The sequence below is a fragment of the Phyllobates terribilis genome, unplaced genomic scaffold, assembly GCF_046119375.1.
Source record: "Phyllobates terribilis strain yellow unplaced genomic scaffold, ASM4611937v1 Scaffold_61__1_contigs__length_8056638, whole genome shotgun sequence".
Classification (NCBI taxonomy): domain Eukaryota; kingdom Metazoa; phylum Chordata; class Amphibia; order Anura; family Dendrobatidae; genus Phyllobates; species Phyllobates terribilis.
In genome coordinates, this window is record NW_027362821.1 from 4063628 (window position 1) to 4135716 (window position 72089).

Genomic DNA, 72089 nt, shown 5'->3' on the forward strand with positions numbered 1-72089 from the left:
TAAGGGGTTAATCTCCAAGTATAAATTTCTTAAATGTAAACAACACTATTAACATATGATTGACGAAAGCCCGTCGATTTGTTGAGTGTGCTTTTGAATTGTTAACCTCTAAGTGGCGTATATTTGACAGTGCTATACAAATCCATCCAGCCAATGTTAAGTCAGCCATAAAGCCAAGCATCCGCTTGCATAATTTTGCAAGAACACATGAAGCATTCTTGGAAGATGTTGAGGATGTGACAATGTTAGGCGTGCCAAGACCACAGGACATTCCGCGTGGTCCACAAGCAGGTACTTCTGGCCTTCGAGTCAGGAATCTTTTTTTTGATTATTTTATGTCACCAGAGGGTAGTGTCCCATGCCAAAAGGAGTGATTCAAAGCATGCCATCATTAGATAGAATTGTAGGGTTTGATTATTTGAATTGGCTTTTTTTACAAAATTGAGAGAAACGTTAGTTAGGGACTCACAAGACAATGAGGATCCTTCACTTGGGTTGCGAGCTTATTTTTGTTTGTGGAAAATGTTACACACCCTTCGCAAAGGCTTCCTCTTTCCCAGACAAAATAAAAAATACCTAATTTTTCAATTTTCTATAAGTTTACCGTTGTTTGATTAAAAATCTTTTTTTTTTATAAAAAGAAGCCTCATCTTTATTTTTAATTTTGTAAGATTTATGTGCTTTCATCCTGTTTTACATATAAAAACAAAAACACATTCTGATGTTGTACTTTTATTGTTGTTTTTAGTCAATCTCTTGCCATAAATTATTCCATGTCTGCTTACTGGACCATCGTTAGCACACAATTCTTCTTATTGCTGCATATATCGTCAGTGAGCACAGAAACTTTAAGTTCACACTCTGTATACAACATCACACACATTGTGTTGTGAGGTTAGTGCAATTATACATGCTTAAATAAGGCCCGAGTGGCAATTACTGTGAGTAATTTTGAGGGGCTGCGTATTGGTGAGCTGCCACACCAGATTGTGCATAGTTTTGTGTGGTTGTAATGTGGCTGACATGTTTGAGATGGATTAGCTTGTTGTGATCTTGGCAGAGGCTTGTGAAGTCAAAATTGTTGAGTGTAGGGCTGAGGCTCAAATGTTGGCCCACCAGTAGCCTCCACAGGCATGAGGGTAGTCAGATGTGAATGTTGCTGGTTGTAGGGAGGTGTTGGACGGACAGAAGAAGGGCCAGGCATGTGCTGGTACTGATGGGTGTAGGCGGTGTTTGGCGAAACGGAAGAGGGAGCAGCCATGTGCTGATAATGATGGGTGTATTCGTGGTTTTATGAGACAGCAGAGGGTGCATGCATGTGCTGATAGGGTTGAGTAGCAGTTAGATTTACCGGCCCAGAAGATAGTGTAGCAACATTTTGGCCATGTGTACTGGAAGTAGCAGATGACAGCTGAGTTTCATGGTGGCCAGCTCACCATTGTTCAATTGGTGAAAGAACCTGGTTTGGCACCTGTTGTCCCTGGCTAGCATCAATGAGGGTCAGTATTGCAGCCCGTACCTGTTCTTGCCATTCCTCTGAAACTTTTGCAAGACATGGAGACAGTGACCTACAAAAGTGATCAACTGATGTTTCTGGTGTGAGGGTATTGATGATCGCAAGAACCTGAGCATCAACCACCTATGGCAGCATACGCAGCTCTTCCAGACATTTGGTTCTTCTTCCTCGGACGTTGGTGGCAATAATCCTTGGACAAATCGGTGTGGATGACTGTGTTTCTGGTGCATTTTGTGTTTGGCTTGATGGTTGTGAACTTTCTTGTGTGCTTACTGGAGCAGGATCAGTGGAGCCTTCAGCAGCATCAGACACTTCTTCAGCCTGAGCTTGTGGATTCTGGTCAGCTGGGGGGGATCTGTCTCGGATGCTGATGTACATGTTGCGGATGGTTCTGCTCTTGTAGATTCATCTGAGTCATCCAGGTTGTCATCAGTTCTATGAGAAATTACATTGCCAAGATATTAGTGTAGGTATAATAAAATGTAGATAAACATAAGTGTTGGCATCTTTAAAATGATAAGAACATATGAAGCTAAAGCGTCAGTGTAAAGGCCTTTACCATTATGAAGATCACAATTGGACTGTGTGTACTTCTAACTTTATACATATGTATTTCATTAGGCACTTGATCTGTATGTGTCTTTCTGATCTAGATAATATACATTTTTGAAAATAACAAGTTAACACATCAGATTATGTTCTGCCTTAAATAATAAAATACAAACACAGTCACTTACTGGTTCCATTATTGGCTTCAGAAAAGCTAAATTCTTGTAGTAGACATATCGCCTTTTTCTAGTGGCACCTGATGTCGTGGGTAGTGGAAGAAATTCTCGCCTGAACTGATCCCTCGCTGAACGCCATCGCCGCTTTACAAAATCAACTGAAAGACAATGGTGAAACAAATATGAGTGTAAGTGTTTAAAGTTGGTTTTAAAAATTGCCTAATATACTATTTTCAATTTTTTAAAAAAAATAGTTTTGCACAGATAATTCAATTGATAAATGAACAATTAGGCATTTCCAAAGAAAAATCATTTTACATTTTAACAGTATTGGAACTTACTTCTGTGGGGCCAATTTAAGGGATGATGTCAGCATTAAATTATATTTTTGGATAACATCATAAATGTAAGCATTTGTAAGTTTTGTAAAGTGAAAACTTGGTTGAGGGACTCAGGGTAGGTAGGCTAAAATAAAAATAGTGGGTGCAGTAATGCATTATATGTGTGGCCTTGCCAGTGGCAATAAATAGTCAGTGTTTACAGGAACGTTGGAGATAACACCCAAAAAACATTCACACAAAGGGGTAGAGTTATGTAAACATTGGCATTTACATGGAGAACAATACCAGCCGGCACATGGCCACCTAATGGTTTATACATGTAATGTAATGTAGAACAGATCTTATGGCTCCTAAAACCAAAAATGCAAAAAAACTTTCAGTCGCCTTACAACATTCAGTTAAGACATTGGATAATTTATGTGCAAATTTACCCACAAGGGTCCAAATTGTAAGGCATCAAATCCAATACACATATGGAGCAATACAATAAGCAGAAAAATCAAAAGTAATGGCAGAAAGTTACAAGGCCATGGAAGGGAATGCCAAACAATATTACACTTTGTAAAATTATAAGGGATTTGGCCAAACACTTCTCCACATATTATGGATTTCCACATTGCAGCTACTTTTGAGATTTTTTCTCATATTAACTAACAAATTATTTAATGTGTTGTAGGAAAAGACTGGAAATAACACTGGCCTAATGAGATGCATAAATACAAGCTACAAATCAGGCCACGGACACACAATGCATGTGTAATACATGCTTACGCTAGGCTTGTTACTAACAACCATACTGTAAACTAAACAATTGGGAATGAAAAACAGTTCACACAGTAATATATGAATAATTAGGTCTATATGTTATTTTTAACAAAGTAAAAACAATGTACACGTCTGGTAATGTCTGTGTGGTTCAGCCCTTTTAAATTACAAAGCACACAGCACAATGTACAGTATATGCATGTAAAAAATACATTTTGGTATGATAAAGGAACTGCTATGGGATAACTTACCAAACTTTGCCTGCTTGGCTGGTGAATATGTGGCCCATCCTGGTCTTGGGAAGAGCTGTGCAGCTACAGCGAGCCAAGCCCACTCTATTCTCCGTCTGTCATGGTATCCCTCTGTTCTGGTGTCCCAAAGCTCATGGTGCTGCTCCACGAGAGATATTAGCCGTGCTGTGTCCACCCTGGGGGCCATTCTGCATCAAATTCTCACCACACTTGCAAAACACCACCACTCTCATAGTATTCCAACTTCACCTCTCACAAAATGCTGACAAGATTAGGCCAAACTTTTAAAACAATCATGGTCTAAACACCTGGCTGAAATTGAAACAAATTGTTTTTATGTTAGCCCTATAACGTTAAAAAAAGGACTTGTCTCCGTGTGGAGCGTGGTCCGTGAAAATACACTGAGGTGTACACAGAACCATTGATTTGAATGAGTCTGCGTGTGTCAGTGTCTCCAGTACGTCTGGAAACTGTCACCACTCGTACTGGAAATACTGAAAAGAGAAAGAGCCCTTAAGGAGATAATTAAACATCAGGAGGAAAGGGTTTAGGTTCATGGAGAATGGGGCTGACTTCTCTGTCAGCTACAGGCTCTACAATAGGGACAGGCTGCACCTCAATGGGGAGAATGCAGCTGTGCTGGGGGAAAAAATGGTCAGATGGATGAATGGAGGAGCTTTCAAACTAGGATCTGGGGGAGGGAGGGTAGCTGTGCAAATAAGGGGGAAGATTAGACAGAGAGAGTGAGACAATAGGGGTTAATGAGGATTTAGGGGGGCTGGGACATTCAAGGAAAATAAGGAGGCGAGTAGCAGTAATAAATGTGCTAATAGTATTAAATGTCTGCAGGCAATTGGAAGAAGGCTTGAAAACAAAATGAATGAATTAGAGACTCTTATGTCAGGCATTACAGAAACCTGGCTGGATGAAAGCCATGACTGGGTAAGAAACATAGAGGGTTACACTATATTCAAACGGATAGGAAAGAAAAATAGGTAGAGGGGTGGGTATTTTCGTTAAAACCAATTTAAGACCTCAAGCTCAGTGATGACATGGGGGGGGGAGATTCAACAATATAAAGCACACATGTCCAACTCTTGGTGTAATATTTGACCCGTGACACCAGAACCATCACATGTGGGGCCATTATTCGGAATGGAGGACTTTGTGGGGCCCATTATATTGTATGGAGGAGCAGAAGATCTCATAATTAGATTTAGAGAAAGAGGGTATAGCCATCGCTCTGTGAAGAAAGCATTTCACCGAGCTAAATATACCACCCGTCATAAATCCTTCTATAATATAAAACCCTCTATAATATAAAACCAGCCAAAAACGACAATACATTACGGTTAGTGATGGGCGAGCACTAAAATGCTCGGGTGCGCGACCCGAGCAACGAGCCCAATGTAATGTTTTTAAGGTGGCTCCCCCCGGCGGTCTGCAGAGGCCTAAAAATTGCCAAAATCGATGGGAACAGTGCTAAAATGACATGGGAACAGTGCTAAAATGACATGGGAACAGCATGGGGAAGACCCCTGGAAGCATTTCTGACTCCCCCGTCACTGCTGTCAACAATGTTGTCAGAGGTATTACGCCACTTTTACGGACTCACAATAAAACATACAAAAACTAAACCAAAATGGATTTTCTTGGAAAATATGTTAAGGAACATCCTTTCCAGGGTAATAACTTGTATATAAGGCAAAATAAATAACGAAAAACAAAAATACTCCTCCACACCTTGGGCTATGTTCACACGTAGCGTTTTTGATGCGTTTTTGCACTTTTGCATTGCTTTCAACCGTGACTAATGCATTCACCGGGAAATGTCATTTTAACATTTTACAACCTTATCTGGCCATGTGGTGTGTGAGACATGATCAGACACATCCTGTTTCATTTATGAAGGCGGGACTCTGAAAGTCACAAAGCCTATTTTTATAGGGCCATCAGGCGGCCCTTACTATTCTTAAAGGGCCAGCAGTCGGCCCTCGCTATACTTAGAGAGCCATCAGCCGGCTATGCTTTGTTGTTCCCATTACTAAAGAGTGGGACTCCTATACTGTTATATTGAGTGGCAGCATAGAAATTAATTCATCGCACACTCTTTGAAATTTGCTATTTGGTGTAAGTTTATTCACACAGGAAAAAAACAAGAAACAATACAATGGTGAAGGTGACAATAAGTAGACGTTTCGGCCACACAGGCCTTATTCATTACGTCGCTACTGCAAGAAAGACAATAAGAAGATGAGGATAAAGAATTGATAAAATAAGCCATACATAAAAAATACAATTCAAATGGACAAAAGATTCCAAATAATGGGAAAGTAGGTATCGGAATGGGTGGTATAGGTAAAAAAGGGAAAGGAGGGATAGTAGGGGAGGGAGGGGAGGGAAGAGGGGGGAGGGGGAGCGGAATTACAGATATACACACTGTAATGCACACGCCCGGGCTGAGCGGCGTGTGCGTGTGATTCCACTGGACCGTGCCGGAGAGTGAATGCCTGGAGGGGCGTAACTAGGTATTTACCCGATCCGACCAGGGTCGCACGACGGCATATGACGCCAGTGCACCAAGGAGGAACCGAGCAGAGGGACCAGGTGCTACTCCAGGACAGACCCCGGACACAGCTGTTGACCCACACAGGGGAATACAGGAACAGACTGGTTAGGCTGGCACACAGACTGGTGGGAATAGGCAGGCACGACTGGTATGCAGGCAGGCAGGTATGCAGGCAGGGGGGTACAGGCAAGCACGGCTAGAGTGCAGACAGGAAGGCACTAGCAGGTAGGAACACAGGCGGGATAGGACCCAGTACACACTGGGACTCTGGAACAGAACCACAGATGTGGCGGACAAACACAGCAGAGTGAGGCCACTCAGAGAGGTGAGCGAGAGCAGGGCAGGACGAGACCGCCTGGAGCGGTGAGCAAGAGCAGGGCAGGACGAGACCGCCTGGAGTGGTGAGCAAGAGCAGGGCAGGATGAGACCGCCTGGAGCGGTGAGCAAGAGCAGAGCAGGACGAGACCGCCTGGAGTGGTGAGCAAGAGCAGAGCAGGACGAGACCGCCTGGAGCGGTGAGCAAGAGCAGAGCAGGACGAGACCGCCTGGAGCGGTGAGCAAGAGCAGAGCAGGACGAGACCGCCTGGAGCGGTGAGCAAGAGCAGAGCAGGACGAGACCGCCAGGAGCGGTGAGCAAAGGGTCAGGGCTGAGCGAGACTGCCGGAGCAGTGAGCAAGGAGTCAGAGCAGGACGGACAGGGCTCTGTTCACACGGAACAGACAGGAAGGGAAAGGCAGAGCCAGATACCCACAGGGTACTTGCAGTGAAGTAGCGAGTGGACCACAAACTCACAAACGGGAGTACAGAGACAACAAGCAGGAGTTAGGTACGAGTTCAGACTCTGCAGAAAAAAGAAAGGAACGGACATAGAGAAAAAACAGGTAAAAGATAGGAGAGAGTACAGACTGGAACTGAGTGTACGGAGGAGACCGACACTGCAGCGGGATACAGGAGCGGGTCTGGAAATACGGCCCCCAGAGAGGCGGGACGAACAGGCAAGGAGCGTGTTCAGACAGGACAGACAAGATACAGGAGCGGGTCTAGGTAATCGGCCCCTAGAAGGCAGGAGGAACAGGCTAGGAGCGTGTTCAGACAGGACAGACAAGATACAGGAGCGGGTTTAGGTAATCGGCCCCTAGAAGGCGGGAGGAACAGGCTAGGAGCGTGTTCAGACAGGCCTAGAAATACAGCCTCCAGGATAGGCAGACAAGAGAACACAGAACGGGACCTGGCACCTTCAGAGTGAAAGCACACACTGAATGAAACACAATGCTCAGGCAGGGATTGATTGGGGCAGCTGGGTTAAATACCAGGTGACAGACAGCAATAGGCTGAGGACGCACAAGGGGTGTGACCCACAGCAGGTACAAAAAGCAGGAAGTGATCGGGCGCCGCCCTTAAGCAGCAGAAACAGACACAAACAGACAGCATGGAGGGAAGCCAGAGAGACATTCTGGACTGGAGATCAAGTGCACGCTCTTGCACAGTGGGAGATGGACCACTATGCAAGGACGCCTCCAGGTATGTTACAGTACCCCCCCCCCCCCCCTTACGCCCCCTCTTCTTCAGGCCTGCCAGAATCTTCCGCAGGGAATTCAAGGGCCAATCCTTCACTTCAAGGAGATCACTTCCACTGTCCACAGGAAAAACTGGTCTCATCAGGTTAGCTAGGATGCTACCTCCTATCCAGCCATCCTCAGCAACAGACGAAACGGGTGGAGTACCAGGAACAGCACACAAGGAAGTCTCTCTCCACATATTTTCAGGTGGCACCCCAGAGGGTACAGGAGACAACTGGAAGTCCTCCACCGGGTTGGAGGGGAGCAGAGACTTGGGGGTAATCTCTGCTTCGAGGTACATCTTGTCAAATTCACAGGAAGAAATAGACGGGTTATCAGGTACAGGGTGAGAAAAAGTCACTGTCTCTTTGTTATCTGGTGGTACCCCGGAGGAGTCAGGAAACAACTGGAGGTCCTCTGCCGGGTCAGAAGAGTGCAGAGGCTCAGGGAAAACATCTGCTTCAGAGTACACTAGGTCGGACTCACTGGACGAAGCAGGCGAGGTATCGGGTACCGAGTATTGGAAAGTCTCTGTCCATTCACCACCAGGTGGCACCCCGAAGGGTTCTGGAGACAACTGGAGGTCCTCCGTCTGGTCAGAGGGGTGTAGAGACTCATGGGTAACCTCTGCTTCAGAGTACACTAGGTCGGACTCATTGGATGAAGCAGCCGAGGTATCAGGTACTGAGTATAGGAAAGTCTCTGTCCATTCGCTACCAGGTAGCACCCCGAAGGGTTCAGGAGACAACTGGAGATCCTCCGCCTGATCGTAGGGGTGTAGAGACTCAGGGGTAACCTCTGCTTCGGGGAACACTAGGTCGGACTCACTGGACGAAGCGGGCGAGGTATCAGGTGCAGGGTATAGGGAAGTCTCTCTCCAATTGTCCTCAAGTGGTATCCCGGGGGAATCAGGAGGCAACAGGGGGTCCTCCGGTGTGAATTCTGGGTGGGCAGCAGTCTCTTCGGGCAGGAGAACTGGTGCACTACCCACGCACATTACCCGTTGGGGCTTCTCCGGGATACAGGGAGATAAAGCTTCAGTAGGGACTTCAAGGTTGGGGTCAGGAGGTCTCAGGGAGGACAGACCCTGGCGTGACGGCTTGCCTCTACGTCTAGCACGTCTGGACTGCCTCTTGAGGTTGGGAGAAGTATTCCGGAGAGTGTAGTCACCCTGTGAAGATTCTGGGTGGGCAGTAGTCTCATTGGGCTGGAGGACTATTGCGCTACCCACACACATTACCCATCGGGGCTGCTCCGGGATACTGGGAAGTGAAGCTTCAGCAGGAGCCTCCGGGTTAGGATCATCGAAGACCATTAGAAAGGCCACCAGGAAGGCCATTATGTCTAGGACGATAGGATCCTGTGCGTCCCATAGGGGAATGATCCAATTCAAGGCATCACCCGCTAGGTAAGACATCATGAATCCCACCTTAACCCGATCTGTGGGAAAACATAGAGGGTAGAACTTGAAGTGTAGCATGCATTGCTCCACAAATGCATGACTCTGTCTTGGATCCCCATAGTAACGTGGCGGATCCGCAGGAACGAGAGCTGATAGATCCATCTGGATGGGTGCGTAATTCGCCTGGAATTCAGCTAAGGAAAAAAAAATTAATTAATTTATTTTTAATGCACGTATTCGCTGGAAAACATCTCAGAGAGCGAAGGCCGTGGGGCTCAACGGGAACCATGGCCTGAGCATGCTGTAATGCACACGCCCGGGCTGAGCGGCATGTGCGTGTGATTCCACTGGACCGTGCCGGAGAGTGAATGCCTGGAGGGGCGTAACTAGGTATTCACCCGATCTGACCAGGGTCGCACGACGGCATACGACGCCAGTGCACCAAGGAGGAACCGAGCAGAGGGACCAGGTGCTACTCCAGGACAGACCCCGGACACGGCTGTTGACCCACACAGGGGAATACAGGAACAGACTGGTTAGGCTGGCACACAGACTGGTGGGAATAGGCAGGCACGACTGGTATGCAGGCAGGCAGGTATGCAGGCAGGGGGGTACAGGCAAGCACGGCTAGAGTGCAGACAGGAAGGCACTAGCAGGTAGGAACACAGGCGGGATAGGACCCAGTACACACTGGGACTCTGGAACAGAACCACAGATGTGGCGGACAAACACAGCAGAGTGAGGCCGCCCAGAGAGGTGAGCGAGAGCAGGGCAGGACGAGACCGCCTGGAGCGGTGAGCAAGAGCAGGGCAGGACGAGACCGCCTGGAGCGGTGAGCAAGAGCAGGGCAGGACGAGACCGCCTGGAGCGGTGAGCAAGAGCAGGGCAGGACGAGACCGCCTGGAGCGGTGAGCAAGAGCAGGGCAGGACGAGACCGCCTGGAGCGGTGAGCAAGAGCAGAGCAGGACGAGACCGCCTGGAGCGGTGAGCAAGAGCAGAGCAGGACGAGACCGCCTGGAGCGGTGAGCAAGAGCAGAGCAGGACGAGACCGCCTGGAGCGGTGAGCAAGAGCAGAGCAGGACGAGACCGCCTGGAGCGGTGAGCAAGGGCAGAGCAGGACGAGACCGCCTGGAGCGGTGAGCAAGAGCAGAGCAGGACGAGACCGCCTGCAGCGGTGAGCAAGAGCAGAGCAGGACGAGACCGCCTGGAGCGGTGAGCAAGAGCAGAGCAGGACGAGACCGCCTGGAGCGGTGAGCAAGAGCAGAGCAGGACGGACCGCCTGGAGCGGTGAGCAAAGGGTCAGGGCTGAGTGAGACTGCCGGAGCAGTGAGCAAAGAGTCAGAGCAGGACGGACAGGGCTCTGTTCACACGGAACAGACAGGAAGGGAAAGACAGAGCCAGATACCCACAGGGTACTTGCAGTGAAGTAGCGAGTGGACCACAAACTCACAAACGGGAGTACAGAGACAACAAGCAGGAGTTAGGTACGAGTTCAGACTCTGCAGAAAAAGGAAAGGAACGGACATAGAGAAAAAACAGGTAAAAGATAGGAGAGAGTACAGACTGGAACTGAGTGTACGGAGGAGACCGACACTGCAGCGGGATACAGGAGCGGGTCTGGGAATACGGCCCCCAGAGAGGCGGGACGAACAGGCAAGGAGCGTGTTCAGACAGGACAGACAAGATACAGGAGCGGGTCTAGGTAATCGGCCCCTAGAAGGCAGGAGGAACAGGCTAGGAGCGTGTTCAGACAGGACAGACAAGATACAGGAGCGGGTCTAGGTAATCGGCCCCTAGAAGGCGGGAGGAACAGGCTAGGAGCGTGTTCAGACAGGCCTGGAAATACAGCCTCCAGGATAGGCAGACAAGAGAACACAGAAAGGGACCTGGCACCTTCAGAGTGAAAGCACACACTGAATGAAACACAATGCTCAGGCAGGGATTGATTGGGGCAGCTGGGTTAAATACCAGGTGACAGACAGCAATAGGCTGAGGACGCACAAGGGGTGTGACCCACAGCAGGTACAAAAAGCAGGAAGTGATCGGGCGCCGCCCTTAAGCAGCAGAAACAGACACAAACAGACAGCATGGAGGGAAGCCAGAGAGACATTCTGGACTGGAGATCAAGTGCACGCTCTTGCACAGTGGGAGATGGACCACTATGCAAGGACGCCGCCAGGTATTTTACACACACAAATAGTTAAAACATTTATAGGCAGTCATGGAGTACCAGGGGGAGCCCAGGTGTTATCTACAGGGGTAGGGGGTTTCCTTACTTGTATCTGATTTAGACCATAAGTCAAAGGAAGATACCAGAGTATACGGATAGATGATCCAGTTAGAATCTGTAATGATGAGGGGATACATGTCAGTGTCATTAAGCACTTGGTTGGGCACATAAGTTCATGGATATGAATACCTTCACAATGGTACCAGAATTCATCAGCCTGTGGAGAGCTGGAATAGAGGTAGTATTTGTTATACATAATGCCAATAGTGGAAAAACTGAAGGCGTTGGCTGAGAAGAGTATATACCTGTAGATCCTGCGTCATGGACGTCTCTCAGGTGGAGGTCCCACGTGTGGTGGCTGCGGAGGGTGCAAGAGCGGCATTCCCACGCTGTGCTATAGGCAGTGTGAGGACCAGGCTGCCTTATGTATGCAGTGCCGCGCGCTGCCGGAAGTGCGTCATAAGGGGGTGTGTCCCGGAAATGACGTGCCGCGGCTTGGTCATGTGACGGAGACTGTCAAAGGTAGCCATGGTGATGGTACACAGAGCGCTGTGTGGTGGGCCGTTCTATGAGTGGGGAGGTGAGATGCTGACATAGCGTTGGGCGTGTACTTGGCAGTGACGCGCCGCGGCAGGTCACTTGGGGGAAGCTATCACAGGTAGTCATGGCGATACTAAACAGAGCGCTGTGTAATGACGGCGTATGTGTAAGACATTCTATGAATGAAAGGGTGGGATGATAACGCTGGGCACTGCAAGTAAATGGACCTGTGGGAAAGTTTAGACAGGGATAGTGAAATGCTCACATAAGAGGTAGGATGCGGTTAGGGATAGGCTATATGGGAAAGGAAATATGGTAGTACCCGTAAGTATTAGCTGATCCCCTGGGGATCTAGAGGTGTGATGTAGGGGCATATGGTTAGAGGGTCCTCAATAGGGAGGCAAAAATAAGTATGTAATGGGGGGGTAGAGCCAGTGTGGATGTCACTGTATTGTAGGGTAGAGTCAACTCACCTAATAGGTCAGGATGATTCAGTGGGTCTGTAAAGGAAGGAATAAGTTAGTAAATCCAGTCTATTTCCCTGTTGAGTCCTCTAGGAGAGATGGTTTGCAAAGTATAGATCCAGTAGGATTCCCGTTGTTTTAGCAGACTAATGTGGTTACCCCCCCGTCTAGGTCTGGCCACATGCTCGATGACCTGGAAGCAGAGTTGGGCCACGGTATGTTTCGCTTTTGAGAAATGGTCAGGTAATGGAAGCCAATTTTTGCTACACCGGATGGTGGATTTGTGACTTGCAATTCGATCTCGTGTATGTTGTGTCATCTCCCCTACGTAGAGGACACCAAGGGGGGCACTTGATTACATAGATAACGAAATTTGAGTCGCATGTGAAGAATCCCTTAATGGGATAACTTTTGCCTGTCCTGGGGTGTGTGACAGTGTCAGATTTAATGATATTAGAGCAGGCTGCACAATTTAGATAAGGAAATGTCCCGTTACGATGTGTACTGAGGAAACGTTGTGATGGGAGTGTCCGTGTGCTACCGAGATCTGCTCTGACAATTTTGTCCTTAATGTTGGGTGATCTCCTAGTGCACATGAGGGCAGGGGTCGTGAAAGCCAGGATCTCAGGATAAACTTTGGACAGAAGAGGCCAATGTTTTTTGATGGTAGCGTGTATTTTTGGCATGAAGGGGTGGTACGTGTGGACGAATGGTATCCGTTCGGTTTTTGTGGTGGGTGGATGTGGAGGTATCGGGTCCAAGGCCCAGATTCTTTCTTGTTGGAGGAGTTTGGTGGGGTAATGGCGTTCCAGAAATTTTTCCCACTAATAGAACGGCCCACCACACAGCGCTCTGTGTATCATCACCATGGCTACCTATGACAGTCTCCGTCACATGACCAAGCCGCGGCGCGTCATTTCCGGGACACGCCCCCTTATGACGCACTTCCGGCAGCGCGCGGCGCTGCATTCATAAGGCAGCCTGGTCCTCACACTGCCTATAGCACAGCGTGGGAACGCCGCTCTTGCACCCTCCGCAGCCACCACACGTGGGACCCCCACCTGAGAGACGTTCATGACGCAGGATCTACAGGTATATACTCTTCTCAGCCAACGCCTTCAGTTTTTCCACTATTGGCATTATGAATAACAGATACTACCTCTATTCCAGCTCTCCACAGGCTGATGAATTCTGGTACTACTGTGAAGGTATTCATATCCATGAACTTATGTGCCCAACCAAGTGCTTAATGACACTGACACGTATCCCCTCATCATTACAGCTTCTAACTGGATCATCTATCCGTATACTCTGGTGTTTTCCTTTGACCTATGGTCTAAATCAGATACAAGTAAGGAAACCCCCTACCCCTGTAGATAACATCTGGGCTCCCCCTGGTACTCCATGACTGCCTATAAATGTTTTAACTATTTGTGTGTATATCTGTAATTCCGCTCCCCCTCCCCCTCCTCCCCCCTCTTCCCTCCCCTCCCTCCCCTACTATCCCTCCTTTCCCTTTTTTACCTATACCACCCATTCCGATACCTACTTTCCCATTATTTGGAATCTTTTGTCCATTTGAATTGTATTTTTTATGTATGGCTTATTTTATCAATTCTATATCCTCATCTTGTTATTGTCTTTCTTGCAGTAGCGACGTAATCAATAAGGCCTGTGTGGCCGAAACGTCTACTTATTGTTGCCTTCACCATTGTATTGTTTCTTCTTTTTTTCCTGTGTGAATAAACTTACATCAAATAGCAAATTTCAAAGAGTGTGCGATGAATTAATTTCTATGCAATCTACGGACACTACCAGTCCATTGCATCTGCATCTCAACTAAATTAGACAGTGTGCACGCTAATTTTCTACATAGTGAGTGGCAGGGCTGCCCAAAATTAGGACACACCCGAATACCCCTTTGAAGAGACTTAGAGGAGGGCCTCTTGAAAACAATGTTCCCATCATTAGGAAGTGGGTCTCCCATACTGTTTGCCTATGCAGTGAATGCAAGGGCTGCCGAAAAAAAATTTGGACCTACTCCAATGCCCCTTGGAAGAGATGTAGAGGAGGGCCTCCTCAAAAAAAAAATGTTCCCATTATTAGGAAGTGGGTCTCCCATTGTGTTTGCCTATGCAGTGAATGCAAGGGTTGCCAAAAATTTGGAGGCACTCCAATGCCCCTTGGAAGAGACGTGGAGGTCAGAGGGTCTCCTGAAAACAATGTTCCGATTATTAGGAAGTGGGTCTCCTATACTGTTTGCCTATGCAGTGAATGCAAGGGCTGCCAAAAACTGGGAGGCAATCCAATGCCCCTTGGAAAAAACGTAGAGGGCCTCATGAAAAAATGTTCCCATTATTAGGAAGTGGATCTCCCAAAGTTTTGGCCTATGCAGTGAATGCAAGGGCTGCCAAAAATTGGGAGTCAATAAAATGCCCCTTGGAAGAGACGTTGAGGGCCTCATGAAAAAATGGTCCCATTATTAGGAAGTGGGTCTCCCAAAGTTTTGGCCTATGCAGTGAATGCAAGGGCTGCCAAAAATTGGGAGGCAATAAAATGCCCCATGGAGAGACGTAGAGGGCCTCATGAAAAAATGTTTCCATTATTAGGAAGTGGGTCTCCCATAATGTTGGCTTATGCAGTGAATGCAAGGGCTGACAAAAATTGGGAGGCACTCCAATGCCCCTTGGAAGAGACGTAGAGGGCCTCATGAAAAAATGTTCCCATTATTAGGAAGTGGGTCTCTCATAGCATTGGCCTATGCAGTGAATGCAAGGGCTGCCAAAAATTGAGAGGCACTCCAATGCCCCTTGGAATAGACAAAGAGGGCCTCATGAAATTTTTTTTCCATTATTAGGAAGTGAGTCTCCCATACTGTTAGCATATGCAGTGAATGCAAGGTCTGTCAAAAATTGGGAGGCACTCCAATGCACCTTGGAAAAGATGTGGCGGAGGGTCTCATAAAAAAATGTTCCCATTAGAAAGGAGCGGGTCTCCTATACTTGTAATGCCCATGCACTAAGTGTATGGGTTAACAAACATTTATCCCTGGAGGGGTATACATGAACATACTGTATAAAAAATTTTTTTTACGGACATCATAAACACCCTTTAAAAAAATTATGTGGGTGTTGCATCACGGACAACAGTCAACCTGGTGATATGGTGGTGGAGGATGAGGATGAGGTGGAGGATGAGGACAAGAGCAAATAGCCAAAATCAGGAAGCATATACCCATGTGTGGGTGTGAAGAGATGCATAGGAATACACTTCCCAAAAAAAGACACTGGATTTGAGTTTATGTTACGCTGCTATCATTCGGTGGTGTTGACAAGTCTGGCCCAATCCAGCCCTTGTTCATTTTTATAAGAATCAGCCTGTCAGCATTTTCAGTTGACAGGCAGATGCACTGATCAGTTATAATTCGACCAGCTGCACTAAAAACCGGTCTCTGATAAAACGCTAGTGGCAGGCAGGCCAGGACCTTCAAGACGTAGAGAGCCAGTTCATTCTACGTGTCCAGCTTGGATACCCAATAAATATAAGGCACAGAGGAATCACGGAGGACGTTGGTATGGTCAGCAAGGTACTCCCTCACCATCTTCCCAAACTTTGCACTCCTTGTGAGCGTAACCCGCTCCTCAGGGCCTGTGCGATGGGAGGGGCTGAGAAAACTCTCCCAGAACTTTGACAGTGTTCCTCTGCCTCTGCTGGATTGGAATTGTGTTTCTCTCAGTTGTACTCCTTGGTTGTCCAACGAACTGTGACCTCTGCCGCCAGCGTTTTCAGATGGGAATTTTTTTAATAGTTCTGCAACAAGGGCCTTCTGGTACTGCCCCATTTTTGTAGACCTGTCTGCCTCAGGAATAAGAGATATCAAGTTCTCCTTGTATCGTGGGTCTAGAATTGTCACCAACCAGTAATGACTGTCACCCAAAATTTTTAGAATGCGAGGGTCATGGGAAAGGCAGCGTAACATAAACTCAGGCATGCTTGCCAAATTGCTAACAGGCAAGACTGGCCATGCTCTCCTCCTCCTCCTCCCTGTCCTTGTACAGGTAGTACCATCTATAGCGCAGGAAACTAGCTCCTGTTCCTCCTCCTCTTCCTCATTGTCACCTAATCCACGTTGGGATGAGATGAGGCTGGGCTGTGTGTAATCACCCTGTATGGTTCCTTGCTCCATCTCATCGTGCTTCCCCTGGAATGCATCCTCTTTGATTATGAGCAGAGAGCATTTCATAAGACAGAGAACCGGGATGGTGACGCTAATTATGGCGTCATCACCGCTTACCATCTTGGTGGAGCCCTCAAAGTTTTGGAGGATGATACAGATTTCTAACATCCATGTACACTCCTGAGGTCTTGTGTGAAGTCTGAACTGAATATCGATGGCCATGTTGATACTGGTAGTCAACAACTGCCCTCTTCTGCTCACAAATAATTCCCAAGATCTGCAATGTAGAGTTCCAATGCGTTTGGACATCATACACCAGTCAGTGAGCTGGAAGCTGCAAATGCTGCTGAAGTAAGGCAAGGGCGGCGGAAGCTGTAGCTGACTTTCTAAAATGGGCACACAGGCGGCGTACAAGCAGATCCGGCAGCTCCAGGTAGGATTTGAGAAACCACGAGTTTAAGCACATGGGCCAGGCACGGTACATATGTGAGCCCGCCTCGCCTCAGAGCCGCCACCAGCTTCCGGCCATTGTCACACAGGACCATACCTGGCTGTAGGTTCAGCAGTGTCAGCCACAGATCTGCCTGCTCTTTCAGAGCTGTCCACAACTCTTCAGCATTGTGCGCTTTGTCACCTAAGCATATTAGCTTCAGCACAGCCTGTTGTTGCTTGGCCGAGGCAGTGCTTCCAGCTTGTGACTGATGTGGTCATTTCAGAGATAGAGGCTGAAGAGTAGGAGGAGACTGAGGAGGATGAGGTTCAGGAGCTGTAGACTGTGGGGGCACCCCTGATTGACCTAGGGCCCGCAATCCTCTGTGTCGGGAGGATGTGTTCCATCCCAAGGTCTAACTGGGTCCCGGGTTCCATTATGTTAACCCAGTGTGCCGTCAGCGAGATGTACCATTCCTGCCCACAAGCACTTGTCCACGTGTCTGTGGTTAGGTGGACTTTCCCTGTAACTGCATTGTTGAGGGCACTGCTAATGTTGTGGGACACGTGCTTGTGTAATGCGGGGATGGCACACCGGGAGAAATAGTGGCAGCTGGGGACCGAGTACTGAGGCACGGCCGCCGCCATCAGGTTGCAGAAAGCTTCCATCCCCACGAGACTGAAAGGCAACATTTCGAGCGCAAGCAGTCGTGAAATGTGGGAATTTAGGGGTGTGGCCTGTGGGGCGTTGGCAGGGCAGGAGGCATCTTCACATGCACTATGGACAGGGTATTGGCTTGCACGCACAACAGCAGAAGAAGCAGTGGTGTCACCCTCAGACACTGTTCCTGGACCCTGGGGTTTGGCCACAAAGTCAGGTGCTTTGCTGCCATGTGCCTGATCATTCTGGTGGTGGTCAGGCTGGTAGTTATCCTACTCCTGCTGATGCTGGCCTGGCATGTGGTGCAAATGGCCTTTTTTGGGGTCATTGGCAGAGTCGTTAAAAAACAACCAGACTTGGGAAGACCTAGCAGTTGCACTGGCAACTTCCGTTGTGCTAGTGTTACGGGGAACGGTTGCCCACCTTCTGTCTATGGCCACCACACTGCGTCTTCCTGCCTGTTGGAGTGCTCTGCCTCCCTCCCCCTGTGTGCTGCTGTCCTCGCTCTGCATGTCCTCCTGCCAGGTTGGGTCAGTTACTATATCATCCACCACCTCATCTTCCACTTCCGAATCCTGGTCCTCCTCCTGACTTTCTGGCAATTGTGTCTCATCATCGTCCACCTCTTGTGACACTTTCCCACCGTCGCCTTCATATGACCAAGGCTGCTCAAATATTTGGGCCTTGCCACATGCGATCTCCTCTGGTGCCGCTTCAAGTGGACCAGGCGAGATGCCCAAATCTATAAATGGAAAAGTGAACAGCTCTTCGGAGTGCCCAAGTGTGGGATCAGTTGTCTCTGGGCACTTGGCATGGTGGGAGGAAGGAGGATCAGGGTGAGGAATATGCAGTCCAGACTCACGGCTACTGAGACTTGACCGTGTGGAAGACAGGGTGGTGGTGGCTAAGTGACTGGAAGCATTATCTGCTATCCAACCAATAACCTTTTCACATTGCTCTGTGTTCAATAGTGGGGTACTGCAGTCCCCTATTAATTGGGACAGGAAGGTCGAGCGAGAATATGTGGGTGTTTGTTGTGGCACAATTTCAGCTTGCCCATGGCCTCGGCCTCTGCATACACCATCACCATCACGTCCAGTTCCCCGTCCCTTGCCCATTCTAAATGGAGGACAATATCTTCCACGCTCACTACAAATGGCTGAATTTGGAGCGAACTTATACAGTGCCTACAAGTAGTATTCAACCCCCTGCAGATTTAGCTGGTTTGATAAGATGCAAATAAGTTAGAGCCTTCAAACTGCAAACGAGAGTAGGATTGATGAACAGAAGCATAAATCTTACAAACCAAAAAGTTATGTTGCTCAGTTGAATTTGATTAAATTTTAAACATAAAAGTGTGGGTCAATTATTATACAACCCCTATGTTTAATATTTTGCGGAATAACCCTTGTTTGAAATTACAGCTAATAATCATCTTTTATAAGACCTGATCAGGCCGGCACAGGTCTGTGGAGTTATCTTGGCCCACTCCTCCATGCAGATCTTCTCCAAGTTATCTAGGTTCTTTGGGTGTCTCATGTGGACTTTATTCTTGAGCTCCTTCCACAAGTTTTCAATTGGGTTAAGGTCAGGAGACTGACTAGGCCACTCCAACACCTTGACTTTTTCCCTCTTGAACCAGGCCTTGATTTTCTTGGCTGTGTGCTTTGGGTCGTTGTCTTGTTGGAAGATGAAATTACGACCCATCTTAAGATCCTTGATGGAGGAGAGGAGGTTCTTGGCCAAAATCTCCAGGTAGGCCGTGCTATCCATCTTCCCATGGATGCTGACCAGATGGCCAGGCCCCTTGGCTGAGAAACAGCCCCACAGCATGATGCTGCCACCACCATGCTTGACTGTAGGGATGGTATTCTTGGGGTCGTATGCAGTGCCATCCAGTCTCCAAACGTCACATGTGTGGTTGGCACCAAAGATCTCGATCTTGGTCTCATCAGACCATAGAACCTTGAACCAGTCTGTCTCAGAGTCCTCCAAGTGATCATGAGCAAACTATAGACGAGCCTTGACATGACGCTTTGAAAGTAAAGGTACCTTACGGGCTCGTCTGGAACGGAGACCATTGCGGTGGAGTACGTTACTTATGGTATTGACTGAAACCAATGTCCCCACTGCCATGAGATCTTCCCGGAGCTCCTTCCTTTTTGTCCTTGGGTTAGCCTTGACTCTTCGGACAAGCCTGGCCTCGGCACGGGAGGACACTTTCAAAGGCTGTCCAGGCCGTGGAAGGCTAACAGTAGTTCCATAAGCCTTCCACTTACGGATGATGCTCCCAACAGTGGAGACAGGTAGGCCCAACTCCTTGGAAAGGGTTTTGTACCCCTTGCCAGCCTTGTGACCCTCCACGATCTTGTCTCTGATGGCCTTGGAATGCTCCTCTGTCTTTCCCATGTTGACCATGTCTGAGTGCTGTTCACAAGTTTGGGGAGGGTCTTAAATAGTCAGAAAAGGCTGGCAAAAGAGATCTTTAATCCACACATGTGAAGCTCATTATTCTTGGTGCCTGAACTACTTCTTAATACTTTAGGGGGACCAAACAGAATTCTTGTGGTTTGAGGGGTTGAATAATAAATGACACTCTGAATTAACTTTTAACGTTTTTTTAAAAAAAAAAAAAACAATATTTGCTGCAGTGCATTTCCCACTTCCAGGCTGATCTACAGTACAAATGTCACAATGCCAAGTTAATTCCGCATGTGTCAACCAGCTAAATCTGCAGGGGGTTGAATACTACTTATAGGCACTGTATGTGATCAGTGTGACGGACAAACCACAGTTTTAAATAGCTGGATTTTTAGCGCTTTAATATGGAAAGGACCTGGCTGTATTCTGCAGTGCCAACAAGCAAATGGCGCAGATAAACGGTGTTCTCTGGATTGCTTTTTAAGCAAATAATCAGGATTAAGATAAAAAAAAAAATATTCCTGCCCCTGATACCTGGGCCTATTTCTTCAAATATATGTAAAAGCACCAGCAGACAGAAGTGGAATGGACCCTCTTGCTATGTGCACTGCAGTCCGCTATATACCCTGCCTGCCTGCCTGCCTAGCATGGCGGTGCCAGGTCTGATGTAGACCTGATGCCGCTGTGCGGCCAGCCAATCACTGTAATGCCACAACCAACATGGCTGCAGCATTAGTGTGTGGCAGACAATCCCTGCATGTTGATTGGCGCTCTAACGCTCTAACATGCAGGGAGGGGACCCGAGCTCTCGCCGAGCAACCCCGGAAATACTCGGCGAGTGCCAAGAATCTCAAGCAGTGAGATGCTCGGGCGAGCACCGAGCAGTAGCGAGCATGCTCGCTCATCACTAGTTACGGTTCACTACAACATTCCACTCTAAAGTGACTTAATTACGTGACTGTCTTAACAAATCATGGCCCATCTTAATGGCTGACCCCATATTGGCAAAATATGTACCAGAGAGACAGCAAATCACCTTCAGAAAAGCAAAAAATCTCTGTGATCATCTTATGAGAAGCCACTGTTATCCTACCACTCCCCCTAATTTTTTGAAAAGACTACCTCCAGTAAATGGATGTGTACCATGTGGTAGATGTGTGGCGTGTCATAATGCTGAACATGCTAACTCTTTCACAGATTCCCAGGGCTCTAGGACCTATTACATCACCAAACCGATAACTTGCACCTCTAAAGAGGTGGTCTATTATCCGACATGCCTGTGTACTAAAATCTATGTAAGGCTCACAACTAGACAACTTAAGACAAGAATACGTGAACACGTCCTAGGTATTGAAGAGGCGGTAAATTAAACTGATATTTCTACGTTAAAAACTATTCCCAACCATTTTAGAATACACCATAAGTGTGACGCATCTAAACTTAAAGTTAGGGTTATTGACTAGTGTTGAGCCACCCCCATAGTGTTCGAGTTCGGTTCGGTTCGTCGAACACCCGTATGTTCGCCGAACTGTTCGTCGAAATGTTCATCGAACACCGTTAAAACCAATGGCAGGCAAACAAAAACACATAGAAACACATAGAAAACACCTTCAAAGGTGTCCAAAAGCTGACAAACTGCTCAGAAGACACAACTAACACATGGAAAAGTGACAAGTACATATAGTCATGCGAAAAGAAAAGAGGTGGAGGAGTAAAAGGAGGGGGAGACACAGATATAGGCATGTCATGCCCTTCTAAAACCAAAAAAGTGCGAAGCCGACACGGCCAATCCGTTCCTGCCCGTGTGACCTCCGTGTCGCCGGGTTTGTGCCAAAGCCGCGGTGGACCCTGACGACCAGCCCCCCTCTCCCAATACTGGTGCCTGTCCACTGGTGGGTCGAGCGAGCCCCCCTGCGGTGGAGGCAGGTCAAATCTTTTTAATTTAAATTGTCTCTCTAATTTGAATGAGTACACTTTAAACCCTTTTACAAGGATCTATTGGAGGGCAAGTCTCATGCCAGCAGCAGCGTAATTCCAGCTCCAGTAGCATCCACTAAAGCTGCTGCAGTTAAAAAGATTTTATAAGGATCGAGCTTGGCGGTCCACCGCAAGGCGTCCTACCGCCAGTCCCAGCCCCTGTGCCTTGGGGTGCCTCCCCGATGCACTTCACTGAGTGTCCCGGGGGCCCGAACCATTTCCTTTGAAAAAATTAAGTGTCCAAACTACAGGTGGTGTAGCTTGCTTAACAGCTGGGATAATCCGCTGACTAGCAGACACTGCTACTAGGCACAAAGTATTTCCTGGGCTAGATGCAGTTAAAAATTTGTAATTAGATACTCTCGTTGAATGCTGAGAAAGCATTCCATAGAGTCTCCTGGCGCGCCATATATTATTCTCTTAAAAAGCTTGGTGTAGGGGTCTAGGGGACCCTTTTATAGCCAAAATCACAGCCCTGTATCGCAATACGTCACCTAGGCTGAAGATAAATGGAACATTTTCATCACCTTTCATAATCACCAATGGGACAAGGCAGGGATGTCCTCTGTCGCCTCTCTTATACATCCTAGTGACGGAGCACCTGCTCTCATCAATTTGCCATAACCCCAATATTAGGTGGATTGAGGTGGGAAGCACAGAGTACAAGTGCTCTGCATTTGCTGATGATGTCCTAGTATATATCACTCAATCACATATATCCATCCCTGCTGTTATGGCGGAAATAGATCACTTTGTTACATGGTCAAATTTTAAAATCAATGCAGCGAAGTCTGAGGCCCTCGATGTCTCCCTCCCCAAATCCATACAGAATTCCATCCAGTCCAACTTTCCCTTTGCCTGGCCCTCACAGGGTATCAAATACTTAGGAATTCGTATTCATAGAGACCTCTCCCGTCTATGTTATCTTAATTTTGGGCCCTTTATTGAACAACTCCATACAGACCACGGTTGGCAAGTTAGAACTGTAAGATTCACTACGTGAACCACTGGTGTTTTGTGGAAAAGCACATGTACACTGTGTTACAAATTATTATGCAAAAAGTGTTTAAGAGTGATAAGGTAAGAATTTTTTTGTTCGTCAGTTAAACTCATTGATGGTGATGTGTGTCAGGGCTCTTTATATCACTGTAAGCAATTGCAGACACCTGTGCTAATTAGTTTGGCAGGTGTGTCCAATGAAAGGCAAGACTACTTAAGAAGGCTGTCCCACATTATTAAGCAGCCTAAATTTTCTGGCAAAATGGGAAAGAAAAAGGATGTGTCGGCTGCTGAGAAGCAACAAATTGTGGAGTGTTTAGGTCAAGGCATGACTACAATCAACATTGCCAAGACACTTCATCCTGATCATCGCACAATCAAGAAGAATGTAGCTGATTCACAGTACACACGTGTGCGTGCTGATAAGGGAAAATTGAGGACTCTTTCCTACAGGCAATTACGTCAGGTTAAAAGAGCAGCGGCAAAAAAGCCTTGTCATAGCAGCAGACAAGTTTTTGAAGCTGCTGGTGCCTCCAACGTCCCCCGAACAACAAGATGCAGGGTCCTTCAGAGGTTTGCAGCTGTGCGTAAGCCATCCTGTCAACCTCCTCTATCCACTGTACACAAGCAGAAACGGCTCCAGTGGGCCAAACAATACATGAAGACTGACTTCAAAACTGTTTTGTTCACCGATGAGTGCCGTGCAAAGCTCGATGGTCCAGATGGATGGAGTGGAGGATGGCTGGTTGATGGACACCCCATGCAAACACGGCTACAGCGCCAACAAGGAGGAGGTGGAGTAATGATTCGGGCTGGAATCATGGGGAGAGAGATTGTTGGCCCCTTTAGGATCCATGAAGGGGTAAAGATGAACTCCATAAAGTATGTGGAGTTTCTCAAACAGCACTTCCTGCCATGGTTCAAGAAGAAGAACAGTGTATTCCGCAGCAAGATCATTTTCATGCATGATAATGCACCGTCTCATGCTGCACATAACACATCTGCATCTCTGGCTGATATGTGCATAAAAGGGGACAAACTTATGGTGTGACCCCCATGCTCCCCTGACCTCAACCCCATTGAGAACCTCTGGAGCATCATCAAAAGGAGTGTCTATGATGGCGGGAGGCAGTTCACATCTAAGCAACAGCTCTGGGAGGGTATTCTGTCCTCATGCAAAACAATTGAAGCAGAAACCATCCAAAACCTGACAAATTCAATGGACGAGAGAGTTCAGAAGCTCCTTTCGAACAAGGGGTCCTAGGTGCAAATGTAATATCACCTAGAATAAAGTTTTGAGTTGAAAACTGTTTGATTTCAGATTCTAATAACCTGCTAATGCTTATAATTTAAAAAATGACCATTTTTTTTGTCTTTATTAAAATGAAAAGGTTGATCGAAGAGTGTGGGGGATCTAAGAGTGTGGCAACCCAGTAGTCAGGATTACTTCGAATTCTGACAATCTGAGGGTCATGTTGCAGGTAGTGCAGCAAGAAGGCACTCATGTGTCTTACGCATCTAGGAGCCCCAAAATTATTTTCCGGGCTAGATGCAGCTAAAAATTATTATTAATTTGAAAGCTGGTGGAGCTTAGTATAGATGGCCTAATAGAATCAGTACTGCAAACTGCTACAAGGCCCAAATTATTTTCCAGCCAAGATACAGATAAACATGATTAGTAATTTTAAATCTGGTGGAGTTTAGTATAGATGGCCTAATAGAATCAGTACTGCAAACTGCTACAAGGCCCAAATTATTTTCCAGCCAAGATACAGATAAACATGATTAGTAATTTTAAATCTGGTGGAGTTTAGTATAGATGGCCTAATAGAATCAGTACTGCACACTGCTACAAGGCCCAAACTATTTTCCAGCCAAGATACAAATAAACATGATTAGTAATTTTAAATCTGGTGGAGTTTAGTATAGATGGCCTAATAGAATCAGTACTGCAAACTGCTACAAGGCCCAAATTATTTTCCAGCCAAGATACAGATAAACAAGATTAGTAATTTGAAAGCTTAAAACGGTTGGTGAGGTGATTTTAACAAATCATCAAGCTTTTACTCTCCCCAGGATGACACAGGGGTAGAAAAGTCATTTCGGATCCATGATTTGTTCATCTTTATGAACGTGAGTCTGTCTACATTATCAGTGGAGAGCCGCGTGCGCTTATCTGTCAGCACACCACCAGCAGCGCTGAACACACGTTCAGACAGAACGCTGGCTGCGGGGCATGACAAGATCTCCAAGGCGTAAGTGGCGAGCTCCGGCCATTTATCCAGATTGGAAGCCCAAAAAGAGCAAGGGTCCAGTGACACAGTCATGGCTTCAATGTTTACTTGGAGATACTCCTGTACCATCGTCTCTAGGCGTTGACTATGTGTCAGACTTCTTGTCTCCTGTGGCCTTGCAAAGGATGGGCTAAAAAAGTGGTGAAATGATTCCGCAAAATTTATGTTACCAGCAGATACTGTGGTTCTGTTACGTTTTGAGTGCTGAACACTCGACGGTCCCACGGTTGGCAAGTTGGAACTGTGAGATTCACTACGTGCACCACTAGTGTTTTGGGGAAAAGCACATGTAAGATTCTGCAACAGTCTCTGCTGATACTCCTGCATGCGTGCATCTCTTTCTATGGCAGGAATAATTTCTGCAAATTTACTTTTGTACCGGGGATCTAACAGTGTGGCAACCCAGTAGTCAGGATTATTTCTAATTCTCACAATTCGAGGGTCATGTTGCAGGTAGTGCAGCAAGAAGGCACTCATGTGTCTTGCGCATCCAGGAGCACCAAGTCCCTGTTGTGTTGGTGGCGAGGTAACAATCATGCTTCCTTCCTCTGCCCTCTCCCCCCAACCTCGCACAACAGAAATGTGATCAAGGTCTCCCTCATCTGATGAGTCTTCTATCAGTTCGTCCTCCACTTCTTCCTGGGCTCCTGCACCTTCCTCACTAGTTTGGCTGCTACCATGCTCCCTGGTAAATCCATCTCCCCCACCCTCACATGCCTGCCGCCTTGGTGCTGCCGACCGTCTGGACCTTGCAGATGTTAGCCCTTCCGCATACAACTCCTCCTCCTCTACTTCCTCCACCTCCTCTTGTGCCACCACCTGACTCCGAATTCTGTTTAACATGTGCTGCAGCATGTAAATCACCGGAATAGTCATGCTGATAATGGCATCGTCAGCACTAAACATCTTCGTCGCCATTTCAAAACTGTGCAGAAGGGTGCATAGGTCCCTGATCTGAGACCACTCCTCCAGCGTGATTTGCCCCACCTCTGGATCTCGTTGGCCCAGGCTATACGTCAGAACGTATTGCACCAGGGCTTGTCGGTGCTGCCACAGTCACTGCAACATGTGCAGAGTTGAATTCCACCGGGTAGGCACATCGCATTTTAGCCGGTGAAGTGGCAGGCCCAACGACTTCTGTAGAGATGTAAGTCGCTGAGCTGCGGGATGCGAACGGCGGAAGTGAGCACACAGCGACCGTGCCCTCTGCAGAAGGCCATCTAGTCCGGGATAGTGGGCTACAAATTGCTGGACAACCAGGTTCAACACGTGAGCCATACAAGGCACGTGTGTGACATTGCCCCGGCGAAGGGCCGCACCCAGGTTTGCAGCATTGTCGCGCACGGCCTTCCCTGGTTTCAGGTCCAGTGGAGACAACCATTCATGAAACTGGTTCTCCAGAGCTGACCACAACTCCTCAGCTGTGTGACTCACATTTCCCAGACATTTCAAAGTAAAAACCGCCTGATGACGTTGAGCCCTGCTGCCAGCATAGTAAGGAGGTGTGCAGGATCACTTCTGCACAGTTAGAAAGCTTGTGGCATGACCAGACAGGCTTTGGGTGCAGGTGGAGGACCGAGAGGAGGTTGAGGAGGCAGAAGCAGTGGAGGAACTTCAAGATAAAGAGGATTGACGCACAACTCGTGGGGACTGCAAGACTTGGACAGCATCCCCTTGTCCTGCTGTCACCATAGTTACCCAGTGCCCAGTCAGCGACATGTAACGCCCCTGTCCATGCCTACTCATCCAAGTGTCTGTGGTGAAATGCACCCTGTCACACACAGAGTTTCTCAAAGAAGCGGTGATGTTGTGTGCGACATGCTGGTGGAGAGCAGGCACACCTTTCTTTGAGAAGTAGTGCCGACTAGGCATCTGGTACTGGGGCACTGCGATGGACATAAGGTCTCGAAAATCCTCTGTGTCCACCAGGCGGAAAGGCAGCATTTCTGTAGCCAAGAGCTTGCAGATGGTGAAATTCAACCTCTTAGCTTTCTCATGGCTAGGAGGAAATGGTCTTTTACTTGTCCACATCTGAGGGACCGAGGGCTGGCTGTTGTGCTTAGACGGGGTTGAGAAGGGTGTCCCCGGCAAACTGCCGGTCTGTGAGGAAGATGCAGGCGGACACGTTAGGTTGCCTATCCAGAGGTGGTGCTATCGATGTCGGACAGCGCTGAACACCAGCTGGTGTTTCCACCTCCAAAGAAAATGATGACCTGCCAATCACGCTGGCTGTTGCGGGTAAAGAGGTGGCAGGTCTGCGTCCCAAAACAGGTGTGACTGCTGTCCCCCCAGTCACAGTGGATGAAGAGGCCGTGGATGCACAAGATGTGGCAGACGGTGGTTGGCCTGGCCGGTTAGGCCGTATTGTAGCACAGTGAGCTTCCCACTGCAACTTATGCTTCATATCCATGTGCCGGTTCATGCATGAAGTACTCAAACTATGTATTTTTTGGCCTCTACTTAGCTTTTGCTGACAAATGTTACAGATAACACGAGTTGGGTCATCCTTATCGATCTGAAAAAATACCCAGGCTATGCAATGCTTAGCACCCATGCGACCTGAAGAGCCACCACGACTTGTGGTCAGAGGCAGAGTTGTGTTTGAGGATGCAGTTGTTGACGTGCTTCCAGTACTACGTCTCTGTCCAGGAAGGCGCAACCTGACCTCGTCGTCACTAGCATCCTCCTCCACCTCCTCTGCTGACCTCATCGACTGGCTGACTGTGGGTTGACAGTAAGTGGGATCTCCAACCTCATCATCATCACCCTGTGTGTTATCACACCCGTCATCCTCAGAGCCAACCTGTTCCTGCCCTGACAAAAAACTAAAGTTGTCGCTCCAATCAGGTATTTGAGTCTAATCATCGTCTTCCTCATTGTCTCCACCAACAGGAGTTACAGTTTGGGAACGAGGGTCTAGATTATGGTCAGAACCTTCTGCGTCTGGTCCTGGATCCGACTCATAAAGATTCTGGGCATCAGTGCAGATCATTTCCTCGTCTGGATTCACAGAAGCTCTGGAGCCGACCTCTGATTCCCAGGCTATAGTATGAGTAAACAGCTCTGCAGACTCAACCATCTGTTCTACCCCATACTCAGACGGGCAGCTAGAGACTTGGGAGCTGTGAGGAAGCAAGTGCGATTGGGGTGACACCTCTGAGGACTGGAGTATTTGTGATGTTGAAGTTGAGGTGGAGGAGAGCCCACTTAACCCCTTAAGCCCCGCGAGTGGTTTGCACGTTAATGACCGGGCCAATTTTTACAATTCTGACCACTGTCACTTTATGAGGTAATTACTCTGGAACGCTTCAACGGATCCCCCTGATTCTGAGATTGTTTTTTCGTGACATATTGTACTTCATGATTGTGGAAAAATTTCTTCGATATCACTTTCGTTTATTTGTGAAAAAAACGGAAATTTGGCGAAAATTTTGAAATTTTCAAAATTTGAATTTTTAAGCCCTGAAATCAGAGCGATATGTCACACAAAAGAGTTAATAAATAACATTTCCCACATGTCTACTTTACATCAGCACAATTTTGGAACCAAAATTTTTTTTTGTTAGGGAGCTATAAGGGTTAAAAGTTGACCAGCGATTTCTCATTTTTCCAACAAAATTTACAAAACCATTTTTTTAGGGACCACATCACATTTGAAGTCACTTTGAGAGGTCTTTATGACAGAAAATACCCAAAAGTGACACCATTCTAAAAACTGCACCCCTCAAGGTGCTCAAAACCACATTCAAGAACTTTATTAACCCTTCAGGTGCTTCACAGGAATTTTTTGAATGTGGAAGAAAAAAATGAACATTTAACTTTTTTCACAAAAATGTTACTTTAGACCCAATTTTTTTTATTTTCACAGGGGTAACAAGAAAAAATGGACCGCAAAATTTGTTGTGCAATTTCCCCTGGGCATGCAGGTACCCAATATTTGGGGAAAAAACACTGTTTGGGCGCACTGTAGGGCTCGGAAGGGAAGGAGCGCCATTTGACTTTTTGATTGTAAAATTTGCTTGAATAATTAGCGGACACCATGTTGCGTTTAGAGAGCCCCTGTGTGCCCAAACATTGGAGCTCCCCCACAAGTGACCCCATTTTGGAAACTAGACCCCCCAAGGCACCTATCTAGATGCATAGTGAGCAGTTGCAACCCCCAGGTGCTTCACAAATTGATTCGTAAAAATGAAAAAGTGAAAAAAAAACACTTTTTCATTGTTACGAATCAATTTGTGAAGCACCTAGGGGTTCCAAGTGCTCACTATGCATCTAGATAGGTGCCTTGCGGGGTCTAGTTTCCAAAATGGGGTCACTTGTGGGGGAGCTCCAATGTTTGGGCACACAGGGACTCTCTAAACGCAACATGGTATCCGCTAACAAATTGAATGGAAAATCGGCTCAAATTGTTAGCGGACACCACATTGCGTTTGGAGAGCCCCTCTGTGCCCAAATTTTGGAGCTCCCCCACAAGTGACCCCATTTTGGAAACTAGACCCCCCCAAGGCACCTTTCTAGATGCATAGTGAGCACTTGGAACCCCCAGGTGCTTCACAAATTGATTCGTAATAATGAAAAAGTGAAAAAAAAAACACTTTTTCATTTTTACGAATCAATTTGTGAAGCACCTAGGGGTTCCAAGTGCTCACTATACATCTAGATAGGTGCCTTGGGGGGTCTAGTTTCCAAAATGGGGTCACTTGTGGGGGAGCTCCAATGTTTGGGCACACAGGGACTCTCTAAACGCAACATGGTATCCGCTAACAAATTGAATGGAAAATCGGCTCAAATTGTTAGCGGACACCACATTGCGTTTGGAGAGCCCCTCTGTGCCCAAACTTTGGAGCCCCCCCACAAGTGACCCCATTTTGGAAACTAGACCCGCCAAGGCACCTTTCTAGATGCATAGTGAGCACTTGGAACCCCCAGGTGCTTCACAAATTGATTCGTAATAATGAAAAAGTGAAAAAAAAAACACTTTTTCATTTTTATGAATCAATTTGTGAAGCACCTGGGGTTCCAAGTGCTCACTATTCATCTAGATAGGTGCCTTGGGGGGTCTAGTTTCCAAAATGGGGTCACTTGTGGGGGAGCTCCAATGTTTGGGCACACAGGGACTCTCCAAATGCAACATGATATCCGCTAACAATTTGAGCCGACAATTTGTTAGCGGATATCATGTTGCATTTGGAGAGTCCCTGTGTGCCCAAACATTGGAGCTCCCCCACAAGTGACCCCATTTTGGAAACTAGACCCCCCAAGGCACCTATCTAGATTCATAGTGAGCACTTGGAAACCCAGGTGCTTCACAAATTGATTCATAAAAATGAAAAAGTGTTTTTTTTTTCACTTTTTCATTATTACGAATCAATTTGTGAAGCACCTGGGGGTTCCAAGTGCTCACTATGCATCTAGAAAGGTGCCTTGGGGGGTCTAGTTTCCAAAATGGGGTCACTTGTGGGGGAGCTCCAAAGTTTGGGCACAGAGCGGCTCTCCAAACGCAATGTGGTGTCCGCTAACAATTTGAGCCGATTTTCCATTCAATTTGTTAGCGGATACCATGTTGCATTTAGAGAGTCCCTGCGTGCACAAACATTGGAGCTCCCCCACAAGTGACCCCATTTTGGAAACTAGACCCCCCAAGGCACCTATCTAGATTCATAGTGAGCACTTGGAACCCCAGGTGCTTCACAAATTGATTCATAAAAATGAAAAAGTGTTTTTTTTTTCACTTTTTCATTTTTACGAATCAATTTGTGAAGCACCTGGGGATTCCAAGTGCTCACTATGCATCTAGATAGGTGCCTTGGGGGGTCTAGTTTCCAAAATGGGGTCACTTGTGGGGGAGCTCCAAAGTTTGGGCACAGAGGGGCTCTCCAAACGCAATGTGGTGTCCGCTAACAATTTGAGCCAATTTTCCATTCAATTTGTTAGCGGACACCATGTCGCGTTTGGAGAGCCCGTGATGTGCCTAAACAGTGGAGCTCCCCCACAAGTGTCCCCATTTTGGAAACTATACCCCTAAAGGATTTTATTAAGGTGTATAGTGAACATTTTGAACCCAGAGGTACGGCACAGAATTTGTTTACATTAGGTCATCATATTGAATAAGTTGTCATTATTCTTGAGCGCAAGTGCTCGCTACTTGAGTTTGCATCGGGTACTCAGGTATGCACCATGTACAGCGTGTGCTCGAGTGACATGCTCGAGTCCCTGCTCCGCATGTTTCACGGTTATTAGACACCCAAAAAAAACATGCGGGGATCGCTCGTGCATGGCAGGCAATCCCCGTAAAGTTTTTGACTGCGAAGCATATGGGGCAGAGACTCGAGCATGTCACTCAAATACCCACGATACTCAATGCATACCAGAGCACCCGATGCAAACTCAAGTAGCGAGCACTTGCTCTCAACACTAGTCGCCATATCGTCATCATTTTTTCTTACTTTTGAAAAAAATCCCAACCCCAGCCCTAACCCTAGCACAACCCTAGCCCCAGCACAACCCTAGCCCCAGCACAACCCTAGCCCCAAACCCAGCCCTAACCCTAGCCCAATCCTAACCCAAGAGTTTATTTTTGACGCCGTTCCTTGTGCGGTATAAGTGATTAGACGACTTTATTCTTCGGGTCGGTGTGATTACAGCAATGCCAGAATCATATGGGGTTTTTATGACTGACAGCTGTCACACACTAAAAGACGCATTTTTTGTAAAATCTAGTTTTTGCATCGCCATATTTTGAGAGCTATAATTTTCCAGATTTTGGCAGTCATGTGACGGCTCGTTTTTTGCGGGATGACTTGACGTTGTTATTGGTGCCATTTTCAGGCACGTGACATTTTTTGATCGCTTTCTATTCCGATTTTTGGGAGGCAGAATAAACAAAAACCAACAATTCAGGAATTGTTTTTTTTTTGTTTTTTTATTCTGTTCCGCGTATGGTAAAATTGATGAGGTAGCTTTATTCTTCGGGTCAGTACGTTTACAGCGGTACCACATTTGTATCATTTTTCTATGTTTTGGCGCTTATACACAATAAAAGCTATTTTATAGAAAAAATATTTTTTTGTATCGCTTTATTCTGAGAGCTATAAGTTTTTTATTTTTCGGCTGATTGAGCTGGATGGCAACACCCGGGAAGCCTTTGCAGACTGCGCTGGAAGCCGGAAGAGGAGGTGAGTATCGCCGATCACCTCCCCTTGCCCCCGCAATGCCGCGATCGACTTCGATCGCAGCATCGCGGGGGTTAATGTGCTGGGAACGGTGCAGGACCGCTCCCTGCACATAGTACTGGGTGTCAGCTGTGACAATCAGCTGACACCCGGCGGCGATCGCGCCCGCACAGCCTGTGTGCGCGCGCGATCGCGATGACGTACTAATACGGGTCTGGCTCTTAAGTCCCAGGGCACAGACGCGTATTAGTACGTCAGATGTTATTAAGGGGTTAAAGGAGCGCTTGATATCCGTTGAAGCACCTGCTGTTTTTGTGCCTCATCTGGAATTTGTAGCGATTGGCGTGGCCGTAAGAAAGGGATCTTATCACATTGTCCCTAAAAGAAGTAGACATCTTAGTTTGGCTGGAAGATGGTCTTTCTTCTGCCGATGTTACTGTTGCTTTAACACCTACCCCACGGACACAACCTTTTTTCCCTTCCCAACACGCCTATTCCCCTTTCCACCAGCAGCAGGCCTTTTTCCACTCATTTTGGTGGTTAACTAATTGACAACTCTGGAGTTGTTTGCACAAAAAACAATAGATGGGAACCGAGCAGAGTTGAGTGGCCAAACTGTGGTATTAGCCCAAAAGTATTGGCTGGGTTAGATGCAGATAAAAATTATTTTGAATTTGCAACCTGGTGGAGGTTAGTATAGATGGACTAATAGAACAAGTCCCACACACTGCTACAAGCCGAAATATTTTTTCAGAGCTAGATGCAGATAAAAATTATATTGAATTTGCAACCTGGTGGAGGTTAGTATAGATGGACTAATAGAACAAGTCCCACACACTGCTACAAGCCGAAATATTTTTTCAGAGCTAGATGCAGATAAAAATTATATTGAATTTGCAACCTGGTGGAGGTTAGTATAGATGGACTAATAGAACAAGTCCCACACACTGCTACAAGCCGAAATATTTTTTCAGAGCTAGATGCAGATAAAAATTATATTAAATTTGCACCTGGTGGAGGTTAGTATAGATGGACTAATAGAACAAGTCCCACACACTGCTACAAGCCGAAATATTTTTTTAGAGCTAGATGCAGATAAAAATTATTTTGAATTTGCAACCTGGTGGAGGTTAGTATAGATGGACTAATAGAACAAGTCCCACACACTGCTACAAGCCGAAATATTTTTTCAGAGCTAGATGCAGATAAAAATTATATTGAATTTGCAACCTGGTGGAGATTAGTATAGATGGACTAATAGAACAAGTCCCACACACTGCTACAAGCCGAAATAGTTTTTCAGAGCTAGATGCAGATAAAAATTATTTTGAATTTGCAACCTGGTGGAGGTTAGTATACATGGACTAATAGAATGATGCTATGCCCAAAAGGTTTTACTTCACTAGGTGCAGTAAAAAAATTTGTATTCTATACACAGGTGGTTTGCTTGCAACAGAGATAGGCTACTCCACTGACTAACACACACTGCAAAAGGCCAAAAAGGATTTGCTTTGCTAGATTTAGCCAAATGCTGTGAAAAAAACTTGCACAGCACTGGCACAGACCTGCCTGGCAAAAAGTGATAGGAACTGATGTAACCTAGCCCTCAAAAGGACTGCAATTACAATTAGTCTTTACTCCCAACCTATCTATTTAAGAGCACAGACCTGCCTGATAAAAGTCGTAGGAAATGATGTAACCTAGTCCTCAAAAGGACTGCAATCACAACTATTCCCTACTCCCAAGCTATCTGTAGATTTGTGCGAAAATTGGCTTGAAATTAACAAAGTATAGCGCACACAGCAACAGCGGTACCGTCTAACATGCAGCTGCAGCAGTGAGAAAATGGTGGCGAAGATCTTCATTATTTCTGCAGAGATCCATCCCCGCCCCGCTGTACACTCAAACTGCGTATTAACATTAATTTTCAGCATTACTGAGAAAAAATCCAGTTATGATTTTGGTGCACGAACAGTTATCGAACATAAACTCGAACAGCCGAATTTTTTTCAAATTGTTCGTGTTCGCCGAAAGGCTCGAACACCGCCCAAAACAGCTCGAATTTGAGATTGGCGAACAGTTCGAGTCGAACACCGCTTATCTCTATTATTGACATGATCACCACTAATATTAGGGTTGGCAGAATGAGCCAACTATTAGCCCAGAAAGAGAGCACATGGTTTTGGACTTTAAAAACACTCCACCCATTGGGCTTGAACGAAAATATTAGTTATGCCCCATTTCTCTGATCACCTATATCCACATTGTTTTAGCTATTTCGTCTTACCTTTTTATCTAGTATGGTTGGGTAGTTTGTTTGTATTTTAACTTTTTTCTATTTCTTTAGTGTTCCTCCATGAGAGTTCGTCGTCTTTTTCTACCAAATATTCATAAAGGCATTACATGGCGATTGGCATGTTTGTATACGTGATACTGTATCTCCATTTCTATCCGTCAATGATGTTGAGGACTTCCATTCTGCTATTGGATAACATGGACATAATTGCTGGCGCTGTATTGTCTCTCAAGATCTGTAACTTTTTTCTGTGTGCGCATTTTTTGTCCATACAGTTATTATTGTATATATTTCGCATTTATAGATCAATATTTTGAGAGATATTTTCTTATATCTGATTATTCATTTATACTATGATCTCATATAATCATGTTATACTTCATGCTTTTCTTAAAGATATACTATATTTATTTTGTCATGGTCAATTAACTTATTTATATATAACTCTGACTTATATATAATTGGCTATCGCCTATACCCCTTAGATATATATATACACATTTGGGATATGCTATTGACAGTTTACCCCATTATGCTAGTTTCTTTTTCTCTCCGGTTGTATTTGACTATATATGTCTGTGGACTGGGCGGTACGCATGGCTTCACTGTTCTCTGTGGTGTCCTCACTGACCGTATCAATATGTGCTACATGATGCGCGGTCACGTGGTTCCCCATTTGCTTGCGGCGTCATGGATCACATGACGCGTTTGCCGTGGATGCGGCGGTGTAGTGGTGATTGCCATGTGTCATGCCACACCCTCCCCACACCCATTGGCGGAGAGACTACACACCCCCTTTTCTATTGGCTCAAGGGTTTCTAAACCCTACCCACCTTCATTGACGCCACCTCCTGACGAAGGCAGCCGTGCTGAAACGCGCATTAGGGTGAGTGCCATTGAGGACCGTGTTCACATCCACTGTGGCTGTAAGTATTCTATAGGATTCATGATACACTCTTTCTCCCCTTCTCCCATGACAGCACCACCTGAGAGAGGGTATCCGCCCACCAAGGACAGGAACCTACTGAATAAAAAGGCGGTACCTCTCCTCCGCATCAGTTTTGGTTTCTGTCCCTGATGGGAGCCTCACCAGGTGGTACCTCACGTACCTGGGTTATGGACGGTGCGGCCTGGAGGCCGTGGAAGCAGCAGATGGTCCCTGTTCCCAGCCCATCTGGCTGCTGCCCGGGTCTGCGTGTGGGGAGGAGGTGCTGTTTTTTGAATTCCTCCCCGCGTGCGCCGGGGCCTGCGGCCGGGTCTGCGCCTCGCAAGACGAGCTGAGCGCGCCGGCCGGCAGGTCTTCCGGGTCTGCGCACGTGGGGGCGCGTCGCACCCTGTGACGGAGCGCGCCGGAAGTCCGGGCTGAGCACGTGCGGGGTGCTGGAGCGCCCTATCACGGAGTGCTCCGGAAGCCGGGTCTGCGCATGCGCGGGTGGAAAGCCGTTATCCCGCTGCAAGCATGCCAGGTGCCGCTGGGCTGCGCGCGCGCAGAAGGGAGTGTATCTGCGGTGTAGCGCGCCAGCTGGCTGAATTTAAATTTAAAAAAATAAATAAATACATTTTTTTTTTGGAATGAGCACGCTGCCGGAAGGGGAGGAGCCTAAAGGAGGTGGAGCCCTACTGCTTTTAAGGATGGGGAGCAATCAAGATGGCGGTGTCTGCATCCCCGCCATGATGAATGAGGAGCCGCAGTCACCTGGGCAGCAGCTGTCACCGCCACAGGAGGTACAGCAGCAGCCGCAGCCATCAAAGCAGCGCAAGCAGCTTAAGCAAATGGAGCATCGAGAATCTTCCCATCGACAAAGTCACAGCAGTGGAGGGTGTGCGAGTTCCGGCAAGACTGGTCAGAAAAGACTTCGTCAGTCCAGCTCCGCCAGATGGGAGCCCTCATGTGAACGGCAACCACCGCCTCCGGTACCCTAGTCTGAACGGCAGTGTGGTGAGTGATCTTCGTGAAAGTCTCACCCTGAATAATGTGCTCTTCTCTCTCTTTTCCTCCTTCTTCTCCTTTCATTTCTTGGGGCAGGAGGCGAAGAAGTGTAGTGCTAAAAGTAAAAACAGGGAGTGTGCTTTATGCAAAATTGGTCTTCCCACCTCCTATGCCAAAAACCTTTGCTCGGACTGTATTCAGAAAACCATTGCAGAGGAGTCCCCCAGGTTTTCTTTAGAATTAAAGGATCTAATCCAAACAGAGGTCAGAGAGTCTTTAAGAGGCTTAACCTCACGCAAAAAGAATAAACGAAAACTAGTTTCTTCAGAATCAGAGGAATCAGTGGAGTCCCGTTTTACAAGAGAACTGCCTTCCTCCTCTAATCTCTCCTCATAATCATCGGAGTCTTCGGATGATGATGGGGGGGGGCAGACCTTGTTTTTCGGTTGATAATACTGAGAGACTAGTTAAAGCCGTCAGAGGGACTATGGGTATTACCGATACCAAGGTGCCCAGAACAGTCCAGGATGTTATGTTCGGGGGCTTAGACCAAAGGAGGAGACGCTCATTCCCAGTCAATGACAGGATTAAATCACTAATAGAAAGGGAATGGAAGAAACCGGAGAGGAAGGGTCAGCTGCCGTCATCCTCCAAGCGGAGGTACCCCTTTGAGGATGAGGATGCGGCTAAATGGGACAAAACCCCTAAGATTGACGTGGCCATTTCAAAATCTTCAAAAAAATCCACTCTGCCCTTTGAGGATTTAGGAGCCTTAAAAGACCCGCTGGATAAAAAAGCGGAGTCCTTCCTTAAACAAGCCTGGGATTCGTCAGCAGGGGCCCTTAAACCGGCAGTAGCAGCCACCTGCACCGCTAGATCTATGATGATCTGGCTTCAACAATTGGAAGACCAGATCAGGGGGAATGTGTCCAGGGAGAAAATTCTATCGGACCTTCCTCTTGTGCAGGGAGCGGCTGCATTCCTGGCAGATGCATCGGCAGATTCAGTTAGGCTGGCTGCCCGGTCTGCAAACCTCTCTAATGCAGCCCGTAGGGCGCTATGGCTCAAGAGCTGGCCAGGGGATGTGCAGTCAAAGTCTAAACTGTGCTCAATCCCTTGTGAGGGGGACTTCTTGTTTGGCAAAGGTCTAGATGACATCCTAGATAAAGCCGCAGACAAAAAACATGGATTTCCCACGGTGTCTGGTTCCCGGTTTAACAGCTCCTTTCGGAAGAGAAAATACAGCCGCAGTAAAGCTCCCAGAGACCAAGGAAGCTGGAAAGACAGAAAGCCGTATAACAGAGGCTTCATGTTCGGGGGTCCCTCCTCCGAGAATAAGAAAGCCCCTAAGTGACAGTTCCCCCCAGGATCCTTGGAACTTAGGGATAATCAGGAGGGGGCTCACATTAGAGTTCAAAAGCAGGCCCAAGAACACTGTCAAAATATCAGCCCCCAGGGGTTTAGCGGAACAGATAGCCTTACAGCAGGAAGTTCTCTCTCTGCTCAGGAAAGGAGTTCTGGTGGAAACACCTGCACCCGAGCAAGGAAGAGGATTCTATTCGACTCTCTTCCTAATAAAGAAGCCGGACGGCTCCTTCAGGACCATTGCGAACTTAAAGAGGCTGAACGACCATTTAGTCTACAGGCCGTTCAAGATGGAAACAATAAAATCGGCCATAAAGATGTTATTTCCGGACTGTTTTATGTGCGTCCTCGATCTGAAGGACGCCTACTACCACGTCCCGATTTTGCCACATCATCAACAGTTTCTAAGAGTAGCTGTACAAGTCGGCAGGCACGTAAGGCATTTTCAGTTCGCAGCTCTTCCCTTTGGCATTTCCATGGCGCCAAGAGTCTTCACAAAAATTATTCTGGAGGTCACAGCGCACTTGAGGGAAAGAGATATTCTGGTCATCCCTTATCTGGACGACTTCTTAGTAGTGGGCAGATCAAGTCAACTCTGTGCTCTAGCCCTGGCGGACGTCATGGCCAGTCTAAGACGCCTAGGTTGGCTATTAAATCTGGAGAAGTCAAGGCTGGAACCAAAGAGGGTTCAGTCTTTCCTGGGTCTCATTCTGGACTCAGAAAACCAAACCTGTCTTCTGCCAGAGGAAAAGAAGCTGAAGATCAGATCCCTAATATCTCAGGTTATCAGCAATCCGACCATGACCCTGAGGAGTGCAATGTCTCTGTTGGGTACAATGACATCTTGCATCCCGGCGGTTCAGTGGGCCCAGTACCATTCCAGATGTCTTCAACAGGAGATTCTGGCAGCGGACAGGCGGCTCAAAGGTCGTCTGAATGGTAAGATGTCTCTTCCAGATGTCGTGATCAACTCCCTGGACTGGTGGACATCTCCGGTCAACCTATCTTTGGGGGTTCCTTGGACCTTCCAGGTGTCGGATACAATTACAACAGATGCAAGTGCAGAAGGTTGGGGAGCTCACCTAAGGGATCGTTCTGTACAAGGCCTCTGGTCGGACAGCGAGACAAGTCTCTCTTCCAACACGAAAGAGCTGTTGGCAGCGAGAAACGCTCTAAAAGAATTCAGTTCTGCTCTTCAGAGTCCTCACGTCAAGATAATGTCAGACAACAGATCAACAGTCGCCTACATCAATCATCAGGGGGGTACCAGGTCTCTCCCTCTGATGTCAGTAGCGGATCAGATCTTCAGGTTTGCCGAGAGTCGGCTGGTCACGCTCTCGGCGCTGCATATAAAAGGGGAAGAGAACATAAAGGCCGATTTCTTGAGTCGTCACACCTTGAAACAAGGAGAGTGGGAGTTGAATCCAGCCGTTTTTCAGCAGATTGTGGGTCGGTGGGGACAGCCCCAGATAGACCTATTTGCAAACAGACACAATCGGAAGACCGAAACCTTTTGCTCCCTGAATCCAAAAGAGGGGGCGTTTGCGGTGGACGCGCTGCAGATTCCATGGGATTTTACTCTAGCTTATGCCTTTCCCCCTTTAGTACTGATCCCTACTATCCTGAGGAAGATCCGAGAGGAACGGGCGAGGGTTATAGTGATCGCCCCGTTCTGGCCCAAGAGACCATGGTTCACTTGGATGAAGAGAATGTCCCAAGCAGATCCATGGGTTCTTCCGGACATCCCGGATCTCCTCAGGCAGGGCCCAGTCTGTCATCCCCAAAGAGCAGGCCTGCATTTGACGGCCTGGATTTTGAGAGGTCGCTATTGACGCAAAAGGGGTTTTCTCCGGATCTTGTTACTACCCTTCTGGCAAGTAGAAAGCCGATAACAACTAGAATCTATGGTAGAACCTGGGCTAAGTTCTTGTCTACCTCGGGTCAGTCCGCCAAAGGGAGGATTCCTATTGAGGCCATACTAGAATTCCTCCAGAAGGGGTTAAATATGGGACTAGCCACCAGTACTCTTAAAGGTGCAGGTATCAGCTCTGGGGGCACTGTATAATTATGACTTGGCAGCAAATAGATGGATCATTAGATTTATTAAAGCTTGTCATAGATCCAGACCTATTCCTATTCCAAGAATGCCTCCTTGGGACCTTAATTTAGTTCTGGAAGCATTAACCAAACCTCCCTTCGAGCCCTTAGAGAAGGTTTCAGAAAAAATCTTAACTTTAAAGACTGCTCTACTGGTAGCCCTGACATCAGCTCGTAGAGTCAGTGACTTGCACGCACTATCCGTTAACAATCCATTCACTCAAGTATGTACGGATAGAGTAATCTTAAGACCAGACCCGGCCTATCTTCCAAAAGTAGCCTCCAAATTCCATAGGACGCAAGTAATCACTCTCCCTTCCTTCTATCCTAATCCTAGGGATTCTGAGGAACATAAGCTTCACACCTTAGATGTTAGGAGGGTGTTAGTCCGGTATTTGGAAGTGACAAAAGCCTGGAGAAAGAGTGACGCCTTTTTTATATCCTTTCAGGGGGCTAGGAAAGGACTTAAGGTTACAAGGGGGACCATAGCTAGATGGGTCAGGGATACTATTACCTTAGCCTACTCTTCTAGCAATCTGCCGGTTCCAGAGAACCTGAAGGCCCATTCCACCAGAGCGGTAGCTGCTTCCTGGGCTGAGAAGGCGGATGTGCCCATCGACATCATATGTAAGGCGGCAACTTGGTCATCCCCCGCTACATTTTACAGACATTACCGTCTTGACCTTTCCTCTTCTACTGATCTGTCCTTTGGTAGGAAGGTGTTGCAAACGGTGATCCCTCCCTCTGGTATTTGATCTCTATAAATCTCTCAGGTGGTGCTGTCATGGGAGAAGGGGAAAAGATCCTAGTTACTTACTGGTAACGGGATTTTACAGAGCCCATGACAGCACCCTATTAATTCCCTCCCCTTTATCACTGTGATGTGCACTTTTTAAGGTGTTTAGTACAAATATTGAGGTGGTGGTTATGTATTAACCTGTCTTCGGAGGCCCTCTCATGCTCTGAAACAAAACTAATGCGGAGGAGAGGTACCGCCTTTTTATTCAGTAGGTTCCTGTCCTTGGTGGGCGGATACCCTCTCTCAGGTGGTGCTGTCATGGGCTCTGTAAAATCCCGTTACCGGTAAGTAACTAGGATCTTTTGCTGCCGTTCTTTAATCTTTTTTCCTACTTAGGTGCATTTTCTAGGCTTTAATATGTATTAGGATATACTTTTACCCTGTAGCCTAAGGGGTCAGGGCACTGATACCACTAATAAAGATCTGCTATCTTCGGTATGAGCTATCTATATTAGTACCTATATATAGACAGCGGTATGACTAACCTCTTATATAGCAACTGCTTCTGACCTACCTCATAAGCACCTGCACTTTTATTGAATGCTTCATTGCATTTTAACAATATATTCTTATTTTTTTGGCAGCCCAATTATGTATTTACATCAGAAAATAATCATGTTAATTTGTCTCATGCTCCTCATTAGTGCTCCTCTATTGTTTTACTATTAACTGTCTCTGTTTCTGCAATTCATATTTTTTTCCTGTATAAATTATAATTAATACAATTTTGTAATTTTTTCACTATTATATGGGACGCTGACTCAAAGTTTTTCCCTCTTGTTTCTTATGTATGGAGGACTATGTGGGGCCCATTATTCTGTATGGAGGACTATGTGGGGCCCATTATACTGTATGGAGGACTATGTGGGGCCCATTATACTGTATGGAGGACTATGCAGGGCCCATTATTCTGTATGGAGGACTATGTAGGGCCCATTATTCTGTATGGAGGACTATGTGGGGCCCATTATACTGTATTCTGGTCGGCCCACGACTTTGTCAAAGTTTTTCATTTTGGCCCTCTGCATGTTTTAAGCTTTACATCCCTGATGTAAAATCAGTATGGGTAAATGTACATGAAAATGGCAATAATGCAAAGCTGCTAATTGGACTTTGCTACAAGCCTCCTAATATAGCTGAACACGAAGAGGATAATATGCTGCAACAAATTAAAAAGACAACAAAAACAAGTCATGGTCAAAAGTGTAGGATCCCTTGAAATTGTTCCAGAAAATGAAGTAATTCTCCCAGAAAATTATTGAAATTACACGTTTTGTTATACACGTTTATTTCCTTTGCATGCATTGGAACAACACAAGAAAACAGAGAAAAAAAGGGAAATTGAACATAATTTCACACAAAATAGGGCGGACAAAATTGTTGGCATCTTGCCAAAATTGTGGGTAAACAACTTTGTTTCAAGCATGTGAAGCTTGTTCAAACGCAATTGTGGCAAGTAACAGGTGTGGGCAATATGAAAATCACAACTAAAACCAGATAAAAATGGGAGAAATGGATTCAATCTTTGCATTGTGTACATATGTGTGGCACACTAAGCATGGAGAAAACAGAAAAAGGAGAAGAGAACTGTCTGAGGACTTGAGAACCAAAATTGTTGAAAAATATCAACAATTTCAAGGTTATAAGTCCATCTTTAGAGATCCACATGTTCCTTTGTCCAAGGTGCACAGATAATCAATAAATTTACAACCCATACAGTCAAATATGGTGGAGGTTCAAAGGTATTTTGGGGTTGCTTTGCTGCCTCTGACTGTGTGCAAGGCATCAGGAAATCTGAAGATCAGCAAAGGATTTTGGGTCACAATATAGTGCCTAGTGTCAGAAAGCGGAGTTTGCGTCCTAGGTCATGGGTCTTCCAGCATGAAAATGAGCCCAAACATACTTCAAGAAGCACCCAGAAAATGGATGGAAACAAAGTGCTGGATAGTTCTGCCCAGCAATGAGTCTGGATCTAAATCCCATTGAACACCTGTGGAGAGATCTTAAAATTGCTGTATGGAGAAAAATATTAAAATTTGAGAGTCCTCAGTGGTAATCTCTTCAGTTAGCCATTAGTCAGTAAGCTTTCGAGACTACTCAGGTCTCTTCATCAGACAGAGTATAACACAAAATCTGAAGAGTCACATATTTATACATAACAGGGCACAGGAATAATGCAATAGATAAGACAAGTGACGTGAAGCAGAACTATCAGTTTCGGAAAAGGATAAGCAGTTGTGGCCGTAAAACTGTGTGGCCACAAGTAGATCTATTCTTTTTTTCTTTTTTTGTGTGGCGATGAGAATTCATCTAAGTTTTTGCCTTGCCTCCCCTACATACAGACCCCCAGTTGGACATTTGCTACATATAATTAAGTACATTACATTAGATGTGATGCAGCTGAAAGTAGCTGGGATCTTGTGGTCCTGATGTGAGTTGGGAATCTTTATCTTGTCCATGGTCATTATAAATGGACGGGTTTGACATATACAGTTGGTGAGGATGAATTTTGTAAGTTTCACCACAAAGGTGAAACTATCCTCCCGGTCAGTTTGCTTTCCCTCCCAGTATCTTTTCATTCTAACAATGTTAGGTTTCTGGGAGATTATACTTGTTCCTTTTATTTTTGGTTCTCCTTAGCTTGCCTTCTTTGCCCTATATGAATGTGTTTTTGTTTCTCATTCAGGGTTTTCGTGTTTTACTTCATACTTTCCTTTCCCCTTGTTGATACTGTGTTGCGGCCTCCCCTCTGGTTCCTCAGGAGGTATGAGAAACTCCTCAACGACTTATTAGGGAGTTAGGTCTGTGGTGGCGTTTTTAGTTGTACAGCTAGGGCCTTTCTTGTCTGTACAGAGACTAGTTGGGTGTAGTTGCGGCATTCTCCCCTGTGTGGGTTCTCTGGTGGTTATCAAGATGCGCTTTCTGTTTAAAACATTTCCCACATTTTGAACATAAAAAAGGCTTCTCCCCTGTGTGAGTTCTCTGATGTTTGATAAGAGTTGATTTCTCTGTAAAATATTTCCCACATTCTGAACATGAAAATGGCTTCTCTCCTGTGTGTGTTCTCTGATGGTTGATAAGAGTTGATTTCTTTGCAAAACATTTCCCACATTCTGAACATGAAAATGGCTTCTCCCCTGTGTGAGTTCTCTGATGTATATTAAGATTTGATTTCTGTACAAAACATTTCCCACAATCTGAACATGAAAATGGCTTCTCTCCTGTGTGAGTTCTCTGATGTTTGATAAGAGTTGTTTTCTCTGTAAAACATTTTCCACATTCTGAACATGGAAAAGGCTTCTCCCCTGTGTGAGTTCTCTGATGATTGATAAGAGTTGATTTCTCTGTAAAGCATTTCCCACATTCTGAACAGGAAAATGGATTCTCTCCTGTGTGAGTTATCTGGTGCCTAACAAGACTTGATTTCTGATTAAAACATCTCCCACACTTGGAGCAAGAAAATCTATTCTTCGCTGTGTGAATTTTTTGATGTTTAAGAAAAGACTTTTTGAGAGGAAAACTATTTCTATATTCTGAATGTGAAAATGTCTTCTTTGCATTAGGAGCAGTTTGTTTTTTAATGCTTATTTTGTGACTTTGATTTTAAATAGTAGTCGGTAATGAATCAGAAGACAGGACCTGTTTCAAAGGATCAGATGACAGATCATTGCAGTGAAGGGATGATGGTAAATCTGGAGTAATGGCATTCACTTCAATTGTATCCTGTGGGATCTGAAAATTATCTGATTTGAAAATTGAAGATGTCAGCTGTCCCTCTAATCTCCTGGTACAGACATCTGCCAATAATAAAACCATTTATTATTTTTTAATAAAAAAATCCTTGAATTTTATATTTTTGAACATTTCTACTTAAATTGTCTGTAAAAAAGGCAAGTTATATTAAAAAATTCACTTATTCACCAGGACAATGACTGTCTAATAGAAAACCTCATAGGATGGACCAGGAGAGTGGTGTTCAACTGTTTGTTCATTCTGCCTCCCAAATATGGAGTAAAAGGCGCAGGCTCTGTCCAGCTACTAAGATTAGGTTTGCTGGTACCTGTAGTACCATCGAGTCCGACAGTATGAGTGTGTGTGTTCTGTCTAGCTGGATTAATCTGCTACCTGCTTCAGCAATTTGGAAAGCACCACACCCTACTAAAGCTGGAAGCATATTGCCGGAAGCTGCCAGATACAGCCTTGTTCTCCTCTGGGTCAGTCCTCTGTGCTCAGCTCCCGGCTTGTGTATTTGTTTCTGTTGTGACCTCGGCCCGTTTACTGACTACTCGTGTCTTCTGATTTTGTATTTTCTCTATCCTCTTGGTTCTGACTCGGCTACCTGACTATTCTTCTTTCCATCTCAGTCCACCGAATAGCAGGTAACACTGTGGCTCAAGCCTAGGGGTCTCTGTGTAGGTTCAGATCCATGTAGAGGGGTTAAAGGGTGATGAGCAAAGTAATTTGTGAAATCTGTAAACAGGGTAGATAGTGATAAGCCTGTTCATGGTAGCCATCTTTTGAGCATTCCTAATAGCTAAATGTCACTCCTTACCTTCTTAACCTGCCATGTGCCCAAACAGTAGTGTACAACCGTATATAGGGGATTGTCAGATTCAAAAATTCAAAAATAATTTGTAAGGTCCATTTGTTTCCTATTATCCTTTGTGAAGAATTCCAAAATTATCACCACATAAAGTGACACACGTCAGATTTGAAAAATGGGGCCTGATTAGAAACATAATACTGGCTGCAGGAAGAGGTTAAATCAGAGGATTACTGAAGTCAAAAACTGTGAGTATAGACAATAACACATCTACTGAAATGATAAAACTGAACTGTCTGCATCAAAAATAGTAACTAGTGGTGAAACCTCTCTGGGGTAATTAGAGTATGGGGCTCGGTGGCTCTTGGCAATCTAAACTATCGTAAGGGACAATATTTTCTGTCAGATGAGTTTCAAGAAGAAATACTAGACATTTAAAGTGAACTTTTTATAATAGTGCAGAGATGAGGTGTCTTAAATATAGATCTCGGGCATTTGGAAGACGCAATGGAGATCTTTTTGAAAGACTACCAGGGAGTTACAGACTCACATAAGCGAGGCAGGCCGATCCAACCACAATGAAAATACATACAGAATGAACTTGTAAAAAAAGAAAGAATATATAAACATGTAACATCCCCAACAACAACGTATGTATGAAGGGAGAAATCCAACACTAAACTGGAGTCACACTCATTTATGGTTGACCATTTGGGCCGAACAAGCCGGAACCCCGAACACGAACCTGAATTTGAAATGCCGAACAAATTCGCTCAATACTATTTATGATGTGGAGTGAATCCATGAAACCAGGGCTCGAGCCAACACATCTCCAGCAGGCAGGAATAAATGTATATTACAGCCATCAGCCACGCACAGCTTAGAGATATATCATGGCACAGGTGTAATGTTTTCTGTATAGTTTATCACAATCCTGTTTGAAGTTAGTTGGTTTTAAAAGAAATTGAAAAGTCAGGATAAAGGGAAACTCTGTTGTTATTGTACAGAAATTCACACGTGTCCCTCAGTGGTCATTTAATGTTATCGATCAAAAAAGTGAAGTTTGGCCAGAAAGACTGGACCTGGTCTTGTAGGGACCATATGAGCACATTCAGCCGCACAGAAGGGAGAGAAGGTAGATTCATCCAATAAGATATCAGGGATCTAGGAAGCCAACACCATCATTACCCTCTGCTTTCACTTAAAGGCCCATCATAATATTTTTCTTCAAGTGATTTTTTAATTTGTCAGCACAATCTACGTACGCTGACATTTGGCTTTATAGTTTACAGAACTGGACAGGTAACGGTCACCGTCTCCTAATCCCAGGGGGTAGGTGGATCCTCCAGGTTGTAAATTCTATAGAAAAGGGCTTTCACAATTTCCCAAAGTAATTTGAATATTTTCGGACGGAGGAGAATGTTGTGGTCTAGCGGCAAAATGGTGATCACACGATTGTGATACAACTACACCACTGATAAAGAAGCCACAGCTGGTGTCTGAAAAGAATCTGTGACTTCTGTGTATTCAGTGGTTACTACTCACCTGGGTAGTCATATGTAGGAATCTCCTCTTTACACCACTCATCACCCCTCACATATGTCTCTGTAGTATTAATATGGGTCAGATCTTCACCCTGAAACAAATATTATAAAAGTCAAAGACAGATGGAAAAGTCACAAGTTTGATCGGCTCTAATCCTGTTATCTCCACCGTTCTCATGACACAAATGAAAAACATAATAATGGTGGATAAAACAGAACTGAAGACATGACCTTTACAGCCGTCTACACATCATAGGGGAGATCTAATGACACCTTCTCTCCATCTACCTGAGGAACATTGGGATCTTCTTGTTTACAGTCCTGTGGAAGAAGAGGACGGGGACATCTCTCTGGTGTTCTCCTCTTACTGGATAGATCTGGAGGAAACACATACAGGGACTGTATTCATTCTTTACATACAGATAATTATAGGCAGTGTGTATTTAGTCCTATTACCTGGTGATGTGAGGGGCTGGGGAACCTCCATCATGATGTCCCTGTACAGATCTTTGTGTCCTTCTAAATACTCCCACTCCTCCATGGAGAAATAGACGGCGACATCCTGACACCTTATAGGAACCTGACACATACAATGATACCGTCATCCCCCAATCCCTTCATAGCGTTACTGTATAATGTCCCAGCATTCCTAGCAGTGTCACCTCTCCAGTCAGCAGCTCAATCATCTTGTAGATGAGTTCTAGGATCTTCTGGTCATTGATGTCCTCATGTATCAGGGGGTGAGGTGGAGGCCCCGTGATTAATCTCTGGTTATGGAGAGACACATTAATAAATCTCACTACAGACATTTCCAGAGTCCTCACCTCTCCAGTTCTGTTCATCTGTTATTCCCATAGATAAGAATGATGTAATGGGACATCATCAGAATCTCTCACCTCTCCAGTAAGCCGGAAGAGGATCTCTAGGGTGAGGTGTAATATCCTCTCCACCATCTTGTCCATCATTTTCCTGGATAAATGAGGAAAATTTTCTTATATAGACGATCGTCACTGAGAGGATCCGGTATTTTAGAGATCTGAATGAGAAAAAGATGAGCTAATGGACCATTTTTCTGAAAACGATGATGCGGAATCCAAAATGTACCACGAGTACCCTTTATCCCTTAATCTGGTGTTCAGGTCTATTGCCGGTATATTAAAATCTGTGACATTCGAGCAGTACCTTCTCAACCATAAAAATTGTCCCTTGGGTTTTCCTCTTTTTATGGGGATAGGGGTGGTGGTTATCCCACTTCAATAGTTTATTAGTGCTTGAAGGTTTCTGGTAGATGAGTGTCCCTAGGGTCCCATTACAATCCTTCTTGATCAGTACATACAGGAAAGGCAACTAGTAATAATTGGTGTTGGTCTGCTCCTTTAAACAAAATGTACTTTTCAGGTTATATCCCCAGTACCCTCACTTTTCATCCCTTCTTTTGAGGCCCACACAGTCAGACTCTACCGGCCCTTCTCCCTGCGAGTGGCGGTTGTGTATCGCCCTCCGGGCCCCTCCTGTCAGTTTGTGGATCACTTTGCCACTTGGCTTCCAAACTTTCTATCCTATGACATCCCCACCCTCATCATGGGAGACTTTAACATCCCAATAGGCGATTCCCTCTCCCCATCTGCCGCTCATCTTTTATCGCTAACTTCCTCCTTCGGCCTTTCACAGCTTACTAATTCTCCTACACATGAAGATGGAAATACTCTTTGACCTGATCTTCGCCCGGCTCTGGTCAATACATGACTTAACTAACTCTCCTCTTCCGCTCTCTGATCACAACCTTCTTTCATTCTCTGTCAAGAACTGTCACCCTGCTCAAGACACCTCCACTTTCCACACTTATAGAAATATACATGCCATTAACACCCAGAAATTTATGAAAACGGTGCAATCATCATTGGCCCCAATCTCCTCCCTCTCATGCCCTGACGTTGCACTGAAGCATTATAACGAAACATTGCAATGAGCCCTGGATGAAGGCGCAGCTCCTACACAGAGAACAACTCGGCACAGACGGCGACAATCCTGGAACACGCTGCAAACACGTTTTCTCCAGCGGGGCTCCAGGTGTGCCAAACGGCTGTGGACAAAATCTAATCTGGCCGAAGATTTCCTCCATTATAAATTTATGCTTAAAACCTATAACTCCGCCCTTCACCTCTCCAAACAAACCTACTTTAACAACCTCATCATCTCATGGTCCAATAATCCTAAACACCTGTTTGACACTTTTCATTCTCTTCTTAATCAAACAGCACAGTCCCCAACCACCAACCTCAGCACTGACGATCTGGCCAATTATTTCAAAGAAAAAATTGACCATATCCGACAGGAAATTTTCTCTCAATCCCCAAATGTTATGCATGCTCCTCCCTCCCACATTGTATATTGCTCATTTTCTGACTTTGAACCAGTCACGGAAGAAGTGACAAGGCTCCTTGCCTCCTCTCGCTCTACCACCTGCACCAGTGACCCTATTCCTTCACATCTCCTTCAGTCCCTTTCTCCAGCTGTCACCACTCACCTAACTAAAATATTCAACCTCTACCTCTCATCTTGTATTTTTCCCACCTTTTTTAAACACTCCAGCATACATCCATTACTTAAAAAAACATCCCTGGACCAGAACTGTGCTGCTAACTACAGACTTGTTTCCAATCTTCCCTTTATCTCTAAACTCCTGGAAAGCCTGTTCCACTCCTGTCTAATACACTATCTCTCAGATAACTCCCTTCTTGACCCTTTACAATCTGGTTTCTGCTCTTTACATTCTACTGAAACTGCACTCACTAAAGTTTCTAATGATCTACTAACAGCCAAATCTAATGGTCACTACTTCCTGCTGATTCTTCTGGATCTCTCTGTGGATCTACCTCTCTGACCGCTCCCTCACTGTGTCTTTTTCTGGCTCCTCTTCTCCCCTCCCCCTTATTGTCGGGGTTCCTCAAGGATTAGTCCTAGACGCCCTTCTTTTCTACTTATATATCGCTCCTATTGGACAAACAATCAGCAGATTCGGCTTTTAGTACCATCTCTATGCTGATGACACCTAATTATACACCTCTTCTCCGGACATCACCCCTGCATTATTACAAAATACCAGTGATTGTCTTTCCGCTGTCTCTAACATTATGTCCTCCCTCTATCTAAAACTGAATCTGTCAAAAACTAAACTACTCCTATTTCCTCCCTCCATTAACCTATCTATGCCCGATATTGCCATTTCCGTTTGTGGCTACATCATTACTCGCCAGCAACATGCCCGCTGTCTTGGGGTCATACTTGATTCAGATCTTTCCTTCACTCCTCACATCAAATCACTCGCTCGCTCGTGTCATCTACACCTCAAAAACATCTCTAGAATCAGAAATTTTCTTACCTTTGACTCGGTAAAAACTCTTACTGTAGCTCTTATTCATTCTCATCTGGACTATTGCAACTCTTTACTTATCGATTTCTCTCTTTCTGAACTTTCCCCTCTCCAATCCGTCCTGAACACAGCAGTCAGGGTCATATTCCTCGCCAACCGACACAACGATGCCTCTTCCCTGTGCCAGTCATTGCACTGATTGCCCATCCAATACAGAGTTCAATATAAACTTATCGCTCTTACCCACAAAGCTATCCACGATTCAGCACCACTCTACATCTCCTCCCTCGTCTCAGTCTACCACCCTACCCGTGCCCTTTGTTCTGCTAATGACTTAAAACTAAAATCCTCCGTAATCCGAATCTCCCATTCCCGTCTCCAAAATTTCTCGCATGCTGCACCAATTCTATGGAATGCACTACCCAGGACAATTCGATTAATTCCCAATACTCACAGTTTTAAGCGTGCCCTAAAAACCCATTACTTTAGACTGGCCTATCACCTCAACATACTTATCTAACTGTCCCAGTTTGGCCCATATTAAAATTTTCTTCAAAATCGTGCTCATACCATCCAGGCACCGAATAGCCTCTGTCTGTACTGTACACATACTGGCTGGCGACCAGTTCATGTAGTGTTATATAGTTACCCTATTTAGTATATTAAGGCAGTATTATACAATATATGTACATTTTACCTTTTGTGTCTCCCCTATTTCCTTACAGACTGTAAGCTTGTGAGCAGGGCCCTCACTCCTTTTAATATCTGAGTTATGCTTATTCTGGAAAGTCTGTATTGTCTGTATAAGTCCCCCCAAAAAATTGTAAAGTGCTGTGGAATATGTTGTCGCTATAAAAATAAAAATTATTATAATAAATTCAGATGTAAATCTAAGGCCCACTCTATTGATGTTGAGTTCCCCGACAAATTAAAAAGATTGTTCACTCGTCCCTGACCAGGTGATAAAAATGTAGTCAATATATTTGTACCATACCCCAATATATGGATGCCATCACTTATTATCATCCCTGAATATTGTGGCTTCCTCCCACCAGTCCAGGGATAGGTTAGCATATGAGGGAGCACAGCGGCTCCCCATCGCAGTACCCCTGAGCTGGTGGAAGTACTTCCTGTCAAAAAGAAAGAAGTTATGAGTAAGAGTGAATTTTAGAAGATCCTCCATGAAGTCATTATGTCTGCTACACTCTATTGATCTCGATTTCAAGAAATGTCTTACTCCTCTAATATCATCCTCATGTGGTATATTACTGTACAAAGCCTCGATATCTAGTAAGGCCTGCTCCCCTACATGCCTGTATACAAGCTCGAGGGTCTATATGTAGGGGAGCAGCCAAAGGGAAAACCATTTTCCAGACGGATTATTCCAACTGTAAAATCTCAGGTGGTACTGGGGGAACATTATACTGTGGGGGGAATCATACATACTGCATAAGGGGAATAATGGGGACATTACATTGTGTGGGGGCATCATACATACTGCATAAGGGGGTATAATGGGGGCATCATACATCCTGCATAAGGAGTACAATGAGGGCATTACACTGTGTAGGGGCATCATACATCCTGCATAAGGGGCATAATGGGGGCATTACACATCCTGCATAAGGGGCACAATGGGGGCATTACACTGTGTGGGGGCATCATACATCCTGCATAAGGGGCATAATGGGGGCATTACACTGTATGGGGGCATCATACATACTTCATAAGGGGCATAATGGGGACATTACATTGTGTGGGGGCATCATACATACTGCATAAGGGGCATAATGGGGGCATCATACATCCTGCATAAGGGGCACAATGGGGGCATTACACTGTGTGGGGGCATCATACATCCTGCATAAGGGGCATAATGGGGGCATTACACTGTGTGGGGGCATCATACATCCTGCATAAGGGGCACAATGGGGGCATTACACTGTGTGGGAGGCATCATACATCCTGCACAAGGGGCATAATGGGGGCATTACACTGCGTGGGGGCGTCATACATCCTGCATAAGGGGCATAATGGGGGCATTACACTGTGGGGGGCATCATACATACTGCATAAGGGGCATAATGGGGGCATTACACTGTGTGGGGGCATCATACATACTGCATAAGGGGCATAATGGGGGCATCATACATACTGCATAAGGGGCATAATGGGGGCATTACACTGTATGAGGGCATCATACATACTGTATAAGGGGCATAATGGGGGCATTACACTGTGTGCGGGCATCATACATACTGTATAAGGGGTATAATGGGGGCATTACACTGTGTGGGGGGCATCATACATCCTGCATAAGGGGCATAATGGGGGCATAATACATCCTGCATAAGGGGCATTACACTGTGGGGGGCATCATACATCCTGCATAAGGGGCATAATGGGGGCATTACACTGTGTGGGGGCATCATACATACAGCATAAGGGGTATAATGGGGGCATTACACTGTGTAGGGGCATCATACATCCTCCATAAGGGGTATAATGGGGGCATTACACTGTGTGGGGGCATCATACATCCTGCATAAGGGGCATAATGGGGGCATTACACTGTGTGGGGGCATCATACATACTGCATAAGGGGCATAATGGGAGCATTACACTGTCTGGGGGCATCATACATCCTGCATAAGGGGTATAATGGGGGCATTACACTGCGAGGGGGCATCATACATCCTGCATAAGGGGCATAATGGGGTCATTACACTGTGTGGGGGGCATCATACATACTGCATAAGGGGCATAATGGGGTCATTACACTGTGTGGGGGGCATCATACATACTGCATAAGGGGCATAATGGGGGCATTACACTGTGTGGGGGGCATCATACATCCTGCATAAGGGGTATAATGGGGGCATTACACTGTGTCGGGGAATCATACATCCTGCATAGGGGGCATTACACTGTATGGGGGAATCATACATCCTGCATAAGAAGCATAATGGGGGCATTACACTGTGTGGGGGCATCATACATCCTGCATAAGAGGCATAATGGGAGCATTACACTGTGTGGGGGCATCATACATCCTGCATAAGTGGCATAATGGGGGCATTACACTGTGTGGGCATCATACATCCTGCATAAGGGGCATAATGGGGGCATTACACTGTGTGGGCATCATACATCCTGCATAAGGGGCATAATGGGGGCATTACACTGTGTGGGGGCATCATACATCCTGGATAAGGGGCATAATGGGGGCATTACACTGAGTGGGGGCACCATACATCCTGCATAAGGGGCATAATGGGGGCATTACACTGTGTGGGGGCATCATACATCCAGCATAAGGGGCATAATGGGGGCATTACACATCCTGCATAAGGGGCATAATGGGGGCATTACACTGCATGGAGGCATCATACATATTGCATAAGGGGCATAATGAGGGCATCATACATCCTGCATTAGGGGCATAATGGGGGCATTACACTGTGGGGGGCATCATACACACTGCATAAGGGGCATAATGAGGGCATTACACTGTGTGGGGGGCATCATACATCCTGCATAAGGGGCATAATGGGGGCATTACACTGTGTGGGGGCATCATACATACTGCATAAGGGGCATAATGGGGGCATTACACTGTGTGGGGGCATCATACATACTGCATAAGGGGCATAATGGGGGCATTACACTGTGGGGGGCATCATACATACTGCATAAGGGGCATAATGGGGGCATTACACTGTGTGGGGGGCATCATACATCCTGCATAAGGGGCATAATGAGGGCATTACACTGTGGGGGGCATCATACATACTGTATAAGGGGCATAATGGGGGCATTACACTGTGTGGGGGGCATCATACATCCTGCATAAGGGGCATAATGGGGGCATAATACATCCTGCATAAGGGGCATTACACTGTGGGGGGCATCATACATCCTGCATAAGAGGCATAATGGGGGCATCATACATACTGCATAAGGGGCATAATGGGGGCATTACACTGTGGGGGGCATCATACATCCTGCATAAGGGGCATAATGGGGGCATAATACATCCTGCATAAGGGGCATTACACTGTGGGGGGCATCATACATCCTGCATAAGAGGCATAATGGGGGCATTACACTGTGGGGGCATCATACATACTGTATAAGGGGTATAATGGGGGCATTACACTGTGTGGGGGGCATCATACATCCTGCATAAGGGGCATAATGGGGGCATAATACATCCTGCATAAGGGGCATTACACTGTGGGGGGCATCATACATCCTGCATAAGGGGCATAATGGGGGCATTACACTGTGTGGGGGCATCATACATACAGCATAAGGGGTATAATGGGGGCATTACACTGTGTAGGGGCATCATACATCCTCCATAAGGGGTATAATGGGGGCATTACACTGTGTGGGGGCATCATACATCCTGCATAAGGGGCATAATGGGGGCATTACACTGTGTGGGGGCATCATACATACTGCATAAGGGGCATAATGGGAGCATTACACTGTCTGGGGGCATCATACATCCTGCATAAGGGGTATAATGGGGGCATTACACTGCGAGGGGGCATCATACATCCTGCATAAGGGGCATAATGGGGTCATTACACTGTGTGGGGGGCATCATACATACTGCATAAGGGGCATAATGGGGTCATTACACTGTGTGGGGGGCATCATACATACTGCATAAGGGGCATAATGGGGGCATTACACTGTGTGGGGGGCATCATACATCCTGCATAAGGGGTATAATGGGGGCATTACACTGTGTCGGGGAATCATACATCCTGCATAGGGGGCATAATGGGGGCATTACACTGTATGGGGGAATCATACATCCTGCATAAGAAGCATAATGGGGGCATTACACTGTGTGGGGGCATCATACATCCTGCATAAGAGGCATAATGGGAGCATTACACTGTGTGGGGGCATCATACATCCTGCATAAGTGGCATAATGGGGGCATTACACTGTGTGGGCATCATACATCCTGCATAAGGGGCATAATGGGGGCATTACACTGTGTGGGCATCATACATCCTGCATAAGGGGCATAATGGGGGCATTACACTGTGTGGGGGCATCATACATCCTGGATAAGGGGCATAATGGGGGCATTACACTGAGTGGGGGCACCATACATCCTGCATAAGGGGCATAATGGGGGCATTACACTGTGTGGGGGCATCATACATCCAGCATAAGGGGCATAATGGGGGCATTACACATCCTGCATAAGGGGCATAATGGGGGCATTACACTGCATGGAGGCATCATACATATTGCATAAGGGGCATAATGAGGGCATCATACATCCTGCATTAGGGGCATAATGGGGGCATTACACTGTGGGGGGCATCATACACACTGCATAAGGGGCATAATGAGGGCATTACACTGTGTGGGGGGCATCATACATCCTGCATAAGGGGCATTACACTGTGTGGGGGCATCATACATACTGCATAAGGGGCATAATGGGGGCATTACACTGTGTGGGGGCATCATACATACTGCATAAGGGGCATAATGGGGGCATTACACTGTGGGGGGCATCATACATACTGCATAAGGGGCATAATGGGGGCATTACACTGTGTGGGGGGCATCATACATCCTGCATAAGGGGCATAATGAGGGCATTACACTGTGGGGGGCATCATACATACTGTATAAGGGGCATAATGGGGGCATTACACTGTGTGGGGGGCATCATACATCCTGCATAAGGGGCATAATGGGGGCATAATACATCCTGCATAAGGGGCATTACACTGTGGGGGGCATCATACATCCTGCATAAGAGGCATAATGGGGGCATCATACATACTGCATAAGGGGCATAATGGGGGCATTACACTGTGGGGGGCATCATACATCCTGCATAAGGGGCATAATGGGGGCATAATACATCCTGCATAAGGGGCATTACACTGTGGGGGGCATCATACATCCTGCATAAGAGGCATAATGGGGGCATTACACTGTGGGGGCATCATACATACTGTATAAGGGGTATAATGGGGGCATTACACTGTGTGGGGGGCATCATACATCCTGCATAAGGGGCATAATGGGGGCATAATACATCCTGCATAAGGGGCATTACACTGTGGGGGGCATCATACATCCTGCATAAGGGGCATAATGGGGGCATTACACTGTGTGGGGGCATCATACATACAGCATAAGGGGTATAATGGGGGCATTACACTGTGTAGGGGCATCATACATCCTCCATAAGGGGTATAATGGGGGCATTACACTGTGTGGGGGCATCATACATCCTGCATAAGGGGCATAATGGGGGCATTACACTGTGTGGGGGCATCATACATACTGCATAAGGGGCATAATGGGAGCATTACACTGTCTGGGGGCATCATACATCCTGCATAAGGGGTATAATGGGGGCATTACACTGCGAGGGGGCATCATACATCCTGCATAAGGGGCATAATGGGGTCATTACACTGTGTGGGGGGCATCATACATACTGCATAAGGGGCATAATGGGGTCATTACACTGTGTGGGGGGCATCATACATACTGCATAAGGGGCATAATGGGGGCATTACACTGTGTGGGGGGCATCATACATCCTGCATAAGGGGTATAATGGGGGCATTACACTGTGTCGGGGAATCATACATCCTGCATAGGGGGCATAATGGGGGCATTACACTGTATGGGGGAATCATACATCCTGCATAAGAAGCATAATGGGGGCATTACACTGTGTGGGGGCATCATACATCCTGCATAAGAGGCATAATGGGAGCATTACACTGTGTGGGGGCATCATACATCCTGCATAAGTGGCATAATGGGGGCATTACACTGTGTGGGCATCATACATTCTGCATAAGGGGCATAATGGGGGCATTACACTGTGTGGGCATCATACATCCTGCATAAGGGGCATAATGGGGGCATTACACTGTGTGGGGGCATCATACATCCTGGATAAGGGGCATAATGGGGGCATTACACTGAGTGGGGGCACCATACATCCTGCATAAGGGGCATAATGGGGGCATTACACTGTGTGGGGGCATCATACATCCAGCATAAGGGGCATAATGGGGGCATTACACATCCTGCATAAGGGGCATAATGGGGGCATTACACTGCATGGAGGCATCATACATATTGCATAAGGGGCATAATGAGGGCATCATACATCCTGCATTAGGGGCATAATGGGGGCATTACACTGTGGGGGGCATCATACACACTGCATAAGGGGCATAATGAGGGCATTACACTGTGTGGGGGGCATCATACATCCTGCATAAGGGGCATAATGGGGGCATTACACTGTGTGGGGGCATCATACATACTGCATAAGGGGCATAATGGGGGCATTACACTGTGTGGGGGCATCATACATACTGCATAAGGGGCATAATGGGGGCATTACACTGTGGGGGGCATCATACATACTGCATAAGGGGCATAATGGGGGCATTACACTGTGTGGGGGGCATCATACATCCTGCATAAGGGGCATAATGAGGGCATTACACTGTGGGGGGCATCATACATACTGTATAAGGGGCATAATGGGGGCATTACACTGTGTGGGGGGCATCATACATCCTGCATAAGGGGCATAATGGGGGCATAATACATCCTGCATAAGGGGCATTACACTGTGGGGGGCATCATACATCCTGCATAAGAGGCATAATGGGGGCATTACACTGTGGGGGCATCATACATACTGCATAAGGGGCATAATGGGGGCATTACACTGTGGGGGGCATCATACATCCTGCATAAGGGGCATAATGGGGGCATTACACTGTGTGGGGCATCATACATCCTGCATAAGAGGCATAATGGGAGCATTACACTGTGTGGGGCATCATACATCCTGCATAAGGGGCATAATGGGGACATTACACTGTGTGGGCATCATACATCCTGCATAAGGGGCATAATGGGGGCATTACACTGTGTGGACATCATACATCCTGCATAAGGGGCATAATGGGGGCATTACACTGCATGGAGGCATCATACATATTGCATAAGAGGCATAATGAGGGCATCATACATCCTGCATTAGGGGCATAATGGGGGTATTACACTGTGGGGAGCATCATACACACTGCATAAGGGGCATAATGGGGGCATTACACTGTGTGGGGGGCATCATACATCCTGCATAAGGGGCATAATGGGGGCATTACACTGTGTGGGGGCATCATACATACTGCATAAGGGGCATAATGGGGGCATTACACTGTGTGGGGGCATCATACATACTGCATAAGGGGCATAATGGGGCATTACACTGTGTGGGGGCATCATACATACTGCATAAGGGGCATAATGGGGGCATTACACTGTGGGGGGCATCATACATACTGCATAAGGGGCATTACACTGTGTGGGGGGCATCATACATCCTGCATAAGGGGCATAATGAGGGCATTACACTGTGGGGGGCATCATACATACTGTATAAGGGGCATAATGGGGGCATTACACTGTGTGGGGGGCATCATACATCCTGCATAAGGGGCATAATGGCGGCATAATACATCCTGCATAAGGGGCATTACACTGTGGGGGGGCATCATACATCCTGCATAAGGGGCATAATGGGGGCATTACACTGTGGGGGCATCATACATCCTGCATAAGGGGCATAATGGGGGCATTACACTGTGTGGGGGGCATCATACATCCTGCATAAGGGGCATAATGGCGGCATAATACATCCTGCATAAGGGGCATTACACTGTGGGGGGGCATCATACATCCTGCATAAGGGGCATAATGGGGGCATTACACTGTGGGGGCATCATACATCCTGCATAAGGGGCATAATGGGGGCATTACACTGTGGGGGGCATCATACATCCTGCATAAGGGGCATAATGGGGACATTACTCTATGTGGAGGCATCATACATACAGCATAAGGGGCATAATGAGGGCATTACACTGTGTGGGGGCATCATACATACAGCATAAGGGGCATAATGGGGGCATTACACTGTGGGGCCAGTAAAGGGGTCCTGTACTATGAGAACAATACGTTTCCTCCCTTCCTGTCTCCATAGTTGGGTCGAATGTATCTATTACAGGGAACAGAACAAAAACCTTATGATTCTTATAAAGGGGCAACACAAGACCCCAAAAGAGTCTCCGTGCTGAAGGGGTTAATGCCCCCTGCGCCCAGTAATGGGGGGTCTCCACATACCTCCACCTGCAGAGCCGCCACCACATATATGGCTGCTCTGTGCGCACAGGAGCTGTGATGAGGTCCCAGGAGGGGAGGAGTCAGGGGTCACATGATCAGGGGCCTCAGTGGATGCAGGACTCTGCTGTGCTGGTTGTCATGGTGCTGGATGAGCTGAAGTTTATGTGTGGGGTCAGGAGGGGTTTACAGTGTGGATGTAGCAGAGCCGCGTGTGTACGAGGTGTACGGAGCAGAGCCGCGCGTGTACGAGGTGTACGGAGCGGAGCCGCGTGTGTACGAGGTGTACGGAGCGGAGCCGTGTGTGTACGAGGTGTACGGAGCAGAGCCGCGCGTGTACGAGGCGTACGGAGCGGAGCCGCGCGTGTACGAGGCGTACGGAGCAGAGCCGTGTGTGTACGAGGTGTACGGAGCGGAGCCGTGTGTGTACGAGGCGTACGGAGCGGAGCCGCGTGTGTGCGAGGCGTACGGAGCGGAGCCGCGTGTGTACGAGGCGTACGGAGCGGAGCCGCGTGTGTACGAGGCGTACGGAGCAGAGCCGCGTGTGTACGAGGTGTACGGAGCGGAGCCGCGTGTGTACGAGGTGTACGGAGCGGAGCCGCGTGTGTACGAGGTGTACGGAGCGGAGCCGCGTGTGTACGAGGTGTACGGAGCGGAGCCGTGTGTGTACGAGGTGTACGGAGCCGAGGGTACGGAGCGGAGCCGCGTGTGTACGAGGCGTACGGAGCGGAGCCGCGTGTGTACGAGGTGTACGGAGCAGAGCCGCGTGTGTACGAGGTGTACGGAGCGGAGCCGCGTGTGTACGAGGTGTACGGAGCGGAGCCGCGTGTGTACGAGGTGTACGGAGCGGAGTCGCGTGTATACGAGGTGTACGGAGCGGAGCCGCATGTGTACGAGGTGTAAGGAGCGGAGCCGCGTGTGTACGAGGTGTACGGAGCGGAGCCGTGTGTACGAGGTGTGCGGAGCAGAGCCGTGTGTACGAGGTGTGCGGAGCGGAGCCGTGTGTACGAGGTGTGCGGAGCGGAGACGTGTGTACGAGGCGTGCGGAGCGGAGACGTGTGTACGAGGCGTGCGGAGCGGAGCCGTGTGTAAGAGGCGTGCGGAGCGAAGCCGTGTGTACGAGGTGTGCGGAGCGGAGCCGTGTTTACGAGGCGTGCGTAGCGGAGCCGTGTGTGTACCAGGCGTACGGAGCGGAGCCGTGTGTGTACAAGGCGTACGGAGCGAAGCCGTGTGTACAAGGTGGAGCCATGTGTACGAGGCGTACGGAGCAGAGTCATGCGTGTGTGCGAGGTGTACGGAGCGGAGCCGCGTGTGTACGAGGTGTACGTAGCGGAGCCGCGTGTGTACGAGGTGTACGTAGCGGAGCCGCGTGTGTACGAGGTGTACGTAGCGGAGCCGCGTGTGTACGAGGTGTACGTAGCGGAGGCGCGTGTGTACGAGGTGTACGGAGCGGAGGCGCGTGTGTACGAGGTGTACGGAGCTGAGCCGCGTGTGTACGAGGTGTACGGAGCGGAGCCGCGTGTGTACGAGGTGTACGGAGCGGAGCCGCGTGTGTACGAGGTGTACGGAGCGGAGCCGCGTGTGTACGAGGTGTACGGAGCGGAGCCGCGTGTGTACGAGGTGTACGGAGCGGAGCCGCGCGTGTACGAGGTGTACGGAGCGGAGGCGCGTGTGTACGAGGTGTACGAAGCGGAGCCGCTTGTGTACAGAGGTATACGGAGAGGAGACGCGTGTGTACGAGGTGTACGGAGCGGAGCCGCGTGTGTACGAGGTGTACGGAGCGGAGCCGCGTGTGTACGAGGTGTACGGAGCGGAGCCGCGTGTGTACGAGGTGTACGGAGCGGAGCCGCGTGTGTACGAGGTGTACGGAGCGGAGCCGCGTGTGTACGAGCTGTACGAAGCGGAGCCGCGTGTGTACAGAGGTATACGGAGAGGAGACGCGTGTGTACAGAGGTGTACGGAGCGGAGCCGTGTGTGTACAGAGGTATATGGAGAGAGAGGAGCTGCGTGTACAGAGGTGAGTCGCGCATGTACGGAGAGGAGCATGTTTGACATGTGCTGAGCGGAGGGTTTATTCGATAATCTTGTTCTGCCATTTGGATTCTCCAATGCACCAACAGGATTTTACAACTTTCTGAATTATATTTCGCTGATAACTTTGGGGGATTTGTTGTGATTTATCTTGATGATATATAATTATTCTCCTGATCTGGATTCTCGCCAGGAACATGTCCGTGTTGCATTAGAAAGGATGATGGAAAAATTCTTTATTTGGTAAATTTTTGAAAATGTATTATTTCTGTGCAGGAAATTTCATTCCTGGGGATCATTTTATCAGCTGATGGGTTTCAGATGGATCCTGGGAAGGTGAAAGCCATAATAGTCACCTGAAAGGGTTGCAATGTTTTGTAGAATTCATCAACTATTATAATAAATTCATTAGGGGTTTTCTCAGATTGTTGAACCTCTTACTGACCTCACACGTACGGGGCGGATATCAATGTTTGGCCATCAGATGCTATTGGGGCTTTTGAAAGATTGAAAGAGTGCTTTATGTCTGCTCCTGTTCTAATTCAACCTGATCTCCAAGTAACATTCATTGTTGAGTAGTGTTGAGCGAGTATGTTCTATTAACCCTTTCGCCGAGTATTCTCGGGCCGAGCTCCGAGTATTTATAGCTGCTCGGTGATAAGATTAAATCACTCCCGTGTGCATGATTTGCAACTGTTTGACAGCTTTATTACATGTGAGGAATGTCTATTTCTTACACATTCCTCACATGTAATAAAGCTGTCAAACAGTTGCAAATCATGCACACGGGAGCGATATAACCTTATCACCGAGCAGCTATAAATACTCGGAGCTCGGCCCAAGCATACTCGGACAGAACATACTCGCTCAACCCTAGTGTTGAGCGAACATGCTCGACACTGCTCGGTACTTGCCTGAGCATCACGCTACTCGGGATGTTCGGTGAGCACCGAGCATTTCCGGGTTACTCGGGCGGGAGCTCTGGTCTCCGCCCTGCATGTTTGGCGCTCTTTACGGAGCCAATGAGCATGCAGGGATTGCCAGCCAGTCACTGTAATGCCGCAGCCATGTTGGTTGTGGGCATTACATTGATTGGCTGGCCGCACAGCGTCACCGAGTATTTAAAACCGAGCGCCGCCATCTTGGACACAGACGCCCGGGATTAGCTAGTGTAGGGAAAGTGCTGCTGAGCTAGGGAGAGATTTATACTGCGAAAGAGGTAGTGTAGGGTCTCTAAAGGCTGCCAGATCAAACAAACAGTCCTTCTCAGGACTAATATCCATCCCAGATATCAGGCAGGCAGGCTGTATAGGAGACGCAGTGGTTATACCAGCAAACGCTGCATTACAGTCCTGTGTGCTCCTGTTGCTAAAATTTCTGGACTTAGCTCCAGGTCTCAGGGGCCAGGAAAAATCCCTTTTTTTTCATCTAAATCATCTTTTTTTTTCCTCCTTCACACTGTACGCACTGTACAAATACCCGTCTTATTAACCTTTTGGTGCCCCCCCCCCCAAAAAAAAAAAAGTGTCTGTGACAGTTCAGACACAAATATATCTGTTGAAAATAGTCTGGTGTAGGCCTGAGAAACAGAAGTGTGGTTTTGCAGTTCCACAGTTCAAACCTCTGTATTATCCACTTTTGGGCTATTTGTATCTAAAAAAAAACAGTTTGAGTGTGTCGCTCACTGTTCAGCCGCAAATATATATATTTAAAAAAAGTCTGGTATACGCCAGTAAATTATAACTGTGGTTTTGCTGTTCCACGGTAAAAAATCTCTATTATCCTGCTTTTGGCATTTTTTGCTGTAAAAAAATAACTGTAATAGTGTCTCCCTGATTGTTCAGATTGTTTAAAAGAGTCGGGTGTAGGCCAGAGAACTGTGGTTTTCCTCTTCCACGGTTCTAATCTACTTTTTATTACCCTTTTTCCATTGATAGTGCGAGTGTAAGCTATTTTACTTCCTTTACAAAGGGCAAGGCGCGTGGCAAGGGACGTGGAACTGGACGTTCTGGTGATGGCGCGTGCAGAGGACGGGCCGTGGCCAAGGTGAAAATGTGCCACAACCAACAGCCACATCTTCTCGCTCCCACTTCTTGACCGAAATACTAGGGAAGCACAGAACAACACCAGTATTGCGAACTGATCAGTGTGAACAGCTTATTAATTGGATAGCAGATAACACTTCCAGTTACCTGGGAACCACCACCTCCGGTCTGTCTTCCACACGGTCAAATCTTAGTAGCCGTGAGTCTTGACCACATACTCCTCCTCACCCTGATGCTCCTTCCTCCCGCCATGCTGAGTGTCGTCAGACAGCAACTGATCTAACACTGATCTAACACTTGGACACTCTGAAGAGCTGTTCACTGGTCCATTTCCATATTTGTGCCCCTCGCCTGCTCCGCTTGAAGTGGTGGAAGAGGAGATCCCATGTAGCGATGCTCAAATATTTTAACAGCCACGGCCACAGGAAGTCGACGCTGGCAATTTGTCACAAGAGGTGGACGATGACGAGACACAATTGCCACGAAGGGAGGAGGAGGATCGGGATGCGCAAGTGGAAGAGGAGGAGGTGGTGGATGATCTAGTAACTGACCCAACGTGGCAGGAGAACCTGCAGAGCGAGGCCAGCAGCACACAGGGTGAGAGAGGCAGAGTACCCCAACAGGCAGGAAGAAGCAGTGTGGTGGCCCCACACAGAAGGCAGGCAACAGTTCCCCGTAACACCAACACGAGGGACATTGCCAGTACAACCTGTAGGTCTTCCAGAGTCTGGATTTTTTTAAAGACTGCTGATAACCCCAAAAAGGCCATTTGTACCACCTGCCATGCCAGCAACAGCAGGGGTGACAAAACTACCAGCCTTACCACCACCAGCATGATCAGGCACATGGCAGCAAAGCACCCGACTTTGTGGGGTGAACCCCAGGGTCCACGACCAGTGTCAGCGGGTGTCACCACTGCTTCTTCCGCTGTTGTGCGTGCAATAGAACCCCCTTTTGTGTGTGCAAGGCAATCCCCTGTCCATACTGCATGCAAAGATGCCCCCTCCTCTCAGTCTTCACTTGTTATGGCAGTTTCTCAAGAAACAGCATCAACGTCCACGTCCCACCGCAGCGTTGAATTGTCCATATCCCAGACCTTTGAACGAAAGCGGAAATTCGCAGCCAACGCCCCACAGGCCACAGTCTTAAATTCGCACATTTCACGACTGCTTGCGTTGGAAATGCTGCCTTTTAGGCTGGTGGAGACGGAATCCTTCCACAACCTTATGGTGGTGGCCATCCCTCGGTACTCGGTCCCCAGCCGACACTATTTTGCCCGGTGTGCCATCCCCGCACTACACAAGCACGTGTCCCAAAACATCTGCCGTGCCCTCAACAACGCAGTTACTGGGAGAGTCCACCTGACAACGGACACGTGGACAAGTGCTTGTGGCCAGGGACGGTACATCTCCCTGACGGCACACTGGGTAAACATAGTGGAACCCAGGACCCAGTCGTACCTTGGGACGGAACACATCCTCCCCACACCGAGGATTGTAGGCCCTATGTCAGTCAGAGTTGCCCCCACAGTGTACAGCTCCTGCGCATCATCCTCCTCCTCATGTTCAGCCTCCATCTCAGATATCACATCAGTTACAAGCTGGAAGCACTGCAGTACTGCCTCTGCCAAGCGGCAACAGGCTGTGCTGTAACTCATAAGCTTAGGTGAGAAACCTCACACTGCTTGTGAGTTGTGGACAGCTGTGAAAGAGCAGGCAGATCTGTGGCTAACACCGCTGAACCTACATCCAGGCATGGTCGTGTGTGACAATGGCCTTAACCTGGTGGCGGCTCTGAGGCGAGGTGAGATCACACACGTACCATGCCTGGCTCATGTGCTTAACCTCGTGGTTCAGCGGTTTCTTAAATCGTACCCCGAGTTGCCAGATCTGCTTGTGAAAGTACGCCACCTGTCAGCTCATTTTCACAAGTCGGCTACAACTTCCACCGCCCTTGCTGTTTTGCAGCAGCGTTTGCAGCTTCCCTCACACCGACTGGTGTGTGATGTCCCCACATGTTGGAACTCTACCCTCCACATGTTGCAAAGGATTTGTGAGCAGAAGAGAGCAGTTGTGGACTACCAGCTGCAACAAGGCCGTTGATATTCAGGTCAGACTCCACACATAAGACCTCAGGAGTGGACCTGGATGTCAGACATATGTACCATCCTGACAAACTTTGAGGACTCCACCAAGATGGTGAGTGGCGATGACGCCATCATTAGCATCAGCATTCAACTTGTCTGTCTTTTGTAGCGCTCTCTGCAGAGAATTAAAGAGGAGGCATTGCAGCCAGAGTATGATGAGATGGATCAAGAAGCTGTAGTGGTCAATTACACACACCCCAGCCTCATCTCATCCCAACGTGCATTGGGGGACAATGAGGGAGAGGAGGAGGAGGAAGAACAGGAGCTGGTATCATGCGCTGTAGACGGTAGTACCTGTACAACTGTCATACCACGGTTCAGCGTGGTTGGCCTGAGGACAGGGGAGGAGGAGGAGAGCATGGTCAGTCGTCATCTTGGTGAGGAAACGGAAGTCTTGCCCGTTACCAGTCTGGCACGCATGGCTGACTTTATGTTACGCTGCCTTAACCATGACCCTCGCGTTGTCAAAATGTTGGGTGACAGTCATTGCTGGTTGGTGACACTTTTAGACCCCTGCTACAAGGAGAACTTTCACTCTCTTATTCCTGAGGTGGAGAGGTCTACAAAAATGGGGCAGTACCAGAAGGCCCTTGCTGCAGAACTGTTAAAAAAATTCCCATCTGAACACGCTAGCGGCAGAGGTCACAGTTCATTGCCCAACCAAGGCGTACATGCGAGAGAGATGCAACTCCAATCCAGAAGAGGCAGGGGAACACTGTCAACATTCTGGGACAGTTTTCTCAGACCCTCCCTTCGGACAGACCCTGAGGCGCGGGGTACTCTCACAAGGAGTGGAAAGTTTCAAAAGATGGTGAGGGAGTACCTTGCCGACCGTCCCAGCGTCCTCCGTGATTCCTCTGTGCCTTTTAATTATTGGGTATCCAAGCTGGACACTTGGAATGAACTCGCTCGGTACGCCTTGGAGGTCCTGGCCTGTCCTGCCGCTAGTGTGTTATCGGAGCGTGTTTTTAGTGCCGCTGGGGGAATTATAACTGATAAGCGCACTCGCCTGTCAACTGACAATGCTGACAAGCTGATCCTTATCAAAATGAACAAGGACTGGATTGGGCCAGACTTCTCATCACCACCAAATGACAGCAGAGTAACATAAAGTCAAATCCACTGTGTTATTTCGGGAGCTGTATTCACATGCACCGCTTCACACCCACACATGGGTATATGCTTCCTCATTTTGGCTGTTTTATATTCTTCTCCTTATCCTCAGCCTCCACCACCACTATACCACCAGGGTGACCGTGGTCCGTGTTGCCATTATTGAATGTTCCTCCGTCCTTATTTTTGTCATCTTTTGCTTGGAAGGCATAGGCAAAGACTATGGGAGACCCACTCCCCAATAATGGGAATAATGTTTGTAATATGCTGTACTGCATGGCTCTTGTAAGGGGCATTGCAAGTTCTTCCATCCTAATTTTTGGCAGCTTTTGCTTGGAAAGCATAGGCAAAGACTATGGGAGACCCACTCCCCAATAATGGGAATAATGTTTGTATTATGCTGTACTGTATGGCTCTTGTAAGGGGCATTAGAACCGTCTTGTTAAGCTACTGGGACCTCCACGTCTCTTCCAAGGGGCATTAAAACCATCTTGTTAAGCTACTGGGACCTCCACGTCTCTTCCGAGGGGCATTAAAACCGTCTTGTTAAGCTACTGTGACCTCCACCACTTTTCCAAGGGGCATTAAAACCGTGTTGTTAAGCTACTGTGACCTCCACGTCTCTTCTGAAGGGCATTAAAACCGTCTTGTTAAGCTACTGCGACCTCCACCACTTTTCTAAGGGGCATTAAAACCGTCTTGTTTAGCTACTGTGACCTACACCACTTTTCCAAGGGGCATAAAAACCGTCTTTTTAAGCTACTGGGACCACCACGTCTCTTCCGAGGGGCATTAAAACCGTCTTGTTAAGCTACTGTGACCTCCACCACTTTTCCAAGGGGCATTAAAACCGTCTTGTTAAGCTACTGTGACCACCACCACTTTTCCAAGGGACATTAAAACCGTCTTGTTAAGCTACTGAGACTTCCACGTCTCTTCCGTGGGGCACTAAAACCGTCTTGTTAAGCTACCGGGACCTCCACGTCTCTTCCGGGGGGCATTAAAACCGTCTTATTAAGCTACTGGGACCTCCACGTCTCTTCCGAGGGGCATTAAAACCGTCTTGTTAAGCTACTGTGACCTCCACCACTTTTCCAAGGGGCATTAAAACCATTTTGTTAAGCTACTGTGACCTCCACGTCTCTTCCGAGGGGCAGTAAAACCGTCTTGTTAAACCATTCTGAACTCCACAGCTCTTCCAAGGGGCATTGAAATGTTGTTTTTAATTAACTCGAACCTCCATGACTCTTCCAACAGGCATTGCATTTCCTCCTAATTTTAGTCAGCTTTTGCTTTTCAATACATAGGCGAATACTAAGGGAGACCCACTCCCCAATAATGGGTAGAAGGTTTTTAGTATGCTGTAATGCACGTCTGTTTCAAGGGCCATTTCAGTTCCTCATAATTTTTGGAAAGCCTTCCATTCACTGCTTAGGCCACCAGTGCACAGGAGACCCAGTTGCTATAAATGGAAAAAACGGTTTAGTTAAGGCCCTCTGACCTCCATGTCACTTCCAAGGGGCATTGGAGTGCCTCGAAATTTTTGGTAGGCATTGCACTCACTCTATGCCCTATAACTGTGTAGCCGAACCGCTCCTTTTGGTACAGAAACATATCCTACAAGACATGTGTGGTTGACTGGCCTGATATTGATGTGAATGGTCCCTTTTCCTCCTGCTCTTTCTCCTTTGCCACCACCTCATCCATCATTCATCACCTGAAGCTTTGTTTTAACGGGAGTCATAGAACTGGGATAGTAGCAGGAAAACATCCAGCAATCCTCGGAGGAGGTAGGATATGCGCCACAACGCTGACCACCTCAGACCTAGCCGCTACTACATACATGCGCTTGCATTCCAAGAAAGCTAAGAAGATGGATGGCCTCATGATCATGAATAATTTACTCATTGTGTAGGAGGCTGACCACTGCTGCTGTCTACCTTTTGAACTTTGTGTTGAAGCCTGATTGACCCAGGACCCGCAATCCTCTATGTCTGGAGGACGTGTTACATCCCAGTGTCCAACTGTGTCCCGGCTTCCACAATATTAACCCAGTGTGAAGGCGTGAGATGGACCATCCCTGGCCACATTCACTTGTCCACGTGTTTGTGGGTAGGCTGTCCTTCAAATAGGGGCATCTGGGGATCGTTTATGGACACCTGGCCGCCCCCAGGCGGCTAGGGACCGTGTGTGGACACCCGGCCACAATGGAAGAGTTCCAAAGCATTTTTAAACTTCAGCAAAAATTCCGAGAACAATGGAAGAGTTCCAAAGCATTTTTAAACTTCAGTGGAATTCCGAGAATAATGGAACAGTTCCAAAGCATTTTTAAACTTCAGCGGAATTCCGAGAACAATGGAAGAGATCCAAAGCATTGTCAAACATCAGTGGAATTCCGATAACAATGGAGGAGTTCCAAGGCATTGTTAAACATCAGCGGAATTCCGAGAACAATGGAAGAGTTCCAAAGTATTGTTACTCATCAGCGGAATTCAGAGAACAATGAAAAATTTCCAAAGAATTTTTAAACTTCAGCAGAATTCCGAGAACAATGGAAGAGTTCCAAAGCTTTGTTAAACATCAGCGGAATTCCTAAATCAATGGAAGAGTTCCAAAGCATTGTTAAACATCAGAGGAATTCCGAGAACATTGGAAGAGTTCCAAAGCATTATTAAACTTCAGCAAAATTGCGAGAACAATAGAAGAGTTCCAGACCAATTTTAAACTTCAGTGGAATTCCGACAACAATGGAAGAGTTCCAAAGCATTCTTAAACTTCAGCAGAATTCCGAGAACAATGTAAGAGTTCCAATGCATTTTTAAACTACAGCAGTATTCCGATAACTATGGAAGAGTTCCAAAGCATTGTTAAACATCAGCGGAATTCCGATAACAATGGAAGAGTTTCAGAGCATTTTTAAACTTTAGTGAAATTTCAAGAACAATGGAAGAGTTTCAAAGCATTGTTAAACAACAGCTGAATTCTAAGAAAAATGGAAGAGTTCCAAAGCATTGTTAAAAATCAGCGGAATTCCGAGAACAATGGAAGAGTTCCAAAGCATTTTTAAACTTCAGCGGAATTCCGAGAACAATGGAAGAGTTCAAATGCATTTTTAAACTTCAGCAGTATTCCGAGAACAATGGAAGAGTTCCAAAGCATTGTTAAACTTCAGCTTAATTCTGAGAACAATGGAAGAGTTTCAGAGCATTTTTAAACTTCAGCAGAATTCCAAGAACAACGGAAAAGATCCAAATCATTGTTAAACATGAGCGGAATTCCGAGAACAATGGAAGAGTTTCAAAGCATTGTTAAACAACAGCGGAACTCCGAGAAAAAGGGAAGAGTTCAAATGCATTTTTAAACTTCAGCAGTATTCCGAGAACAATGGAAGAGTTCCAAAGCATTGTTAAACTTCAGCTTAATTCTGAGAACAATGGAAGAGTTTCAGAGCATTTTTAAACTTCAGCAGAATTCCAAGAACAATGGAAGAGTTCCAAAGCATTTTTAAACTTCAGCAGAATTCCGAGAACAATGGAAGAGTTCCAAAGCATTTTTAAACTTCAGCGGAATTCCGAGAACAATGGAAGAGTTTCAAAGCATTTTTAAACTTCCACAGAATTCCGAGAACAACGGAAAAGGTCCAAATCATTGTTAAACATCAGCGGAATTCCGAGAACAATGGAAGAATTCAAAAGCATTGTTAAACAACAGCGGAATTCCCAGAACAATGGAAGAGTTCCAATGCATTTTTAAACTTCAGCAGTATTCCGAAAACAATGGAAGAGTTCCATAGCATTGTTAAACTTCAGCGGAATTCTGAGAACAATGGAAGAGTTTCAGAGCATTTTTAAACTTCAGCGGAATTCCAAGAACAATGGAAGAGTTCCAAAGCATTTTTAAACTTCAGCGGAATTCCGAGAACAATGGAAGAGTTCCAAAGCATTGTTAAACTTCAGCGGAATTCTGAGAACAATGGAAGAGTTTCAGAGCATTTTTAAACTTCAGCAGAATTCCGAGAACAATGAAAGTGTTCCAAAGCATTTTTAAACTTCAGCGAAATTCCGAGAACAATGGAAGAGTTCCAAAGCATTTTAAACTTCAGCGGAATACCGAGAACAATGGAAGAGTTCCAAAACATTTTTAAACTTCAACGGAATTCCGAGAATAATGGAAGAGTTTCAAAGCATTTTTAAACTCCAGCGGAATTCCGAGAACAATGGAAGAGTTCCAAAGCATTGTTAAACTTCAGCGGAATTCCTAGAATAATGGAAGAGTTCCAAAGCATTTTTAAACTTCAGCAGAATTCTGAGAACAATGGAAGAGTTCCAATGCATTTTCAAACTTCAGCAGTATTCCGAGAACAATGGAAGAGTTCCAAAGCATTGTTAAACTTCAGCGGAATTCCGAGAACAATGGAAGAGTTCCAAAGCATTTTTAAACTTCAGCGGAATTCCGAGAACAAAGGAAGAGGTCCAATGCATTTTTAAACTTCAGCAGTGTTCCGAGAACAATGGAAGAGTTCCAAAGCATTGTTAAACATCAACGGAATTCAAAGAACAATGGAAGAGTTCCAAAGCATTGTTAAACATCAGCGGAATTCCGAGAACAATGGAACAGTTTCAAATTATTGTTACACATCAGCGGAATTCAGAGAACAATGAAAAAGTTCCAAAGAATTTTTAAACTTCAGCAGAATTTCGAGAACAATGGAAGAGTTCCAAAGCTTTGTTAAACATCAACGGAATTCGGAGAACAATGGAAGAGTTCCAAAGCATTTTCAAACTTCAGCGGAATTCCGAGAACAATGGAAGAGTTCCAATGCATTTTTAAACTTCAGCAGTATTCCGAGAACAATAGAAGAGTTCCAAAGCATTGTTAAAATTCAGCGGAATTCCGAGAACAATGGAAGAGTTCCAAAGCATTTTTAAACTTCAGCGGAATTCCGAGAACAATGGAAGAGTTCCAATGCATTTTTAAACTTCAGCAGTATTCCGAGAACAATGGAAGAGTTCCAAATCATTTTTAAAATCCAGCGGAATTCTGAGAACAATGGAAGAGTTCCAATGCATTTTTAAACTTCAGCAGTATTCCGAGAACAATGGAAGAGT

The 72089-nt window shown here is 46.7% G+C and overlaps 1 protein-coding gene across 3 annotated transcripts; it reads right to left on the reverse strand.

Annotated features, from left to right (window-relative positions):
* Nucleotides 1-731: 731 nt before the first annotated feature.
* LOC141192443 (gastrula zinc finger protein XlCGF53.1-like) lies at nt 732-59716 on the reverse strand. Of its 3 annotated transcripts, XM_073661974.1 has the most exons (8): nt 59650-59710; nt 47963-48035; nt 47729-47833; nt 47523-47646; nt 47355-47443; nt 47068-47158; nt 2254-2399; nt 732-1951 (listed from the first exon to the last, which is right to left on the reverse strand). In XM_073661974.1, the coding sequence occupies exons 1-8, from the start codon at nt 59673-59675 to the stop codon at nt 1946-1948; spliced, it is 660 nt and encodes a 219-aa protein (XP_073518075.1). In that variant the 5' UTR covers nt 59676-59710; the 3' UTR covers nt 732-1945. The 3 variants fall into 3 exon arrangements, with proteins under 3 accessions (XP_073518075.1, XP_073518073.1, XP_073518074.1); XM_073661972.1 differs by lacking the exons at nt 732-1951; nt 2254-2399 and adding an exon at nt 44444-44776; XM_073661973.1 differs by lacking the exons at nt 732-1951; nt 2254-2399 and adding an exon at nt 44449-44776 and having other exon boundaries at nt 47963-48102; nt 59650-59716.
* Between the last annotated feature and the right edge of the window lie 12373 nt (nt 59717-72089).

Excerpts from the sequence above, each read along its gene's own strand:
- LOC141192443 (XM_073661972.1), bottom strand. The coding sequence starts at position 59,675 with ATGTGGTGGCGGCTCTGCAGGTGGAG. Across the intron at positions 47,444-47,522 it reads CCAGCCCCTCACATCACCAG|ATCTATCCAGTAAGAGGAGA; the intron begins GTAATAGGACTA and ends TGTTTCCTCCAG. Across the intron at positions 44,777-47,067 it reads TCCTACATATGACTACCCAG|ATGTCTGTACCAGGAGATTA; the intron begins GTGAGTAGTAAC and ends TATTATTGGCAG.